This window comes from Desmodus rotundus, chromosome 10 (assembly GCF_022682495.2).
Source record: "Desmodus rotundus isolate HL8 chromosome 10, HLdesRot8A.1, whole genome shotgun sequence".
In the NCBI taxonomy this organism is placed as follows: domain Eukaryota; kingdom Metazoa; phylum Chordata; class Mammalia; order Chiroptera; family Phyllostomidae; genus Desmodus; species Desmodus rotundus.
This window is the reverse complement of record NC_071396.1, coordinates 57,451,375-57,523,463: the sequence shown is the minus strand read 5'-3', so window position 1 is coordinate 57,523,463 and position 72,089 is coordinate 57,451,375. Positions and strand designations below refer to the sequence as shown.

Genomic DNA, 72,089 nt, shown 5'->3' with positions numbered 1-72,089 from the left:
TGAAGAGGCTGTTTTTGCTCCATTTTATGCTCCTGCCTCCTTTGTCAAATATTAATTGATCGTATAGACTTGAGTTTATTTCTGGGCTCTCTATTCTGTTCCATTGGTCTATGTGCCTGTTTTTATGCCAGTACCAGGCTGTTTTGATTACAGTGGCCTTGTAATACAGTTTGATATCAGGTATTGTGATCCCTCCTGCTTTGTCCTTCTTTCTCAAAATTGCTGCAGCTATTCGAGGTCGTTTATGGTTCCATATGAATTTCTGCAATGTTTGTTCTATATCTGTGAAATATGTCATGGGTACTCTAATAGGGATTGCATTGAATCTATAAATTGCTTTGGGTAGTATGGCCATTTTGATAATGTTGATTCTTCCAATCCATGAACATGGTACATGCTTCCATTTGTTTGTATCTTCCTTAATTTCTTTCTTCAGTGTTGTGTAGTTTTCTGAGTACAGGTCTTTTACCTCCTTGGTTAGGTTTATTCCTAGGTACTTTATTTTTCTTGTTGCTATATCGAATGGGATTTTTTTCCTGATTTTTGTTTCTGCAGTTTCGTTGCTGGTGTACAGGAATGCCTTTGATTTCTGGGTATTGACTCTGTATCCAGCTGTTTTGCCAAATTCATTTATTAGGTCGAGTAGTTTTTGGGTGGAGTCTATAGGGTTTTCCATGTACACTATCATGTCGTCTGCAAACAGTGAGAGTTTCATTTCCTCCTTTCCAATTTGGATGCCTTTTATTGCTTTTTCTTGTCTGATTGCTGTGGCTAGGACTTCCAATACTATGTTGAATAGGAGTGGTGAGAGAGGGCATCCTTGTCTAGTTCCTGATCTTAGTGGGAAAGCTCTAAGTTTTTGTCCATTGAGTGTGATGTTGGCTGTAGGTCTCTCATATATGGCCTTAATTATGTTGAGGACTGCTCCCTTTATTCCCACTTTGCTGAGTGTTTTTATCAGAAATGGGTGCTGTATCTTATCAAATGCTTTTTCCGCATCTATTGATATGATCATGTGATTTTTGTCTTTGCTGTTGTTGATGTGATGTATTATGTTTATTGATTTGCGAATATTGTACCATCCTTGCATCCCTGGGATGAATCCCACTTGGTCATGGTGGATGATCTTTTTAATATATTGCTGGATGCGGTTTGCTAATATTTTGTTGAGAATTTTAGCGTCTATGTTCATCAGCGATATTGGCCTGAAGTTTTCTTTCTTCGTTGTGTCTTTATCTGGTTTTGGGATTAGGATGATGTTGGCTTCATAAAAAGAGCTTGGGAGTCTTCCATCAGTTTGGATTTTTTCGAATAGTCTGTGAAGGATAGGGGTTAGTTCTTCCTTAAATGCTTTGTAGAAATCTCCTGTGAAACCATCTGGTCCAGGGCTTTTGTGTGATGGGAGTTTCTTGATGACTGCTTCAATTTCCTTTGCTGATATTGGTCTGTTCAGGTTTTCTGCTTCTTCTTCATTCAGTTTTGGAAGATTATATTTTTCTAGAAATGTGTCCATTTCATCTAGGTTTTCAAATTTCTTAGCATACAGGTCTTCATAGTAATTTCTTACGATCCTTTGTATTTCTGTGGTATCAGTTGTAATCTCTCCTCTTTCATTTCTAATTCTGTTTATTTGGATCCTCTCTCTTTTCTTTTTGATGAGCCTACTTAAAGGCTTGTCGATTTTGTTTATCTTTTCAAAGAACCAGCTCCTGGATTCATTGATCCTTACAATTGTGCTTTTAGTCTCTATGTCATTTAGTTCTGCTCTGATCTTGGTTATTTCCTTCCTTCTGCTTGCTCTGGGCTGTCTTTGTTGTTGTTCCTCCAGTTCTTGTAGGCATAGGGTTAGGTTGTTTGTTTGAACTGTTTCTAACTTCTTAAGGTAGGCCTGTATTGCTATGAACTTCCCTCTCAGGACTGCCTTTGCTGTGTCCCATAGGTTTTGGGTTGTTGTGAGTTCGTTTTCATTTGTTTCCAGGAAGTTTTTGATTTCTTCCCTAATCTCGTTCTTGACCCATTCATTGTTTAATAGCATGCTATTCAGTCTCCATGCTTTTGAGTGTTTTGGGTTTTTACCCTTGGCGTTGGTTTCTAGTTTCAGACCCTTGTGGTCAGAGAAGATGCTTGATATGATTTCAATTTTCTTGAATTTGTTGAGGCTTGCTTTGTGTCCTATCATGTGGTCTATCTTTGAAAAAGTTCCATGGACACTTGAAAAGAACATGTATTTTGCTTCTTTGGGATGAAAAGCTCTGTATATATCAGTTAAGTCCATTTCCTCTAAGGTATTGTTAAGTGACACAATATCTTTGTTGATCTTTTGTTTGGAAGACCTGTCCATTTTTGATAGTGGGGTGTTAAAATCCCCTACTATAATTGTGTTGCTGTCAATATCTTTCTTGAAATCCTCCAATATTTTCTTTATGTATTTGGGTGCTCCTATGTTGGGTGCATATATATTTACAATGTTTATGTCTTCTTGGTGGATTCTTCCTTTGAGTATTATGAAGTGACCTTCTGGGTCTCTCTTTATGGCCCTTCTTTGGAAGTCTATTTTGTCAGATATGAGTAATGCTACCCCTGCTTTTTTTTCCTGTCCGTTTGCTTGGAAAATTTGTTTCCAGCCCTTCACTTTCAGTTCGTGTAAGTCTTTTGTCCTGAGATGGGTCTCTTGTAGGCAGCATATGTGTGGGTCATGTTTTCTTATCCATTCAGCTGTTCTATGTCTTTTGATTGGAGCATTTAATCCATTTACGTTTAAGGTTATTATCGATAGGTAGTTATTCATTGCCATTATTTCCTACCTGTGTTCCTCTGTCTTTCTCTTTTCCTTCCTTTCCTTAAAGCAGTCCCTTTAGCATCTCTTGCAGAGCTGGTTTGATGGAGCTGTATTCTTTTAGACTTTTTTTGTCTGGGAAACTCTTTATTTGGTCTTCTATCTTGATTGAGAGCCTTGCTGGGTAAAGTAGTCTTGGTTGCAGGCCTCTGGTTCTCAGTACTTGGAATATTTTTTGCCATTCTCTTCTGGCTTGGGGCGTTTCCATTGAGAAGTCAGTTGCTAACCTTATTGGGGCTCCCTTGTATGTTACTTCCTTTTTCTCCCTTGCTGCCTTTAAGATCCTCTCTTTGTCTTGGAAATTTGCCATTTTAATTATGATGTGTCTTGCAGTGGGTCTCTTTGGGTTCCTCTTGCTTGGGACACTCTGTGTTTCCTGGATTTGGGTGACTTTTTCTCTCCTCAGATTAGGGAAATTTTCCATCATTACTTTTTCAAACAGGTTTTCTATCCCTTGCTCTTCTTCTTCTCCTTCTGGTATTCCTATTATACGGATATTGTTACGTTTCATGTTGTCCTGCATTTCCCTTATTGCCTCTTCATTCTTTCTGAGCCTCTTTTCCTTTTCTTGCTCCTTCTGGGTGTTTTTTTCTACTTTATCCTCCAGCTCGCTGATCCGATCCTCTGCTTCATCAAGTCTGCTTTTAATTCCTTCTACTGTGTTCTTCAATTCAGAAATTGTATTCTTCATTTCCGCTTGGCTCTTGTTGATATTTTCTATTTCCTTTTTCATGTTGATATAGTTTGCAGTGAGTTCATTGTAGTTTCCTTGTAGTTTCTGGTAGTTCTCTTTGAGCTCAGAGAGCTCAGTGAGTTTCCTGATGACCATTGCTTTGAACTCAGTATCTGATAGTTGACTTGCCTCTTTTTCGGTTAGTATTCTTTCTGAGACTTCCTCCTTTCCTTTCATTTGGGAATTGTTTCTTTGTCTTCCCATTGTTTGTGAGGTTCTTCTTGTTGGCCTCTGCGTCTTAAATTGCTTTGTTCTGACTCCCTGGATTTATGATATGAACTTCTATGGTAGAATGCCAATGGGATTCAGTGGTGCTGTCTCCTTACTCTCCTGTGCTCACTGGTCTTGAGCTGACGTTTATGTGTTTAACACGGTCTAACTCTAGTCTTTTCAGTACTCCAGGTTTTGTTGTCTCACCGTCAGATCTTTCAGTGTCCTCTATCTTTGGTCTCTGATCTTCGTATATGCTGGAATACTGTTGGCTGTTCGCTCTGCTCCTCAGATCAGCTAGGTATTTCCCTGGCGTTGAGGGGAAGTGGACTCCGCTCCCACCTATGTTGCCGCCATGTTCCCCCGGAATCTCCCTGTCTATTTTCTACCTACCATTTATGCTACTTATTCTCTGTACCTTTCCCCCCTCTCTCCCCCTCCCACTCGCCTATTGATAACCCTTCATGTGATCTCCATTTCTGTGGTTCTGTTCCTGTTCTAGTTGTTTGCTTAGTTTGCTTTTGTTTTTGTTTTAGGTGTGGTTGTTAATAACTGTGAGTTTGCTGTCATTTGTACTGTTCCTATTTTTTATCTTCTTTTTCTTAGATAAGTCCCTTTAACATTTCCTATAATAAGGGCTTGGTGATGATGAACTCCTTTAACTTGACCTTATCTGAGAAGCACTTTATCTACCCTTCCATTCTAAATGATAGCTTTGCTGGATACAGTAATCTTGGATGTAGGTCCTTGCCTTTCATGACTTGGAATACTTCTTTCCAGCCCCTTCTTGCCTGTAAGGTCTCTTTGGAGAAATCAGCTGACAGTCTTGTGGGAAGTCCTTTGTAGGTAACTGTGTCCTTATTTCTTGCTGCTTCTAAGATTCTCTCCTTCTGTTTAAGCTTAGGTAATGTAATTATGATGTGCCTCGGTGTGTTCCTCCTTGGGTCCAGCTTCTTTGGGACTCTCTGAGCTTCCTGGACTTCGTGGAAGTCTATTTCCTTTGCCAGATTAGGAGAGTTCTCCTTCATTATTTGTTCAAATAAGTTTTCAATTTTTTGTTCTTCCTCTTCTCCTTCTGGCACTCCTATAATTTGGATGTTGGAACATTTCAAGATGTCCTGGAGGTTCCTAAGCCTCTCCTCATTTTTCTGAACTATTGTTGCTTCATTCTTTTCTGGTTGGATGTTTCTTTCTTCCTTCTGGTCCACACTGTTGATTTGAGTCCCAGTTTCCTTCCCATCACTATTGGTTCCCTGTACATTTTCCTTTGTTTCTCTTAGCATAGCCTTCATTTTTTCATCTAATTTGTGACCAAATTCAACCAATTCTGTGAGCATCCTAATTACCAGTGTTTTAAACTATGCATCTGGTAGGTTAGCTATCTGTTTGCTGCTTATTTCTGGAGCTTTGATCTGTTCTTTCATTTGGGCTTTTTTTTTTTTTTTTTTTTTTTTTTTTTTTTTGTCTTGGTGCACCTGTTAGATACAAGGGCGGAGCCTTAGGTGTTTATCGGGGTCAGGTAATGCTGGTCAATGAGCTGTGATGTTGTACATGGGGGAGGGGCCAAGAGGGAGCATGGCGCTTGCTCCACTCTCTGCCGGGTTTCAGTCACTCTCTCTGCTACTCACAATCAAACTGGGCCCCTCTAGCACTGATTCCCGAGTGGGTGGGCTTGTGCACACTCTAGAGCCCTGTGGGTCTCTCCAACGACCTCTCCTGTGAGGCTGGGAGTTTCTCCTGCTGCCACCTCAACCCCCACGGGTGTTTTCAATTAGAGGTTTGAGGCTTTATTTCCTTGAGCTGGAGCCCTGGGTTGCCTGATCTGTTTTGCTCCCCCGCCATTCCTCTTGGTTTATCTATGTGTGAATGTGGGGCCAGGGCGTCTGCTAGCTGTCGCACTGCCTGCCCCGTTTGTTCCACAATCCACCGCCTCTCTGGATCTGACCCTCCCATTTCATCTCTGTGTGAACGTGGGGCTGCGGGGTCTGCTAGCAGTCGCACTGCCTTTGGTCCCACAATCCACACGTCTCTTGATCCGGCAGCATTGCCCCGAGTCCTGTGTGCCCCAGTTCCCTGTCTCTGCCCCTCGTGCAGGTCTGGATGAATGTTTCTTCTTTATCTCCCTGGTTGTTGGACTTCTGTGTGGTTCAATTTTCTGTCAGTTCTGGTTGTTTTTTGTTTTTAAATTGTTGTTGTCCTTTTGGTTGTGTGAGGAGGTGCAGTGTGTCTACCTATGCCTCCATCTTGGTTGTTTTTTTCTTGTTTTTTGAGGTAGGCTAGAATTGCTATGAATTACTCTCTTAAGACTGTTCTTGCTGTGTGCCACAGATTTTGTATTGTTGTATTTCCATTTTAATTTGTCTCGAGGTATCTATTGTTTTCTTCCTTGATCTCATTGTTAACCCATTTATTGTTCTGTAACATGTTATTTAGCCTCCATGTATTTGTGTGCTTTTTAGTTTTTTTCCTTGTAATTAATTTCTACTTTTATACCATTGTGATTAGAGAAGATGCTTGATCTGATTTCAAACTTTTAAAATTTATTTAGACTTGTTTGTGTTTTAATATGTGATCTAACCTGGAAAACATTTCATGTACACTTGAAAAGAATGTATATTCTTCTGCTGTGGTGAAATGGTCAGAAAATGTCAGTTAAATCCATCTGGTCTGGTGTGTCATTGAAGGCCACTGTTTTCTTATTGATTTTCTGTATGGAAGGTCTTATCATTCATGTCAATGGGATGTTGAGGTCCTCTACTATGACTATTTCTATTTCCTCTACATGTACATCAATATTTGCTTTATATATTAGGGTGTTCCTATATTGGGTGCACAAATGTTCACCAGTGTTATATCCTTTTTTTGAGTATTCATTTCATTATGAAATACCCTTATTTGTCTCTTACTATAGTTTATTTTAAAGTCTATATTGCCTGATACGAGTATTGCTGCCCTACTTTTTTGTTGTGGTTGTTCCCATTTGCATGAAATGTTTTCCCATCCCTTTCCTTTTGGTTTCTATGTGTCATTCAATCTGAAGTGGGTCTCTTGTAGACAGCATATATATGGGTCTTATTTTCTAATCCATTCGGCTAACCTCTGTTTTCTGACTGGAGCATTTAATTCATTTACATTTATAGTGATTATTGATAGGTATGCATTTATTTTCATATTATTATTTATATTTAGGTCCTGGGCTTTTTTGGTTGGGAATTTTATTGTTTTATAGGTTTACTATTTATTTTTTATTTTTTAATGCTAAGTGAAATAAACCAGGGGGTGAAAGACAAATACCATATGATCTCACCTATAAGTGGAACCTAATCAACAAAACAAACAAGCAAAATATAACCAGAGACATTGAAATTAAGAACAAACTGACAGTAACCAGAGGGGAGGAGGGAAGGGATAATGGGGGGGAAAGGGGAATGGTTTTCAGGAACATGTACAAAAGACACATGGACAAAACCAAAGAGGGATAGGATCAAGTGTGGGTAGTGGGGATGGATGGGGTGGGGTGGAGTGGTGGGGGGGGGAAAATGGAGACAACTGTACTTGAACAATAAAAAAAGATTAAAAAATAAAAAGTAAATTAAAAAACAAAATCTAAAAAAAGAAATAAACTCTTGACTTCTTTAAAATACATATATAAATATTATTGATTATGCTATTAGACCTGTCCCATTTTTTTCTCCCAATTACCATCACCTGCCCAGTATCCCCATTCCCTCCCACATTCCACCCCCTTCATTCATGTCCATGGGTCTTACATATAAGTTCTTTGGCTTCTCCATATCCTATACTATTCTTAATCTTCTGCTGTCTCTTTTGTACCTACCAATTATGCTTCTTATTCCCTGTACCTTTTCCTCCATCCTCCCCCTTTCCTCACACCACTGATAACCCTCCAATCACTGAACTCCCTTTCTGTGATTCTGTTCCTATTCTAGTTGTTTGCTTAGTTTGCTTTTGTTTTTGTTTTAGGTTAAGTTGTTGAGAGTTGTGAGTTTTTTTGTCATTTTACTATTCATATTTTTGATCATCTTCTTTTTCTTAGATAAGTCCCTTTAACATTTCATATAATAATGGCTTGGTGATGATGAACTCCTTTAACTTTACCTTATCAGGGTAAAGCACTTTACCTGCTCCTCCATTCTAAATGATAGCTTTTCTGGATAGGGCAATCTTGGATGTAGGTCCTTGACTTTCATGACTTGGAATACTTCTTGCCAGCCCCTTCTTGCCTGTAAGGTCTCTTTGGAGAAATAAGCCAACAGTCTTATGGGAAGACCTTTGTAGGTAACTGTGTCCTTATTTCTTGCTGCTTCTAAGATTCTCTCCTTCTGTTTCATCTTGGCTAATGTAATTATGATGTGCCTTGGTGTGTGCTTCCTTGGTCCCAACTTCTTTGGGACTCTCTGGGCTTCCTGGACTTCCTGGAAGTCTATTTCCTTGGCCAGATTGGGGACGTTCTCCTTCATTATAAGTTTTCAAATAAGTTTTCCATCTCTTGCTCTTCCTCTTCTCCTTCTCGCACCCCTATCATTCGGATGTTGGAACATTTAAAGTTGTCTTGGAGCTTCCTACGCCTCTCATTTTGTTGAATTCTTGTTTCTTCATTTTGTCCTGGCTGAATGTGTATTTCTTCCTTTTGTTCCAAATCATTGATTTGAAGTCCAGTTGCCTTGCTGTCACTATTGGTTCCCTGAACATTTTCCTTTATTTCATTTTGTATAGCCTTCACGTCTTCCTTTATTTTGCATCCATACTCAATCATTCTGTGAGCATCCTGATTACCAGTGTTTTGAACTGTTTATTAGATAGGTTGGCTACCTCCTCATCATATAGCAGTTTTTCTGGAGCTTTGATCTGTTCTTTCATTTGGGCCATATTTCTTTGTGTCGGTACACATGTAATGTTGTTAGGCATGGAGCCTTGGGTAATCCTCAGGGTGGGGAAACCCGCTTTGTTGCATTTTGGTACTGTATGTGGGGGAGGGGTCGGAGAGAGAACAATGTCACTTGCTTGGCTCTTGACATGCTTCTGTCACTTCCCCAACTTCCCACATGTGAATTGCTCCCTTTCAGGTCCTTCCCTGGTGCTGATTCCTGGTTTGGGTGGGCTTGTGTATGTTTTAAGATCCTGTTGGCCCCTCCAACAGACTCTCCTGTGGACTGGAAGTTTCTCCCACCACCACAACCCCCACAGATTTTATAGCCATAGGTTTTGAGGCTCTTTTTCCCTGAGCTGGAAACCTGAGTTGTGTGGTTCGTCTGACTCCCCAGTTGTTCCTCCCAGTTTATCCAGACGTGAACTAGGGCCTTCCAGTTCACCAGCCTCCACCTCACCACTCCCCCTGCATCTGCTAGCTCCCATCTTGCTGCACATCCTCTCCGCCCCTCCTACCAGTCTGGATGAATATTTCTTCTTGAACTCCTTGATTGTTGGATTTCCATAGAGTTTGATTTTCTGGCACTTCTGGTTGTTTTCTGTTTTTAAATTGGTTGTAATCCTTCTTTTGGTTGTGCAAGGAAATGAATTGTATCTCCCTATGCCTCCATCTTGTCCAGAAGTCCATATTTGTTGGGAGTTTTAAAATTACTGCTTCAATTTCATTGCTTGATTGGTCTGCTTAGACTTTCTATTTCTTCCTGGTTCAGTCTTGGAAGGTCACCTACTTCTAAAAATCTATCTATTTCTCTGGATACTGAATCTGTTGACATATAATTGTTCATAGTATTCTTTAATAATTCCATGTATTTCTGTTGTGTTGGTTGCAACTTCCTTTAATTTATGATTTTATTTATATGAGCTCTTTTTTTTCTTGATGAGTCTGGCTAAATTTTGTCAATTTTGATTATCTTTTCAAAGAACCAGCTTTTATTTTCATTGATTTTTTCTATTTTTTATAATTGGTATTTTATTTATTTCCACCCTGATCTTAATTATTTCTTTTCCTCTGTTTACTTTGGGTTTCTTTGTTCCTCTTTTTCTAGTTCCTTTAGATTTAAAATTAGATTGTTTATTTGAGGGTTTTCTTGCTTTTCGAGGTAAGCCTGTATAGTTATGCAATTTAGAACTGCTTTGCATATCTCATAAATATTGAAAAATTGTGCATTCTTTTCTTTTTATGGATTATATTAATTTTATTTTATATTATAATCATTGTTTTCTTATGATTTTAATTTTTTACTGTTATTCAATTACACTTGTGACCTTTTCTCCCAATCCCTCCATCCCACCCCAGCTGAAACCCCCTCCCTCCCCCACGTCCACCCTCCCCCTTGATTTTCTCCATGTGTCCTTTATAGTAGTTCCTGTAATCCCCTCTCCTCACTGTCCCCTCCCCACTCCCCCCTGCCCATTGATAGATTGTTCTTAACTTCAAAGTCTCTGGTTATACTTTGTTTCCTTTTTTCTTTCATTTATTATGTTCCAGTTAAAGGTGGGATCATATGGTATTCGTCCCTCACTGTCTGGCTTATTTCGCTTAGCATAATGCTCTCCAGTTCCATTCATGCTGTTGCAAAGGGTATAAGCTCCTTCTTTCTCTCTGCTGCATAGAATTCCATCGTGTAAATATACCATAGTTTCTTGATCCACTCATTTGCTGATGGGCACTTAGGTTGCTACCAGTACTTGGCTATTGTAAATTGTGCTGCTATGAACATTGGGGTGCACAGGTTCTTTTGGATTGGTGTTTCAGGGTTCTTAGGGTATAATCCCAGCAGCAGAATTGCTGGGTCAAAGGGCAGTTCCATTTTTAGTTTTCTGAGGAAATGCCATACTGTTTCCCACAGTGGCCTCACAAGTCTGCATTGCCACCAACAGTACACTAGGGTTCCCTTTTCTCCACATTCTCTCCAACATTTGTTTGTGCATTTATTTATGTTGGCCACTCTGACTTGTGTGAGATGGTACCTCATTGTGGTTTTAATTTGCATCTCTCTGATGGCTAGTGATGCTGAGCATCTTTTCATATGTCTCTGGGCCCTCTGTATGTCTTCCATGGAGAAGTGTCTGTTCAAGTCCTTTGCACATTTTTTCATTGGGTTGTTTGTCTTCCCGGAGTGGAGTTGTGTGAGTTCTTTATATGTTTTCAAGATCAGGCCCTTGTATGAGGTATCGTTAGGAAATATGTTTTCCCATACTGTTGGTTCTCTTTGTAATTTAGTGCTGTTTTCTTTAGCGATGCAGAAGCTTTTTATTTTGGTGAGGTCCCATTTGTTTATTCTTTCCTTTATATCCCTTGCTTTAGGGGACATGTCTCTGAGGATGTTGCTGCGTGGAATATCTGAGATTTTTCTGCCAATGTTTTCCTCTAGGACTTTTATGGCATTGCAACTTATATTTAAGTCTTTTATCAATCTTGAGTTTATTTTTCTGTATGGCATAAGTTGGTGATCAAGTTTCATTTTTTTGCACATAGCTGTCCAGATCTCCCAACACCATCTGTTGAAGAGGCTATTTTTGCTCCATTTTATGCTCCTGCCTCCTTGGTCAAATATTAATTGACTGTAAAGACTTGGGTCTATTTCTGGGCTCTCTGTTCTGTTCCATTGGTCTATGTGCCTGTTTTTATGCCAGTACCAGGCATTTTGATTACAGTGGCCTTGTATTACAGTTTGATATCAGATATTATGATCCCTTCTGCTTTGTTCTTCTTTTCTCAAAATTCCTGCAGCTATTACAAGTCGTTTATGGTTCCATATAAATTTCTGAAATGTTTGTTCTATATCTGTGAAACATGTCATGGGTACTCTAATAGGGATTGCATTGAATGTATATCACTTTGGGTAGTATGGCCATATTGATGATGTTAATTCTTCCAATCCATGAGCATGGTACATGCTTCCATTTGTTTGTGTCTTCCTTAATTTCTTTCCTCAATGTAGTGTAGTTTTCTGAGTACAGGTCTTTTACCTCCTTGGTTAGGTTGATTCCTAGGTACTTTATTTTTCTTGTCACTATATCAAATGGGATATTTTTCCTGATTTCTGTTTCTGCAGTTTCATTGTTGGTATACAGGAATGCCTCTGAATTCTGAGTATTGACTTTGTATCCAGCTGTTTTGCCAAATTCATTTATTAGGTCAAGTAGTTTTTTGGTGGAGCCCATAGGATTTTCCATGTACACTATTATGTCATCTGCAAACAATGACAGTTTCATTTCCTCCTTTCCAATTTGGATGTCTTTTATTGCCTTTTCTTGTCTGATTGCTGTGGCTAGGACTTCCAGTACTATGTTGAATAGGAGTGGTGAGAGAGGGCATCCTTGTCTTGTTCCTGATCTTAGTGGGAAAGCTCTAAGTTTCTCTCTATTGAGTGTGATGTTGGCTGTAGATCTTTCATATATGGCCTTTACTATGTTGAGGAATGCTCCGTCTAGTCCCACTTTGCTGAGTGTTTTTATCAGAAATGGGTGCTGTATCTTATGAAATGCTTTCTCCGCATCTATTGATATGATCATGTGATTTTTGTCTTTGCTGTTGTTTATGTGGTGTATTATGTTTATTGATTTGCGAATATTGTACCATCCTTGCATCCCTGGGATGAATCCCACTTGGTCATGGTGGATGATCTTTTTAATGTATTGGTGGATGTGGTTTGCCAACATTTTGTTGAGAATTTTAGCGTCTATGTTCATCAGCGATATTGGCCTGAAGTTTTCTTTCTTCGTTGTGTCTTTATCTGGTTTTGGGATTAGGATGATGCTGGCTTCACAAAAAGAGTTTGGGAGTCTTCCATCAGTTTGGATTTTTTGAATAGTCTGTGAGGATAGGGGTTAGCTCTTCCTTAAGTGCTTTGTAGAATTCTCCTGTGAAACCATCTGGTCCAGTTCTGGATGATTATATTTTTCTAGAAATGTGTCCATTTCACCTAGGTGTTCAAATTTCTTGGCATACAGTTCTTCGTAGTAATGTCTCACAATCCTTTGTATTTCTGTGGTATCAGTTGTAATCTCTCCTCTTTCATTTCTAATTGTGTTTATTTGGATCCTCTCTCTTTTTTTCTTGATGAGCCTACTTAAAGGCTTGTCGATTTTGTTTATCTTTTCTAAGAACCAACTCCTGGACTCATTGATCCTTAGGATTGTGCTTTTAGTCTCTATGTCATTTAACTCTGCTCTGATCTTGGTTATTTCCTTCCTTCTGCTTACTCTGGGCTGTCTTTTTTGTTGTTCCTCGAGTTCTTGTAGGCATAGGGTTAGGTTGTTTGTTTGAAATGTTTCTATCTTTTTAAGGTAGGCCTGTATTGCTATGAACTTCCCTCTCAGGACTGTCTTTGCTGTGTCCCATAGGTTTTGGGTTGTTTTGAGTTCATTCTCAATTGTTTCCAGAAAGTTTTTGATTTCTTCCCTAATCTCGTTCTTGACCCATTCATTGTTTAATAGCATGCTATCCAGTCTCCATGATTTTGAGTGTTTTGGGTTTTTCCTTTGGGGTTGGTTTCTAGTTTCAGTCCCTTGTGGTCAGAGAAAATGCTTGATATGATTTCAATTTTCTTGAATTTCTTGAGGCTTGCTTTGTGTCCTATCATGTGGTCAATCTTTGAAAATGTCCCATGTACACTTGAAAAGAATGTGTATTTTGCGTCTTTGGAATGAAAAGCTCTATATAGGCTGAGGCAGGCACGGGGCGGACAGGCCTGGAGGGGGCCGGTTTGCGTGTGCCTCGGAGCCTTCGGTCCTGCTAGAAGAGAGGTCACAGGGTGGAGTCACTGCCACTGCTGTGGCCGCTACCGCTGCTTCCACTGCGAAGTCTGAGCGCTGCGCTGCAGCCATGTCCTACTGCCGGCAGGAAGGGAAGGATCGAATCATATTTGTGACCAAAGAAGACCATGAAACTCCAAGCAGTGCGGAGCTGGTGGCTGATGATCCCAATGATCTGTAGGAGGAGCATGGATTGATCCTGCCAAATGGAGACATTAACTGGAACTGCCTGTGCCTTGGGGGCATGGCCAGTGGCCCCTGCGGGGAACAATTCAAGTCGGCCTTTTCCTGTTTCCACTATAGCAAGGAGGATGTCAAGGGATCAGACTGTGTAAACCAGTTCCGGGCCATGCATGAATGCATGCAGAAGTACCTGGACCTCTATCCTCAAGACGAGGAGGAGGAGGAGGAGCAGCAGCAGCCAGGAGAACACTCGGAAGAAACAATTCCCACTGAGGTCACCACAGCCAAAGAAAAGGAAGGGTCAAGCTAATGAAGGCCGCACTGCCGCTCTGGGCTCCACGCATTCTGCCTCAGAGTGATATGGACCTTTAGCAAAACGCCTTTTGGTCACTCTCCAAGAAAGCGTCTTTTTCTCTATTGTTCTGTGCACTGTAATACAAAAATAACTTATTTTGATGATCAGGGGAATGGCCCCTTTACATATACACTGAAAAGAAATGGGGTCATATGTATGTGTGTCTCACGTGATTTTATCAGTGAATGTAGTCACTTGGTGGTCACTTCCTTATGAAGTGACCTTTTGGTACTCTCTTCATGGCCCTTCTTTTGAAGTCTATTTTGTCTGATATGAGTGTTGCTACCCCTGATTTTTTTTCCTGTCCGTTTTCTCAAAAACTTGTTTCCAGCCCTTCACTTTCAGTCTGTATAGGTCATTTGTCCTGAGGTGGGTCTCTTGTAGGCAGCATATGTGTGGATCATGTTTTCTTATCCATTCAGCTATTCTATGTCTTTTGATTGGAGCATTTAATCCATTTACCTTTAAGGTTATTATTCATTGCCATTTTTTCATACCTGTGTTCCTCTGTCTTTCTCTTTTCCTTCCTTTCCTTAAAGCAATCCCTTTAGCATCTCTTGCAGAGCTGGTTTGGTGGAGGTGTATTCTTTTAGACTTGTTTTGTCTGGGAAGCTCTTTATTTGGCCTTCTATCTTGATTGAGAGCCTTGCTGGGTAATGTAGCCTTGGTTGCAGGCCTCTGGTTCTCATTACATGGAATATTTTTTGCCATTCTCTTCTGGCTTGGAGCGTTTCCATTGAGAAGTCAGCTGCTAACCTTATTTGGGCTCCCTTGTATGTTACTTCTTGTTTCTCCCTTGCTGCCTTTAAGATCCTGTCTTTGTGTTGGAATTTTGCCATTTTAATTATTATGTGTCTTGCAGTGGGCCTCTGTGGGTTCTTTTTCTTGGGACTCTCTGTGTTTCTTGGATTTGGGTGACTGTTTCTCTCATCAGATTAGGGAACTTTTCCATCATTATGTTTTCAAATAGGTTTTCTATCCCCTGCTCTTCTCATTCTCCTTCTGTTATCCCTATTATACGGATATTATTATGTTTCATGTTGTCCTGCATTTCCCTTAATCCTTCTTCATTCTTTCTGATCCTGTTTTCATTTTCTTGCTCTTCCTGGGTGTTTTTTTCTACTTTTTCCCCCAGCTCGCTGATCTGATCCTCTGCTTCATCAAGTCTGCTTTGGATTCCTTCTGCTATGTTCTTCAGTTCAGAAATTGTATTCTTCATTTCCTCTTGGCCCTTGTTGATAGTTTCTATTTCCTTTTTCATGTTGATATAGTTTTGCAGTGAGTTCATTATAGTTTTCCGTAGTTTCTGGTTGTTCTCTGTGAGCTCAGTGAGCTTCCTGATAACCATTGCTTTGAACTCAGTATCTGACAGTTAACTTGCCTCTATTTCATTTCGCATTTTTTGGAGGCTTCCTCCTTTCCTTTCATTTGGGATTGTTTCTTTGTCTTCCCATTGTTTGCGAGACTCTTCTTGTTAGCCTCTGCTTCTTAGATTGATCTGTTCTGACTCCCTGGGTTTATGGTATGAACTTCTATGGTAGAATGCCAGTTGGATTCAGTGGTGCTGTCTCCTTAATTTCCTGAGCTTACTGGTTTTGAGCTGATGTTTATGGGTCTGACAAGGTCTAACTCTGGTCTTTACAGAGCTCCAGGTTTTATTGCCTCATCTGTGGGAAAATGAGAAAGAAGAACAAAAAAGAAGGGAAGGAAGGAAAAAGGAATAGAAAAGGAAAGGAAGGAAGTAAGAGGGACTAAAGAAACATCAGAGGAAAGATAAGTAGAAGGAAATAACTAAAATTTAAATAAAAAATAAATAAAAGAAGGCAGGAAAAGGGAATAAAAACGTAAAGGAAGGAAGAAGGAATAAAAAAAGAAAGAAGGACAGAAAGGAAGAAGGAATTAAAGCAAAAAAAGTCTTCTGCTGGCTTTAAACCGGTCAGGTCAGTTCTGCTGGTCTTCCTGTCTGTGAAATGGGAGGTGGTGTGTGGAGGGAGTGGTTTCACTTTTCTCCCTTCCTGAGCCACACTCTTCGCAGTTGTCCAGCCTCCAGTCCAGTTCCTCAGGGTCCTTCTGCTCCCCCCTAGGCCTTCACTCCACCAGTTGTGCTGTCCTTGAGGTGTACCAATTAGGGGCAACTCACACTCCACATTGTTGCTCTTTGCTGTCCTAGATGTTTGAGGCTCTCGGTGCTCCTTCAGTGTAGTTCAGCCCCCTACTGGGTCGAGTCTTTCCAGGGGACTGCAGTCTCCCCTAGCCCTGCAGTCCCCTCTGCGGCGTTCTGTCTTCCTCCTAGAGAGCTAGTAGGCCCTGCAGGTCTCTGTGTGCAGGGGCTAGGTGTGAGATATTCAGTCCTGTGCTTCAGGTGAGGTCACTTGTTGACAGCCCGGCCATTGACCGGATTGCTCACCCATCCCAGGCTTTGCAGCCTGGCCACTGATCAGGGTTCGCACCCAGAGAGGTTTTCAGGTGTGGGCGCCCAGGCCAGTGTTTAGGGTACTCACCCACCTGGGCTCTTTGGGTCTGTGCGCCCAGGCAGCCTGGCTGCAGATCAGAGTGCGCACCCACTCGGGGTGTAAGTGTGGGTGCCAGGATGTTGATCGAGTTGTGCGCCCACCCAGAGTTTCAGGTGTGGGCGCCCAAGCCGCTGATCTGGGTGAGCTCCAACCAGGTTTCAGGTGTGTGCTGGTGCTGATTATCTGGGCATTAACAGTCCAGGGGCTGAGGCGGTAGGTACGCAAGAGGCCATGTCTTCTGTGGAGAGTTCTGTAAACAGCTGCTGAGTCCCTCTGTTTTCCCATTTTCTTTTCGAGAAATTCCTCTTATTCAAGCCCCCCTGGTCCAAACAAGCACCTGGCCTCTCACACAGCCCAGCCTGGCTCTTTCCCAAGAATCTTGCAGCAGACCTTGCTGCCACAGCAGGGGGCTTCAGCCACCCTGGTCCCCGCGCTGGTCCCAGGGACCTTATTGTCCTTAAGCACTCTTCTTACCATCTGATCTTTCAATGTCCTCTATCTTTGGTCTCCGATCTTCATATATGCTGGAATACCATTGGCTGTTCATTCTGTTCCTCAGATCAGATAGGCGTTTCACTGGTGCTGAGGGGAAGTGGACTCTGCTCCCACCTATCTCACCGCCATCTTCTGAAATTAAATTTCCTCTAATTGTAACGTAAATCTGTCTTTGATGGTTGTATTTTTTAACATTATCCATGTTTCTGAGGCCTGACGCTCCCGGCGATGGCAATGGGCAGAGCTCCAAGTCCCCATGCTTCCTTATGGGTGGTCCTTCCTTTTGCCCACACCTTCCCATCACACGCCAGCAGTCAGGCAAGGGGCTCCCTCCACTGCTGTGTCCAGTTTTTCAAATAAGTTTTCAATTTTTTGCTCTTCCTCTTCTCCTTCTGGTACCCCTATAATCCAGATGTTGGAACATTTAAAGATGTCCTGGAGGTTCCTAAGCCTCTCCTCTTTTTTTTTTTCTTTTTCTTGTTTCTTCATTCTTTTCTGGTTGGATGTTGCTTTCTTCCTTCTTGTCCACACTGTTGATTTGAGTCCCAGTTTCCTTCCCATCACTATTGGTTCCCTGTACATTTTCCTTTGTTTCTCTTAGCATAGCCTTCATTTCTTCATCTAATTTGCAACCAAATTCTACCAATTATGTGAGCTTCATGATTACCAGTGTTTTGATCTGTGCATCTGATAGGTTGGCTCTCTCTTTGTCACTTAGTTGTATTTTTTCTGGAGCTTTGATCTGTTCTTTCATTTGGGCTTTTTTTTTTTTTTTTTTTTTTTTTTTTTGGTCTCCATCTGCCTGTTACATGAAGGGGCAGAGCCTTAGGGGTTCACCAGGGTGTGGTAACGCTGGTCACTGCGCTGTGATGGTGTATGTGGGGGAGGGACCAAGAGGGAACAGTGGTGCCTGCTCCACTCTCTTCTGGATTTCAGTCACTCCCCTCACTACCCACAATCAAATTAGGCCCCTCTGGTGCTGATTCCCAAGTGGGTGGGTTTGTGTATGTTCTGGGCCCCTGTGGGTCTCTCCAACGACCTCTCCTGTGAGGCTGGGAGTTTCTCCTGCTGCCACCTCAACTCCCACCAGTGTTTTCAATCAGAGATTTGAGGCTTTATTTCCTTGAGCTGGAGCCCTGGGTTGCGTGGTCTGCTTTGCTCTCCCCCCACCCCCCGTTCCTCCTGGTTTATCTATGAGTGAATGTGGGCCCACAGGGTCTGCCAGCCACAGCCTGGCCTGCCCCGTTCCACAATCCGCCACCTCGCTGGGTCCACCAGCCACCGCCTTGCCGTGAGTCCTCTCCGCCCCAGCTGCCCATCTCTGCCCCTCCTACAGGTCTGGATGAATGTTTCTTCTTTATATCCTTGGTTGTCAGACTTCCATACAGTTTGATTTTCGGTCAGTTCTGGTTGTTTTTTTGTTTTTATATTGTTTTTGTTCTTCTTTTTGTTGTGCAAGGAGGCACAGTGTGTCTACCTACACCTCCATTTTGGCCGGAAGCCACAGATTCTTCTTATTTTCAATATCTCTGGTTATATTTTGATTGCTTGTTTGTTTTTTTGATTATGTTCCAGTTAAAGGTGAGATCATATGGTCTTTGTTCCTCACTTGCTGGCTTATTTCACCTAACATAATGCTCTCCAGTTCCATCCATTCTGTCACAAAGGGTTGGAGCTCCTTCTTTCTTTCTGCTGTGTAGTATTCCATCGTGTAAATGTATCATACATAGTTTTTTGATGCATTCAGTTACTGATGGGCACTTAGGTTGCTTCCAGTACTTGGTTATTGTAAATTGGGCTGCTATGAACATTGGGGTGCATAGGTTCTATTGGACTGGTGTTTCAGGGTTCTTAGGATATAATCCCAGCAGCAGGATTGTTGGGTCAAGGGCAGTTCCATTTTTAGTTTTCTGAGGAAATTCCATACTGTGTTCCATAGTGGCCTCACCAGTCTGCATTCCCACCAACAGTGCACTAGGTTCCCTTTTCTCCACAACCTATCCCACACTTGTTCATTTGTTTGTTTTTACTTTATAGATGTTTTATTTTTTAATTACTTTATTGTTGTTCAATTACAGTTGTCTTTATTTTCCCCACCACTACCCCCACCCCAGGTAATCCCACCTCCCTCCCTTGCTTCCACTCTCCCCCTTGGTTTTTTCCATGTGTCCTTTATACTACTTCCTGAAAACCCTTCCCCCCACTACCCCCTTCCCCTTCCCTTCTGGCTATTCTTACACTGTTCTTAATTTCAGTGTATCTGGTTATATTTTGTCTGCTTCTTTCTTCTTTGATTATGTTCCAGTTATAGGTGAGATCATATGGTATTTGTCCCTCACTGCTTGGCTTATTTCACTTAACATAATGCTCTCCAGATCCATCCATGCTGTTGCAAAAGGTAGGAGCTCCTTCTTTCTCTCTGCTGTGTAGAATTCCATTGTGTAAATGTACCATAGTTTTTTGATCCATTCATTTGCTGATGGGCACTAGGTTGCTACCAGCACTTGGCTATTGTAAATTGTGCTATGAACATTGGGGTGCATCGGTTCTCTTGGATTGGTGTTCCAGGGCTCTTACAGTATAATCCCAGCAGTGTAATTGCCAGGTCAAAAGGAAGTTCCATTTTTAGTTTTCTGAGGCAATTCCATACTGTTTTCCACAGTGGCTGCACCAGTCTGTATTCCCACCAACAGTGCACTAGGGTTCCCTTTTCTTCACATCCTCTCCAACACTTGTTTGTTGATTCGTTTATGATGGCCATTCTGACCAGTGTGAGATGGTATCTCATGGTGGTTTTAATCTGCGTCTTACTGATGGATAGTGATGCTGAGCATCCTTTCATATATCTCCAGGCACTCTATATGTCCTTCGTGGAGAATTGTCTGCTCAAGTCTTTTCCCCAATTATCTAATTGGGTTGTTTGTCTTCCTGGAGCAGAGATGTGTGGGTGTTTATATATTTTGGAGCTCAAACCCTTGCCCAAGGTATCATTGGCAAGTACGTCGTCCCATATAATTTGGTTCTCTTTTCATTTTAATGCTGTTTCCTTTAGCAATGCACAAGCTTTTTAATTACATGAGGTCCCATTTGTTTATTCTTTCCTTTATGTCCCTTGCTCTAGGGGACATGTTAGTGAACATATTGTTGTGTGGAATATCTGATATATTCTAGTCTATGTTTCCTCTATGACTTTTATGGTATCACAACTGATATTTAAGTCGTTTATCTACCTTGAATTTATTTTTGTTTATGGTGTAAGTTGGTACACAAGTTTCATTTTTTTGCATGTAGCTGTCCAGATCTCCCAACATCATCTCTTGAAGAGGCTGTTTTTGCTCCATTTTATGCTCCTGCCTCCTTTGTCAAATATTAATTGACCATAGATTTTATTTCTGGGCTCTCTATTCTGTTCCATTGGTCTATGTGTCTGTTCTTGTGCTAATACCAGGCTGTTCTGATCACAGTGACCTTGTAATACAGTTTGATATCAGGTATTGTGATCCCTCCTGCTTTGTTCTTCTTTCTCAAATTGCTGCAACTATTTGAGATTGTTTATGGTTCCATAGGAATTTTTGAAATGTTTGTTCTATATCTGTGAAATATGTCATGGGTAATTTAATAGGGATTACAATGAATGTATAAATTGCTTTGGGTAGTATGGACATTTTGATGATGTTAATTCTTCTAATCCATGAACACAGTATATGCTTCCATTTGTTTGTGTCTTCCTCAATTCCCTTCTTCAGCATTGTGTACTTTTCTGAATACAGGTCTTTACCTCCTTGGTCACGTTCATTCCTAGCTACTTTATTTTTCTTGTTGCTATATCAAACGGGATCCCCAACATTTGTTTTTTTGATATTTCATTGCTGTTCTACAAAAATGCCTTTAGTTGTCAGAAATCAACTTTCTATCCCAGTGTTTTGCCAAATTTATATATTAGGTCAAGCAGTTTTTGGGTGGAGCGTATAGGGTTTTCTATGTACACTATCATGTCATCTTCAAACAATGACAGTTTCATTTCCTCCTTTCCAATTTGGATGCCTTTTATTGCCTTTTCTTGTCTCATTGCTGTGGCTAGGACTTCCAATACTAGGTTGAAGAGGAGTGGTGAGAGAGGGCATCCTTGTCTTGTTCCTGATCTTAGTGGGAAAGCTCTAAGTTTCTCTCCATTGAGTATGATGTTGGCTGTAGGTCTTTCATATATGGCCTTTATTATGTTGAGGAATGCTTCCTCCACTCCCACTTTGCTGAGTGTTTTTATCAGAAATGGGTGTTGTATCTTATCAAATGCTTTTTCCGCATCTATTGATATGATCATGTGATTTTCGTCTTTGCTCTTGTTGATGTGATACATTACATTTATTGATTTGCAAATATTGTACCATCCTTGCATCTCTGGTATGAATCCCACTGGATCATTGTGTATGATATTTTTAATGTATTGCTGGAAGTGGTTTGCCAATATTTTGCTCAGAAAAACAACAAAGACAGCCCATAGCAAGTAGAAGGAAGAAATTAACCAAGATCAGAGCAGAGTTAAATGACATAGAGACTAAAAGCACAATTCTAAGGATCAATGAGTCCAGGAGTCGGTTCTTTAAAAAGATAAACAAAATCGACAAGCCTTTAAGTAGGATGATCAAGAAAAAAAGGGAGAGGATCCAAATAAACACAATCAGAAATGAAAGAGGAGAGATTACAACTGATACCACAGAAATACAAAGGATTGTAAGAAATTATTGCAGAGAACTGTATGCCAAGATTTGAACACCTAGGTGAAATGGACACATTTCTAGAAAAATATAATCTCCCAAAACTGAATGAAGAGGAAGCAAAAAACCTGAACAGACCAAAAACAACAGACAAAATTGAAGCAGTAATCAAGAAACTCCCAACACACAAAAGCCCTGGGCCAGATGGTTTCACAGAATTCTACAAAGCACTTAAGGAAGAGCTAACCCCTATCCTTCACAGACTATTCAAAAAAATCCAAACTGATGGAAGACTCCCAAACTCTTTTTATGAAGCCAGCATCATCCTAATCCCAAAACCAGATAAAGACACAACGAAGAAAGAAAACTTCAGGCCAATATCGCTGATGAACATAGACGCTAAAATTCTCAACAAAATGTTGGCAAACCGCATCCACCAATACATTAAAAAGATCATCCACCATGACCAAGTGGGATTCATCCCAGGTATGCAAGGATGGTACAATATTTGCAACTCAATAAACATAATAGACCACATAAACAACAGGAAAGGCAAAAATCACATGATCATATCAATAGATGCGGAGAAAGCATTTCATAAGACACAGCACCCATTTCTGGTAAAAACACTCAGCAAAGTGGGAATAGAGGGAGCATTCCTCAAGGTAATAAAGGCCATATATGAAAGACCTACAGCCAACATCATACTCAATGGAGAGAAACTTAGAGCTTTCCCACTAAGATCAGGAACAAGACAAGGATGCCCTCTCTCACCACTCCTCTTCAACCTAGTATTGGAAATCCTAGCCACAGCAATGAGACAAGAAAAGGCAATAAAAGGCATCCAAATTGGAAAGGAGGAAATGAAACTGTCATTGTTTGAAGATGACATGATAGTGTACATGGAAAATCCTATAGGCTCCACCAAAAAACTACTTGACCTAATAAATGAATTTGGCAAAACAGCTGGATATAAAGTCTATACTCAGAAATCAAAGGCATTCTTGTATACCAACAACGAAACTGCAGAATCAGAAATCAGGAAAAAAATCCCATTTGATATAGCAACAGGAAAAATAAAGTACCTAGGAATCAACCTAACCAAGGAGGTAAAAGACCTGTACTCAGAAAACTACACAACACTGAAGAAAGAAATTAAGGAAGACACAAACAAATGGAAGCATGTACCATGCTCATGGATTGGAAGAATTAACACCATCAAAATGGCCATACTATCCAAAGCGATTTATAGATTCAATGCAATCCCTATTAAAGTACACATGACATGTTTCACAGATATAGAACAAACACTTCAGAAATTTATATGGAACCATAAACGTCCTGGAATAGCTGCAGCAATTTTGAGAAAAGAAGAACAAAGCAGGAGGTATCACAATACCTGATATCAAACTGTATTCCAAGGCCACTGTAATCAAAAAAGCCTGGTACTGGCATAAAAACTGGCACATAGACCAATGGAACAGAACAGAGAGCCCAGAAATAGACCCAAGTCTTTACAGTCAATTAATATTTGACAAAGGAGGCAGGAACATAAAATGGAGCAAAAATAGCCTCTTCAGCAGGTGGTGTTGGGAGATCTGGACAGCTACGTGCAAAAAATGAAACTCGATCACCAATTTACGCCATACAGAAAAATAAACTCAAGATGGATAAAACACTTAAATATAAGTCACAACACCATAAAGTCCTAGAGGAAAACATTGGCAGAAAAGTCTCAGATATTCCACGCAGCAACATCCTCAGAGACATGTCCCCTAAAGCAAGGGACATAAAGGAAAGAATCAACAAATGGGACCTCATCAAAATAAAAATCTTCTGCATGGCTAAAGATAACAGCATTAAAATACAGAAAGAACCAACAGTATGGGAAAACATATTTGCCAATGATACCTCAGACAAGGGCCTGATCTCCAAAATATATAAAGAACTCACACGACTGCACTCCAGGAAGACAAACAACCCAATTTAAAAATGGGCAGAGGACTTGAACAGACACTTCGCCAAGGAAGAGATACAGAGGGCCCAGAGACATATGAAAAGATGCTCAGCATCACTAGCTATCAGAGAGATGCAAATTAAAACCACAATGAGGTACCATCTCACATAAGTCAGAGTCGCCAACATAAACAAATCAACAAAAGTTGGAGAGGATGAGGAGAAAAGGGAACCCTAGTGCACTGTTGGTGGCAATGCAGACTGGTGAGGCCACTGTGGAACACAGTATGGAATTTCCTCAGAAAACTAAAAATGGAACTGCCCTTTGACCCAGCAATTTCACCACTGGGATTATACCCTAGGAACCCTGAAACAACAATCCAAAAGAACTGATGCACCCCAATGTTCATAGCAGCACAGTTTACAATAACCAAGTACTGGAAGCAACCTAAGTGCCCATCAGCAAATGAGTGGATGCAAAAACTATGGTATATTTACACAATGGAGTTCTATGCAGCAGAGAGAAAGAAGGAGCTTATACCCTTTGCAACATCATGGATGGATCTGGAGAGCATTATGCTAAGTGAAATAAGCCAGGCGGTGTGGGACAAATACCATATGGTCTCACCTTTTACTGGAATATAATAAACAGAAGAGAAACGCAAAGAAAATATAACCAGAGACACTGACGTGAAGAACAATCTAACAATAGCCAGGGGGGAGTCGGGAGGGGACAGTGGGGAAAGGGGATTACAGGAACTACTATAAAGGACACATGGACTAAATCAAGGGGTGATGGTGGACGTGGGGGAGTGAGGGGGTGTTGGCTGGGGTGGGGTGGAGGGATGGGGAGAAAAGGCATACAACTGTAATTGAATAACAATAAAATTTTTTTTTAAATGGGAAATAATCTGAGAAGAAAAAAATAAAGAAAAAAGGAAACAATCCCATTGACAAAGCCAAAGAGGGTAAGTTCGAGGGTGGTAGGCAGGGTAATGTTTGTTGGGGAATATGGTGAGGTGAAAATTGATACAACTGTACTTGAACAATAATAAAAAATAAATAAAATGTCATGTTACAGAAAAAAAAAATAATATAAAGCACCTAGGATTAATTGTTTTCTGTCCTCTCCTGGGGAAATGTTTTTCATTGCCTTTTAGAGAGAGAGGAAGGGAGAAAGAGAAATCTTGATGCAAGAGGGAAGCATTGTTTGGTTGCCTCCTGTATGCAGCCAAATCAGGAATCAAACCTGTAACCTTTTGGTTATAAGACAATGCTCCAACCAACTGAGGCACATCCACCAGGGGCCTAGAATTAAGTTTAACCAAGGAGATAAAGACTTGTACTCTGAAAATTATAAGAGACTGAAAAAAGAAATTGAAGGAGTAACAAATAAAGGGAACAATGTACTGTGCTCCTGGGTGAAAAGAATTAACATTGTGAAAAAATATCCATACTACCAAGGCAATCTATAGATTCAAAGCAATTTCTATCAAAACGCTAGTGGTATATTTCACAGAACTAGAAAATATAATCCAAAAATTTATGCACCGGCTAGTGTAGCTCAGTTGGTTGGAGTGTTGCCCTGTGGCCAAATGGTTGCTGGTTTGATTCCTGGTCAGGGCATATGCCTGGGCTTCAGATTTGGTCACCAGCCAGGTGTGTGCAATCCCTGGCCATGTGTATTCAATCTGGCTTGAGTACATATGGAAGGCAATCAATCAATGTTTCTCACAGTGATGTTTCTCTCTCTCCCTTCCTCTTTTACTTTCTTTCTTCTAAAAGCAATGATAAAATTTACTCGGGTGAGGATAAAAAATAATTCTATGGAATTACATAATAGCCTAAATAGCCAAAGCAATCTTGAGAAAACAAAGTTGGAGGTATTATGCCACCTGATATTGAACTATACTAAAAGTAATTAAAACAGCATAGTACTGGCATAAGAGCAGACACATCAATCAATGAAACAGAATAGGGAGCCAAGAAATAAAACAATGTTTGTGTGGTCAATTAATATTTTACAAAGGAGGCAAGAACATACATTGGGGTGAAGACATTCTATTTAATAATTGGTATTGGAAAATTTGGACAGATAGATACATGCAAAAGAGAAATGAAACTAGACCACCTCCTTACACCATACACAAGAATAAATTCAAAATGGATTAAATACTTAAATATAAGTCTCGGAACCATAAAAATCCTAGCAGAAAACAGGCAGTAAATCCTCTGACTTTCTCATAGCAATATTCTTTGTGATATGTTCCCTCAGGCAAAGGAAACAAAAGAAAATAATAAACAAAGGGGACAATATCAAAGCAAAATGTGTTTGCACAGCAAAGGAAACTGTCAACAAACAAAAAAATAACCGACTGAGTGGAAAAAGATATTAGCCAATAATAAATCCAGTGTGAAATTAATATCCAAAATTTATAAAGAACTCAGACAACTGCACACCAGAAACAAAAACAATTTATTTAAAATGTGGGCAGACAACTTGAATAGATAAATCTTCGAAAAGGACATATAGACAGCCAACAGACATATGAAAAGATGCTCATGTACAAATCATCAGAGACATGCATATTAAACCACAATGAGATATCATCTCTCAGCCCTCAGAAAGGCTGTCATCAATACATCAACAATCTTTTATTTCTTTATTTTTTATTTTTTAATATATTTATTGATTATGCTATTACAGTTGTCCCATTCCCCCCCCCCACTCCACTCCAACCTCCCCACCACCTCCCTCCCACATTCCCCCCTACAGTTCATGTTCATGGGTCATACTTACAAGTTCTTTGGCTTCTACATTTCCTACACTATTTTTACCCTCCCCCTGTCTATTTTCCACCTATCATTTACGCTACTTATTCTCTGTACCTTTCCCCCCATCTCTCCCTCCTGCTCCCCTGTTGATAACCCTCCATGTGATCTCCATTTCTGTGGTTCTGTTCCTGTTCTAGTTGTTTGCTTAGTTTGCTTTTGTTTTTGTTTTAGGTGTGGTCGTTAATAACTGTGAGTTTGCTGTCATTTTTACTGTTCATATTTTTTATCTTCTTTTTCTTAGGTAACTCCCTTTAACATTTCATATAATAATGGCTTGGTGATGATGAACTCCTTTAACTTGACCTTATCTGAGAAGCACTTTATCTTCCCTTCCATTCTAAATGAAAGCTTTGCTGGATAGAGCAATCTTGGATGTAGGCCCTTGCCTTTCATGACTTGGAATACTTCTTTCCAGCCCCTTCTTGCCTGTAAGGTCTCTTTGGAGAAATCAGCTGACAGTCTTATGGGAACTCCTTTGTAGGTTACTGTGTTCTTTTCTCTTGCTGCTTCTAAGATTCTCTCCTTCTGTTTCATCTTGGCTAATGTAATGATGATGTGCCTTGGTGTGTTCCTCCTTGGGTCCAGCTTCTTTGGGACTCTCTGAGCTTCCTGGACTTCCTGGAAGTCTATTTCCTTTGCCAGACTGGGGAAGTTCTCCTTCATTATTTGTTTAAATGAGTTTTCAATTTTTTGTTCTTCCTCTTCTCCTTCTGGCACCCCTAGAATTCGGATGTTGGAACGTTTCAAGATGACCTGGAGGTTCCTAAGCCTCTCCTCATTTTTCCGAATTCTTGTTTCTTCATTCTTTTCTGATTGGATGTTTCTTTCTCCCTTCTGGTCCACACCATTGATTTGAGTCCCAGTTTCCTTCCCATCACTATTGGTTCCCTGCACATTTTCCTTTGTTTCTCTTAGCATAGGCTTCATTTTTTCATCTAGTTTTCAAACAAATTCAACCAATTCTGTGAGCATCTTAATAACCAGTGTTTTGAATTGTGCATCCGATAGGTTGGCTATCTCTCCCTCACTTAGTTGTATTTTTTCTGGAGCTTTGAAGTGTTCTGTCATTTGGGCCATTTTTTTTTTTTTTTTTGTCTTGGCCCTTCTGTTACTTAAAGGGGCAGAGCCTTAGGTTTTCCCAGGGGTGGGCTAACACTGGTTGCTGCGCTGTGACACTGTATTTGGGGGAGAGGCCGAGAGGGAGCAATGGCACCCGCTCCACTCTCCACCGGATATCAGGCTTTCCCTCCGCTACCCACAATCAAGTTGGGCCCCTCTGGTGCTGGTTCCTGAGTGGGTGGGCTTGTGCACACTGTGGGTCTGTCCAACGACCTCTCCTGTGAGGCTGGAAGTCTCTCCTGCTGCCGCCCCAACCACCTGGGCGCTTTCAATCAGAGGCTTGAGGCTTTATTTCCCCATGCTGGAGCCCTGGGTTACGCCGTCTGCCTCGCTCCCAGCCATTCGTCCAGGTCCATCTGTGCGCGAGTGTGGGGCCACGGGGTGCTACCCGCCGCTCTGCCTGCCCCTTTCTCCGCCACTCTGAGTCCGGCCCTCTCAGTTTATCTGTGCGCAAATGTGGAGCCACAGGGTCTGCTAGTGTCCCGTTCATCCCACACTCTGCCAGTCTCAGTCCCGCCACGGCCACACAAGTCCTCTCCGCCCTGGTGCCCGTCTCCGCCCCTCCTACCGGTCTGGATGTATGTTTATTTTTTATCTCCTTGGTGTCAGACTTCCTTGCCATTTGATTCTCTGTCAGTTCTGGTTGTGCGAGGAGGCGCAGTGTGTCTACCTACGCAGCCATCTTGGTTCTCCCCAATATATCAACAATCTTACAAGTGTTGGAAAGGTAGTGGAGAAAAGGGAATCTTCAGGCACTGTTGATGGGAATGCAGATTGGTGCAGCCACTATGGAAAACATTATGAAGATTCTCAAGAAATTAAAATGAAACTGCCTTATGACCTAGCATTTCAACATCTGAGTATATGGCAGCAACACACATGCCCATCAATAGATGACTGGATAAAAAAGTTTTGGCACATATATAAAATGGATTACTTATCAGCTATAATTAAGAATGAAATCTTAACATTTGCGACAGCATGAATGGACCTAGAGGGTATGAAATGAAATGAAATGAAATGTCAGTCAGAGAAAGAAAAAGTGCCATATAATTTCACTTGTATGTGGAGTCTAAAGAACAAAATAAATGAACAAACAAAATTAAAACCAATTCATAGAAAAAGAGAAGAGACTGATAGTTGCCAAAGGGGACTTGGCATGGGGGGCCAGGAAAAAAGGTGAAGGGATTAGAAATTGCTAACTGAGGTGAGGATTAAAGGTGGTAGTGGAGTAGTTGGAAGCTACACTAACCTCCTCCCAAACTAGAATTACAAATAAATTATTTTTTTAAATCCTCCTGAATAACCAACTGAATACTAGTTGGAAAGAAGCTTTAGAACCAAGGACTTAGAGACAAAACCACGCCACCACAATGAAGCTGGAGGGAAGTGAGAAGGCACAAGAGAGCTGGCTGGGCTCCGATGGGCAACATCTGAAGTTCTAGGGGGATATTTCAGGAACTACGGTATGGGTCCCCCTGAGAAGTGTGGGGTATAAAACCCCAAGTAGTGCTCCCCCGCCTAGAGTACCAGAACCAGGAAAGACCCCCACATAAAATCCAGCTGTGAAAAGCAGCAGGGTTTCTGTCTGTCAGGCAGAGATAGCTTGGGATACAGCCACCATCTTAAAGTGTTAACACAAAATTTTGTCTGCAGCCACTTACCCTGAGTTATGGCAGAGGGAGGAAAGATGGACTAGACACATGAGGATAGTCTTGGATTGGTGGCTCTGGGGAGAAAGCTGAAGGGTCAGCCACCAGAGTCCTTGTGTCAGACATTCCCCATATGACAGAAGCTATCTTTCTTGGGTAAAGCATTCTTCTCCACTCGGTATCACCCTGGGGGTGGGGGAGCAGTAGCCCAACCAATAAGAATCCCTCTTGTTCCACTCTGTGGAGCTTAAGCCCTTTGAGGAGTACAGCCAGAGGTTTTTTTCAGTGATTAAGCCAAACTGAAGCCTGTAGGTGAAAGTGGATCCATGGGTCCTTTGAGACTTTAGCTGACCCTGCATCAGGCCTGGTGCCGAGAAAACCCAGTCTTGGTACACAATTTGGTCCCCTCAGCACACACCCAAACCCAGAAGGGGGAACGACAAGCTGTGGATTGCTCCAAAGAGGTTGTCCAAGGACATCACAGGCAGCATCTGACATAGGGCTCAGGCATAGACTTTAGAGTTCTGTCTAATACAAAGAAACAAACACAGCCCTGGCTCGTGTGGCTCAGTGGATTGAGTGCTGGCCTGCGAACCAAAGGGTCATGGGTTCGATTCTCAGTCAGAGCACATGCCTGGGTGCAGGCCAGGTCCTCAACAAGAAGCACATGAGAGGCAGCCGCATATTGATGTTTCTCTTTCCCTCTTTCTCCCTCTGTCCCCTCTCTAAAATAAATAAATAAAATCTTTTAAAAAAGAAACAAACACAAAGAGGTATTCAATATGGGAAGACAAAGGCCCTGAATGAAAGAAAAAGAGAGATCTCGAGAATAGCAAAATGAAAGAGACACAGCAATTTATGAGATATAGAGTTCAAAGTAATGATTATAAAGATGCTTGACAGCACGAAAAAGACAAAGAAAGCATAATAAGGATCAATCACAAATAAAAAATGCAATATCTGAAATAAATTATACACTGGAGGAATAAACAGTAGGTTAGATGAAACAAAGATCAAATGAGTGAATTGAAAACAAGGTGGGGGAGTTCTGCCCAAGATGTAGGTGTAGGTAGACAGACTGCACCTCCTCCCACAACCAAAAGAGGACTACAACAATTTAAAAACAAAAAACAACCAGAACTGACAGAAATTCGAACCACACAGAAGTCCGACGACCAAGGAGATAAAGAAGAAACATTCATCAAGACTGATAGGAGGCGCGGAGATGGGCAGCGGGGCAAAGAGGATTTCCAGCAATGCAGCCAGACATGGATTGTGGAACAAGGCAGGCAGTACAACTGTTAGTAGACCCTGAGGCCCCACATTCGCGCATAGATAAACTGGGAGGAACAGCGGGGGAGAGAAACAGACTGCTCAACCCAGGGCTCCAGCTCCAGGAAATAAAGACTCAAACCTCTGATAGAAAACACCTGTGGGGGTTGAGGTGGAAGTGGGAGAAACTCCAAGCCTCACAGGAGAGTTCATTGGAGAGACCCACAGGGGCCTAGAGAGTGCACAAGCCCATCCACTCACTCAGGAATCAGCACCGGAGGGCCCCAGTTTGATTGTGGGTAGCGGAGGGAGTACCTGAAATATGGCAGAGCAAGCACCATTGCTCCCTCTCAGCCCCTACCCTGCCCCGGTGAACACCTAAGGCTCCACCCCTTTAAGTAACAGGCATGCCGAGACCAAAAAAAAAAAAAAAAAAAAGGCCTAAATGAAAGAACAGATCAAAGCTCCAGAAATAATTCAACTAAGCAGCAAACAGATAGCCAACCTATCGGATGCACAGTTCAAAACACTGGTTATTAAGACGCTCACAGAATTGGTTGAATTTGGTCACAAATTAGATGAAAAAATGAAGGCTATGCTAAGAGAAACAAAGGAAAATGTACAGGGAACCAATAGTGATGGGAAGGAAACTGGGACTCAAATCAACAGTGTGGACAAGAAGGAAGAAAGAAACATCCAACCAGAAAAGAATGAAGAAATAAGAATTCGGAAAAATGAGGAGAGGCTTAGGAACCTCCAGGACATCTTGAAACATTCCAACATCCGAATTATAGGGATGCCAGAAGAAGAAGAGGAAGAACAAAAAATTGAAAACTTATTTGAACAAAAATAATGAAGGAGAACTCCCCCAATCTGGCAAAGGAAATAGACTTCCAGGAAGTCCAGGAAGCTCAGAGAGTCCCAAAGAAGCTGGACCCAAGGAGGAACACACCAAGGCACATCATAATTACATTACCTAAGCTTAAACAGAAGGAGAGAATCTTAGAAGCAGCAAGAAATAAGGACACAGTAACCTACAAAGGAGTTCCCATAAGACTGTCAGCTGATTTCTCCAAAGAGACCTTACAGGCAAGAAGGGGCTGGAAAGAAGTATTCCAAGTCATGAAAGGCAAGGGCCTACATCCAAGATTGCTCTATCCAGCAAAGCTTTCATTTAGAATGGAAGGGAAGATAAAGTGCTTCTCAGGTAAGGTCAAGGTAAAGAAGTTCACCATCACCAAGCCCTTATTATAGGAAATGTTAAAGGGACTTACCTAAGAAAAAGAAGATAAAAAATATGAACAGTAAAAATGACAGCAAACTCACAGTTATTAACAACCACACCTAAAACAAACAAAAGCAAACTAAGCAAACAACTAGAACAGGAACAGAACCACAGAAATGGAGATCACATGAAGGGTTATCAATAGGGGAGTGGGAGGGGTAGGGGGGAAAGGTACAGAGAATAAGTAGCATAAATGGTAGGTAGAAAATAGACAGGGGGAAGGTAATAGTATAGGAAATGTAGAAGCCAAAGAACTTATAAGTATGACCCATGGACATGAACTATAGGGGGAATGTGGGAGGGAGAGGGTGGGCAGGATGGAGTGAAGGGGGGGAAATGGGACAACTGTAATAGCATAATCAATAAATATATTTAAAAAAGAAAACAAGGTAGGAAAAAAACCCAAGCAGTATGGGGAAAAAAGAATTTTTAAAAAGAGGTGGTATAAGGGACCTACTACAAATAAGGGTAGTATTTGCAACAACATGAAGTATAACAACATCTGCACAATAGGGATACCAGAAGGAGAACAGAGAGAGCAAGGGATCAAGAATTTATTTGAAGAGATCTCACCTATAAGTGGAATCTAATCAACAAAACAAACAAGCAAGCAAAATAACCGGAGACATTGAAATTAAGAACAAACTGACAGTAACTAGTGAGGATGTGGGAAAGGATAATGGGGGGAAGAAGGAAAGGGTTTTCAGGAATATCTATAAAGGACACATGGACAAAACAAAGTGGGGGGGTGGATCAGGGGTGGGAGGTGGGGATGGCTGGGGTGGGGGGATTGGTGGAAGGAAAAGGCAGACAACTGTACGTAAATAACAATTAAAAAAGTAAAAAAAAATTTTGAAGAGTCTTTGGTTATGAGAAAGTTGGAACTCATTGAACTTGTCAAAAGCCCTTTTTAAAAAATAATCAAGTACAGATTGGAAGCTACAAACTAGTCACAGGATGTAAAGTACAGCATAGGAAAATAATCATATTACAATAAGTATGTAAGGTACCAGTTTGGAATTGGAAATATCAGGGGGAACACTTTGTAAAGTATATGATCATCTAACCACCAAGCTGCATGCCTGAAACTAACACAAAATAATATTGACCATAAAATGTAACTGAATAAAATTTTAAAAATAAAAAATAATGTAAAAAAGAAAAAAGGTTAAATAATGTAATGAAAACCTCAAAAAATAGAAATAAATAAAAATGACCACACTTAATAAAAAAGAATTTATTTGAAGAAATATGACTGAAAACATCTTTAACCTGGTGAAGGGGAAAAAAACGCACACAAGTCCAGGAAGTGCAGAATCCCAAATAAGGTAGACCCAAAGAGGCCCACACCAAGACACATCATAATTAAAATGACAAACTTAAAGACAAGGAGATAATCTTAAAAGCCACCAAAAAAGTAGTTAGTTACCTATAAAGGAGTTTCCATAAGACTGTCACCTGATTTCTCAACAGAAACCTTTCACGGCAGAAGGAATTGACATGAAATATTCAAAGTGATGAAAAGCAAGGACCTACAACCGAAACTACTTTACCCAGCAAGGCTATCATTTGAAATTGAAGGAGCACAACTTACAATAGCCAAGTGCTAGAAGCAACCTAAGTGCCCATCACTAAATGAGTGGATAAAAAAAAAATGATGGTACAACCCTGGCTGATGTGGCTCAGTGGATTGAGTGCCAGCCTGTGAACCAAAGTGTCACCAGTTTGATTCCCAGTAAGGTAAAATGCCTGGGTTGCAGGCCAGGTCCCCACTTGAGGGTGTACAAAGGGAACCACACATTGATGTTTCTCTCCCTCTCTTTCTCCCTCCCTTCCTCTCTCTCTAGAAATAAAAAAATGAAATCTTTTTAAAAAAACTATGGCACATTTACACAATGGAATACTACACAGCAGAAAGAAAGAAGGAGCTCTTACCCTTTGTGACAGCATGTATGGAACTGGAGAGCATTATGCTAAGTGGAATAAGCCAGGCAGTGAAAAACAAATATCATATGTTATCACCTATAAGTGGAACCAATCAGCAAAACAAACAAGCAAGAAAAATATAACCAGACATTGAAGTAAAGAACAAACTGACAGTAACCAGAGGAGAAGGAAGAGAGGGATAATGGGGGGAAAATATGGAAAGAGCCATCAAGGAACATGTATAAAGGACACATGGACAAAGCCAAAGTGGGTAGGTTAGACAGTGGGAGGCGGGGCTGGGTCGGGCTGGGTTACGGCATGGTGGAGTGAAAATGGAGACAACTGTACTTGAGTAATTTAAAAAAAAGGAAAGAAAAAAGAAAATTAACAAGGAGACAAGGTCTTTATATGACAAGCTATTCCAGATGGATTTAATAGATTTCTCTGAGCATTTCATCCTGAAGCAGCAGAATATACATTCTTTTCCAGAGCACATGGAACATTTTTTAGGATAAACCACAGGTTAGGACACGAAACAAGACTCAATAAATTTAAGAAAATTAAAATAATATCCAGCATCTGTCTGAACATAATGCTATGAAACTAGAAATAAATCACAGGAAGAAAACTGAAAAATACACATAGACAGGGAAGCTAAATAACATGTTATTAAACAGTAAGTAGATTAACAATGAGATCAAGGATGAAATAAAAACATACCTTGAACAAATGAAAATGCACAAAACTCCCAAATTTGTGGGACACAGGGAAAGCAGACCTAGGAAGGAAATTGATAGTGTTACAGGCCTATTTCAAAAAATAAACAAAAATACACAGCTCAATAAACAATCTAAGTTTACATTTAAAGAGAACAAAATACAAAGTGAGTAGAAGAAAGGAAATAATAAAAATCAGAGCAGAAATAAATGAAATAGAGTCTAAAAAACAATACAAAGGATCAATGAATCCAACAGCTGGTTCTCTGTAATGATAAAATTGACAACCCTTTAACCAAACTTTTCAAGAGAAAGAGAGAGAGAGAGGGGACCCAAGTAAATAAAGTCAGGAATGATAGAGAAGAAATAACAACTGGCACCAAAGAAATAGAAAGCATCATAAGAATATAGTACAAACAACTATATGCAACCTAATTGGACACTTGATCAAAATGGATACATTTCTAGAAACACAGTGTTCTAAACCAGGAAGAATTAGAGAATTTGAATAGACAGGTTATACCTAGTGAAATTGAAGCAGTAATCAAAGAACTCCCAACAACCAAAGTCCTTGACAAATGTCTTCATGGGCGAATTTCACCAAACATTCCAGGAAGTATTAACACCTCTTTTTCTCAAACTATTCCAAAAATTACAAGAGAAAGGAAGACTCCCAAGCAAATTTTATGAGGTCACCATTTTCCTAATTCTAAAACCACACAAGCAAAATCCTCATTAAAGTACCAATGGCATATTTCACAGATATAGAACAAACATTTCAAAAATTTATATGGAACTGTAAATGACCCTGAATAGCCACGGTAATCTTGAGAAAGAAGAACAAAGCAGGAGGGATCACAATACCTGCTATCAAACTGTATTACAAGGACACTGTAGTCAAAACAGCCTGGTACTGGTATAAGAACAGACACATAAATCAATGGAACAGAACAGAGAGCCCAGAAATAAACCCAAGTCTCTATGGTCAATTAATATTTGACAAAGGGGGAAGAAGCATAAAATGGAGTAAAAATAGGCTCTTCAACAAATGGTGTTGGGAGAGCTGGATAGCTACATGCAAAAAAATGAAACTCGAGCACCAAATTACAATATACGCAAAACTAAATTCAAGGTGAATAAAAGACTTAAATATAAGTCGTAACACCATAAAAGTCATAGAGGAAAACATTGGCAGGAAAATCTCAGACATTCCATGCAGCGATATTTTTACCAATATGTCTCTAGAGCAAGGGACATAAAGGAAAGAATAAACAAATAGGATCTCATAAAAATAAAAAGCTTCTGCCTGACTAAAGAAAACAGCATTAAAATGAAAAGAGAACCAACAGTAGGGGAAAACATATTTGCCAATGATACCTCAGACAAGGGCCTGATCTCCAAAATATATAAAGAACTCACATGACTCCACTCAGGAAAATAAAAAACCCAATTTAAAAAATGGGCAAAAGACTTGAATAGATATTTCTCCAAGGAGGACACACAAAGGGCCCAGAGACATATGAAAGGATGCCCAGCATTACTAGCCATCAGAGAGATGCAAATTAAAACCACAATGAGATACCACTTCATATCAGTCAGAATGGCTATCATAAACAAATCAACAAACAACAAGTGCTGGCAAGGTTGTGGAGAAAAGGGAACCCTGGTGCACCGTTGGTGGGAATTCAGACTGGTGCATCCACTGTGGAAAATGGTATAGAATTTCCTCAGAAAACTAAAAATGGAACTGTCTTTTGACCTGGCAATTCCACTGCTGGGATTATATCCTAAGAATCCTGGAACACCAGTTCAAAAGAACCTATGCACCCCAATATTCATAGCAGCACAATTTACAATAGCCAAGTGCTGGAAGCAACCTAAGTGCCCATCAGTAAATGAATGGATCATAAAACTATGGTACATTTACACAATGAAATACTACACAGCAGAAAGAAAGAAGAAGCTCCTACCCTTTATGACAGCATGGATGGATCTGGAGAGCATTATGCTAAGTGAAATAAGCCAGGTTGTGAAAGACAAATACCATGTGATCTCACCTATAAGTGGAACCTAATCAACAAAACAAATAAGCAAGCAAAATATAACCACAAATGTTGAAATTAAGAACAATCCTACAGTAACAGAGAGAAGGTGGGAGGGGGTAGTGGCAGGGGGAGGGGAGACGAGTTTTCAGGAACAAGTATAAAAGACACACGGACAAAACCAAGGCAGGGTGGAATGGGGGGGAAGGTGGGGATGGCTGGGGTTGGAGGTAGTGGTAGGGGGAAAATGCAGACAACTGTACTTGACCAATAATAAAATAAAATAAGATCAAAATAAATAAACAAAAGAAAACCAGATAAGGACACTACAAAGGAAGAAAATTGTAGGTCTATATCCCTGATGAACATAGATGCAATGACTGTCAACAAAATATTAGCAAATCAAATATAGCAATAAATCAAAAAGATCATACATTATGATCATGTCAAATTTATTCTAGGGATGCAAGTTTAGCACAATATTCACAAATCAATAAATGTGATTCATCACATAAACAAAATAAATGATAAAAGCTACAGCATCATATCAATAGCTTCAGAACAAGCATTTGATAAAACTAACACCCATTTATGATAAAAAAAATTACAGCACAGTGGGAATAGAGGAAACATACCTAAATATAATAAAGGCCATATATGACAAACTCACTGCTCATATTATACTCAACAGGCAAAAACTCTAAGCATTCCCTTAAGATTGGGAACAAACAGTAGGGGAAATGTCCACTTTTACCTCTCTTATTCAACATAGTACTGGAAGCCCTAGCCACAGCAATCAGGCAAGAAGAAATAAAAGGCATCCGAATTGGAAAAGAAGTAAAACTGTCATTGTTTGCAGAAGATATTATACTGTACATAGAGAACCTTAAAGGTTCCACCATGAAACTTCTAGGACTGAAAAATGAATTCAGTCAAGTAGCAGTATACAAAATGAATATCCAGAAGTCAGCTGTGTTTTTCTATGTCAATAATAAACTATCAGAAAGGGAAATTAAGAAAACAACCCCATTCATAGTTGCTTCAAAAAGAATAAACTACTTAGTAATAAATTTAACCAATAATGTAAAAAATCTGTAACCAGGAAATTATAAGACACTAAAGAAAGGAAGTGAAGAAGAGGCAAGTAAGTGAAAGCATATACCGTGTTCATTGATAGGAAGTATTAACATCATCAAAATGTCCTTACTACCCAAAGCAATCTGTAGGTTCAATGCAATTCCTATTAAGATACCAATGATGTATTTCACAAAACTAAAACAAATATTCCAAAAATTTATATGGAACCAAAAAGTCCCTGAATGGCAACTGTAATCTTGAGACAGAAAAACAAACCTGGAAGAATCACACTATCTAGTATCAAACTATACTACAAGGCCACAATAATCAAAACAGCATGGTACTGGCATAATAACAGACTCATAGATCAAAGGAACAGAATAGAGACCCCAGAAATAACCCTGTAGCTTTATAATCAATATTTGACACAGGAGGCAAAAAAATACAAAAGGATAAAGATATATTATTCAATAAATGGTGTTAAGAAAATTGGACAGACACATGCAAAACAATGAAACTAGACCACCTTTTTATGCCACACAGAGGAATAAATTCAAAATGGATTAAAGACTTAAATGTTATACTCAAACCAAAAAAATCCTAGAAGAAAACACAGATGGTAAAATTCTGGACCTTGCTCATAGCTATATTTTTTTCTGATATATCTCCTCAGTCAAGGTGAAAAAAAAGAAAAAATAAACAAATGGGGTGACATCAAACTAAAAAGATATTGCACAACAAAGAAAATCATCAACAACTTAACAACAACTTAAAAAATGTGTATACAATTATAACATTTAAAAAAGTTGCCTTTAATCCTTAGAAAAATGGTGGGAGGGCAGGGTGGGGAGAAAATGCAGACAACTGTAATTGACAGCAATAAAATAATTTTTAAAAATTTTTAAAAAAGGAAGACACCCCACTGAATGGGAGAACACATTCACTGATAATATCCAACATTTATAACTTATCTCGTCAAAATAAAGGAACGAATAAACAAATGGGACCTCATCAAAATAAGGAGCTTCTGCACGGTTAAAGAAAAGAGCATTAAAATGAAAAGAGAACCAACAGAATGGGAAAACATGTTTGCCAATGATACCTCAGACAAGGGCCTGATCTCCAAAATATAAAGAACTCACACAACTACACTCCAGGAAGACAACCCAAGTAAAAAATGGGCAAATGACCTAAACAGACACTCCTCCAAGGAGGACGTACAGAGGGCTCAGAGACATATGAAAATGCGCTCAGCATCACTAGCCATCAGAGAGATGCAAACTAAAGACACAATGATATACCACTTCACACCAGTCAGAATGGCCATCGTAAACAAATCAACAAACAAGTGCCGGCAAGCTTGTGGAGAAAAGGGAACCCTAGTGCACTGTTGGTGAGAATGCAGAGTGGTGCAGCCACTGAGGAAAACACTATGGAATTTCCTCAGAAAACTAAAAATGGAACTGCCCTTTGACCCAGCAATTCCATTGCTTGGATTATACCCTAAGAATCCTGGAACACCAATTCAAAAGAACCTATACACCCCAATATTCATAGCAACACAATTTACAATAGCCAAGTGCTGGAAGCAACCTAAGTGCCCATCAGTAAATGAGCAGATCAAAAAACTGGTACATTCGCACAATGGAATACTACACAGCAGAAAGAAAGGAGAAGCTCCTACCCTTTATGACAGCATGGATGGATCTGGAGAGCATTATGCTAAGTGAAATAAACTAGGCAATAAAAGACCAATACCATATTATCTTACCTTTAACTGGAACCTAATCAACAAAACAAGCAAGCAAGCAAAATATAACCAGACACATTGAAATTAAGAAAAATCTGACAGTAACCAGAGGGGAGGTGGGAGAGGATAATGGGTTTGCGAATCAGGAAGGGTGGTCAAAAAACATGTATAAAGGACACATGGACAAAGCCAAAGCGGGGTATGATGGAGGTTGGGAAGTGGGGATGGCTGGGGTTGGGGGGAGTGGGGGGGGGAGAAAATGGAGACAACTGTACTTGAAGAACAATAAAAAATAAAATTAAATTACATTTTAAAAAAAAGTACAAATAGTCACAGAATAACCATGGGGTTGTAAAGTACAGTATAGGAAATGGAATAGACAAAGAACTTATATGCATGACCTATGGACATGAACAATGGTGGGGAGATGGCCTGAGGGAGTGGAGGGTGCTTGTTGGACAAAGGGGGACAAGGGGGATAAATCAGAACAACAGTAATAGCATAACAAATAAATATAGTTTTAAAAAACCTCAGGATCTGGATGGGTGAGGAGAAAATGCAGACAACTGTAATTGAACAACAATAAAATAAGTTAAAAAAATAAAATAAAATAAATTTCCCCCCCAAATTAAAATAAAAATAAAAAGCCACAGGAAATTAAAGAATGAACTTACGTTATGCACCCATACTTTCATACCAGCACTTTTCAAATATGAAAGAGCCAAGTGTTGGAAACACTTGGATAGTCTGGATAAATGGAAAGTCTAAGTGCCCATCAGCAGATAAGTGGATTAAAAAACTGTGGTACATTTACATAATGAAGTAAGCCACAATAAAAAAATTCAAGTATCAGTATTCAATGACACATTTTTTCTAAACAAATTTATGGTTTTATTTATAGTGTTAATTTATATTTTTTATTGTTGTTCAAGTACAGTTGTCTCCATTTTTACCCCACCATGCCCTCCTGCCCCACTCTCCCCCACCTCTCACCCTCCCCCACCTCCCACCCTTGAACCTACACCCTTTTGTTTTGCCCATGTGTCCTTTATACATGTTCCTGGATAGCCCTCTGCCTATTTTTCCCCATTACTCCTATCCCCCCTCTCTTCTGGTTACTGTCAGTTTGTTCTTTATTTCAATGTCTCTGGTTATATTTTGCTTGCTTGTTTGTTTTGTTGATTAGGTTCCACTTATAGGTGTGTGTCTTACAATTTTCTGAGCACAGTTTTTTTACAACCTTGGTTAGATTTATTACTAGGTATTTTATTCTTTTTGAAGATAATGTGAATGAGAATGTTTTCTTAATTTTCCTTTCTGATAGTTCATCATTGGCATATAAAAATGCAACTGACTTCTGGATATTCATTTTATATCCTGATATTTTGCTGAATTCATTTATCAATTCTAGTAGTTTCTTGGTGGAATCTTTGGAGTTCTCTATGTACAGTATCATGTCACCTGGTAATAAAAACAGATTTACTTCATCTTTTCCAATCTGGATGCCTTGTATTTCTTGTCTGATTGCTGTGGCTAAGACTTTCAGTACAACATAGAATAAGAAGGGGGAAAGCAGACATCCCTGTCTTGCTTCCAGTTTAAAGGGAACACTTTTAGATTTTGCCCATTGAGTATAATGCTGGCAGCGTGTTTGTCATATATGACCTTTATTATGTTTGGGTATGTTCCCTCTATTCCCACTTTGCTGAGAGTTTTTATCATAAATGGGTGCTGGATTTTATCAAGTGCTTTTTCTGAAGCTATTGATATGATCCTGTGGTTTTATCCACCATTTTACTTATGCGGCAAATCTCATTTATTGATTGGTGAATACTGTGCCAAACTTTCATTCCTGTAATAAATCCAACTTGATCATGGTGTGTGATCTTTTTGGTGTATTGCTGTATTAATTTTCCTAATATTTTGTTCAGAGTTTTAGCATCTATGTTCATCAGGGATATTGGCTTGTAATTTTCTTTTCTTTTTGTATTGTCATTATCTGGTTTTGGAATTATAATGCTAAAATGTGCTTTGGAGCTTCCCCTGTCTTGAATCTTTTGAAATAGTTTGAGGAGAGGTGTTAGTTCTTTCTGGAATGTTTGGTAAAATTCACATGTGAAGACATCTGGTCCATGGCTTTTGTTTGTTGGCAGTTTTTTGATTACTGCTTCCATTTCACTGGGTGTAATCTGTCTATTGAGATGCTCTGATTCTTCCTGATTTGGTTTCGGAACATTTTGTTTCTAGAAATTTATCCATTTTGATCAGGTGTACAACTGGTTGGCATGCAGTTTTTTGGTCTATTTTCTTATAATCCTTTGTATTTCTTTAGTGTCAATTGTTACTTCTCTTCTGTCATTTCTGATTTTATTTATTTGGGTCTTCTCTCTTTTTTCTTGATGAGTCTGGTTAAAGGTTTGTCAATCTTGTTTATCTTTTCAATTAACCAGCTGTTGGATTCATTGGTCTTTTGTATCATTTTTTAGACTCTATTGTACTTATTTCTGCTACAAACTTTATTATTTCCTTCATTCTATTCATTTTAGGATTTGTTTGTTGTCATTTTTCAAGTTCTTTTATGTGTAAAGTTAGATTGTTTATTTGAGCTTTATCTTGTTTTTTGAAATAGGCCTGTAATGCTATGAATCTCCCTCTTAATGTTGCTTTACCTTTGTTCCACAGATTTTGGATTGTTGTGTTCTCATTTTTATTTGTTTCAAGGTATCTTTTGATTTCTTCCTTGTTGTCATTGTGGACCTATGATTGTTTAATAATATTTAGCTTCCATGTCTTTGTTTATTTTTCAATGTTCTTCTGATTAATTTCTAGTTTCATAGCATTGTGGTCAGAAGAGATGCTTGATAATATTTCAATCTTCTTATATTTAATGAGACTTGTCCTAACATGTGGTCTTTCCTAGAAAACATTCCATGTGCCCTTGAAAAGTATATATCTCCTGCTGCTTTGGGGTGAAATGCTCTGAAGATATCAATTAAGCCCATTTGATCTAGTGTGTCTTTTAAGGCTGTTGTCTCCTTGTTGATTTTCTGTCTGGAAGATATAACCATTGACGTCAGTGTCGTGTTAAAATCTCCTACTGTGACTGTTGATCTCTCCTGTTATGTCCATCATGATTTACTTTACATATTTAGGTGCTCCTGTGTTGTGTACACAAATGTTTACTAGGGTTATATCCTCTCGATGGATTTTTTCCTTTATCATTATGTAGTGTCCTGTGTCATTACTATAGCCTTGGGTGTTTTTTTTTAATAATTGGTGAAGTTTATTATCAAGAACTTTAGTATGTTCTTTAAAAGACTGTTTTGGTTTTAAGTATACTGAAAGATGACAATCCATGATAAGACATACACAAACAAGGATAATTAAAATATTAAATACTATCTAAATTAAAAGGCCACAATTCAAATTGTTAACTGTAATCTTTGTGTCTTGTTAGAAGTAGCTGAACAATTACCCTTCACAAAATTCACCCCTTCAACTCATGAACACTACAAAGCCTCACTGCAAACTCAATTATGTAGTGTACAGTTATCAATGCTGAGTTTTTTGTGCTTAAGTGTGCATTACCATAGAAAGCACAAAATCCTAAAGGGATTTTTTTTGTTTCTTTAAAACATCTCAAGCTTCTTTTAAAGTGTGAGCTACAAATATACTGCATCCTTAGAGGAAAAAGTCTTATAAAAGTATGAGATAGCTATCCAATACAGCCAAGAGTGTATATATAACTAACCAAAGGACTCCAGGCAGTGCTCTGCTGTTTTAGTGTAGCAGCCCCCTCCTTTGTTGTTGATTGAGTTCTTAGCTCTTACTGCACTACCAGCCAAACATGTACTCCATTTTTTTGGATACAATACTTTCATCTTTTTTTGGCATCTGTCTGTCAGAAATGACCTGATAGTCATTAGAAGAAGTCTCGTATGCCATAGCAATAGGTCCATGGTAGAAATCCTAGGAGTACTTTCAGGTTGGGTTGGTGTACCTAAAGTTTTTACTGGTTGTGTAAAGGCTAGAGATGAAGATGACAAAGCACACCTGTCACTGTTTTCCACAATACTTTTATCTATACATGTTTTACATCAATCTTGATGGACTCTCCAAAAATCCTCCCATCTTTGCTTAAGGCTTTCTGGGCCTGCAGTTTAGATTGATAATGAATATGCATCCAACTTCCTACGTTAGACATCACATGTTTTAAGATATTTCCATATTGTACAAATTGTACTAATATATAGGAAGCAGTTGCTTGAGGAGACCTGAACACAGTTACTCAGATGTCATCAAGGTGATCATCAGAAATCAGAGAATCTCCTTGAGTATAAAAAGTATCCAAATGGGCAGGAGATAATGTGGTCTTTCATGGTTGACCAATGTTTGCTGGACTAAACATACTTTGCCCTGTTCCAGGAGTCTTTGTCATAACTCCAACTAGAGGACTCTGCATTACTGCCATGTTTGGCTGTCTTCTTGAAGTTAAAGGTGTTGATTCAAGTCCTGGGCTGGAAATGTCATCATATATACTTCTAATTGGTGGAGCTCCGCTTTTATCTTTATGAGCTGGTATGACTGGTTGTGGTGGTGACCCACCTGCAAGTAAAGGTGATTTAATTTCCATTACTCCTACTGAAGGGCCACTAGGTTGTGGCCACTAGGTTGATCGAGGTTGTGGAGTCACTGGATCTGGCAAATCCCCCATTAAAAATCCAGGTAAGAACTGGGCAGTAAGCCCTGGTTTTGGAGATGTGGAAGAACCCAGTATCATTGGTTCAGATTCCAATGAGGGCACCTGGGGTTCCACAGCAAAGGCTGTCATCGCGGTGACAACTACACTTAGCTCTGGACCTGGTAGAAAAACCAGACCTAGCCTTGGTTTTAAGGTCTATTTTGTCAGATATGAGTATTGCTACCCCAGCTTTTTTCCATTCGCATAAAATATCTATTTTCATCCCTTTACTTTCATTTTTGTAATTTTCACATACTTTTGTTTTATTTGTGTTTCCTTTGTTACCGTAATTTAGTATTTCTTTTTAAAATTATATCTTATTGATTATGCTATTACAATTGTCCTGATTTTTCCCCCTTTGACCCCCTCCACCCAGCGACCCCTGCTCCCTTAGGCAATCCCCCCACCATTGTTCATGTCTATAGGTCATGCATATAAGTTCTTTGGCTACTCCATTTCCTATATTTTGCATTCCCATGGCTATTCTGTAACCACCTATTTGCACTTCTTAATCACCTCACTTCTTCACCCATTCACCCTCTCCCACCTCCCATCTGTCAACCTTCTGGTAACTAACTTCTTTTATCTTGCTTTTAAGAGTCTCTCTTTCTCTTTAATCTTTGGCCTTTTAATAATGTTGTGTCTTGGAGTGGGCCTGTTTGTATCCATCATAATTGGGACTGTCTGTGTTCCCTGGACTTGCATGTCTATTTCCTTCATCAAATTATGGAAGTTTTCTTTCATAATTTTTTTTAGATAGATTTCCAATTTCTTGCTCTTTCTCTTCTCCTTCTGGCACCCCTATGAGGTGAATGTTGAACCTCTTCAAGTTGTCTCAGAGGCTGTCTATCCTCATTACTATCCTCATTTTTTAATTCTTTTTTCTTCTTGTTCTGATTGGTTGTTTTTCTGCTTCCTTATGTTCCAAATCATTGATTTGATTCTCAGCTTCATCCACTCTACTGTTGTTTCCCTGTAAATGGTTCTTTATTTCAATTAGTGTACCCTTCATTTCTGACTGGGTCTTTTTTATGCTGCTGAGGTCCTCATTAAGTTCCTTGAGCATCCTTATAACCATTGTTTTGAATTCTGCATCTGAGATTACTTATCTCCATTTTGTTTAGCTCTTTTTCAGGAGTTTTGATCTGTTCTTTCATTTGGGCCATGTTTCTTTGCCCCCTCATTTTGGCCACCTCCTATGTTTGTCTCTATGTATTAAGTAGAGCTGCTTCGACTATATGTCTTGTCAGTGTGGCCTAATGTAGTAGGTATCCTGTAGCATCCAGTGACACAGCCTCCCCTATCACCCAAGCTTGGTATTCTAGGTGGCCCTCTGTGTGGGCTGAGTACACCCTCCTCTTGTAGCTGAGACTTGATTGCTGTTGGCAGATCAATGGGAGGGATTTACCCAGGCCAGTCACCTGCATGGACTGGTTATGACCACTGACTTCCATCCTCTGCCCTCTGTGGAGGATCAGCTGTGCATGGGCAGGGTGGTGATCCTCTGACATGGTCTGTAGCTATCCAGTGTGTGAGTTGTCCCTGGTGTTTCCTGTGTGGTGCAGGGCAAGGTCAGCCACCTCCTGTGTTTTGCCTGGGTCACTCTGCCTGGGCTGTAAAGCAATCTGAGATGGCTGCTAATTGTGCTGGGCTTGGTGATTCCCAGGCAAAGCCAAACTGTGATTCTAATCTAGCTGCTGCTAAGACTCACTGAAGCCAGATGTTACTTGTTTGATAGGACCAGCCATTCTTATAGAAAAGCACCTTGGGTGGGTCCATAAGTTGGGTGGGATAGAGCTTCTGTTGATCTCTGAGGTGGGTCATACAGGGTTAGCCAGGTTAATGGAGTCTCAGATATAGCCTACCAGCTCTGTGCGGGGAGTGCTTAACAAAGGAACAATAGCCTCTGCTCATCCCAATGCCCACCACTTCAGTCTCTCCCTGTATACCACTGACACCCTTCAAGTTGCCAATCTGGTGCTGGAGCTCAGACCCAGTGATTCTGAGTAGGTGAATCTATATGTGGGTTCCCCAAGAGGAACTGCTGAGGGCTTGAGCAACCTCCTTCACAGACTTAATCCCTGCTGGCTTTTGCAGACAAAAGCTGTGCAAACTTATTTCCTGGCACTGCAATCCTGGGCTGGTGGACCTGGTGTGAGGCTGGGACTCCTCACTCTCAAGATATCCCTCCTGAATTTTTTGTCCACATGGATGTGGTGCCAGACCGTGCCCCTCCTACGAGTCTGGACGGATGTGGTTTCTTTGATTCCATAGTTGTCAGGCTTCCATTCAACTCAATTTCATAGTTGTCAGACTTCCATTCAACAGAATTTCTGATGATACTGAGTGATGGTTGTTCTATATTTTATTTGTTTTTCATCTCTTTACTGTTAGTCTGTGTGTATCTTTTGATCTGAGGTGGGTCTCTTGGATACAGCATATATATGGGTCTTATTTTCTTATCCACTCAGTTATCCTAGTTTTCTTTTCTTTTTTCTTTTTTAAATCTTTTCTAAAAAATATATTTATTGATTATGCTATTACAGTTGTCCCATTCCCCCCCCTCACTCCACTCCATCCTGCCCACCCCCTCCCTCCCACATTCCCCCCTTATAGTTCATGTCCATGGGTCATACTTATAAGTTCTTTGGCTTCTACATTTCCTATACTATTCTTACCCTCCCCCTGTCTATTTTCCACCTATCATCTATGCTACTTATACTCTGTACCTTTCCCCCCTCCTCCCCCTCCCACTCCCCTATTGACGACCCTCCATGTGATCTCCATCTCTATGGTTGTGTTCCTGTTCTAGTTGTTTGCCTAGTTTGCTCTTGTTTTTGTTTTAGGTGTGGTCGTTAATAACTGTGAGTTTGCTGTCATTCTTACTGTTCATATTTTTGATCTTCTTTTTCTTAGGTAACTCCCTTTAACATTTCATATAATAAGGGCTTGGTGATGATGAACTTCTTTAACTTGACCTTATCTGAGAAGCAGTTTATCTTCCCTTCCATTCTAAATGATAGCTTTGTTGGATACAGTAATCTTGGGTGTAGGTCCTGGCGTTTAATCTTGGGTAATGTAATTATGATGTGCCTTGGTGTGTTCCTCCCCGGGTCCAGCTTCTGTAGGACTCTCTGAGCTTCCTGGACTTCCTGGAAGTCTATTTCCTTTGCCATATTAGGGAAGTTCTCCTTCATTATTTGTTCAAATAAGTTTTCAATTTCTTGTTCTTCCTCTTCTCCTTCTGGCACCCCTATATTTCGGATGTTGGAACATTTCAAGATGTCCTGGAGGTTCCTAAGCCTCTCCTCATTTTTCCGAATTCTTGTTGCTTCATTCTTTTCTGGTTGGATGTTTCTTTCTTCCTTCTGGTCCACACCATTGATTTGAGTCCCAGTTTCCTTCCCATCACTATTGGTTCCCTGTACATTTTCCTTTGTTTCTCTTAGCATAGGCTTCATTTTTTCATCTGGTTTTCAAACAGATTCAACCAATTCTGTGAGCATCTTGATAACCAGTGTTTTGAACTGCACTCCTGATAGGTTGGCTATCTCTTCCTTGCTTAGTTGTATTTTTTCTGGAGCTTTGAAGTGTTCTGTCATTTGGGCCTTTTTTTTTTTTTTGTCTTGGCTCATCTGTTACTTAAAGGGGAGATACCTTAGGTGTTCCCAGGGGCGGGCTAATGCTGGTCGCTGCGCTGTGAGGCTGTACGTGGGGGAGGGGCCGAGAGGGAGCAATGGCACCCGCTTCACTCTCCTCCGGATTTCAATCTTTCACTCCGCTACCCACAATCAAACTGGGCCCCTCTGGTGCTGGTGCCCGAGTGGGTGGGCTTGTGCACACTCTATGCCCCTGTGGGTCTCTCCAACGAGCTCTCCTGTGAGGCTGGGAGTCTCTCCTGCTGCCGCCCCAAACCCCACGGGCATTTTCAATTAGGAGTTTGAGGCTTTATTTCCCTGAGCTGGAGCCCTGGGTTACGTGGTCTGCTTCGCTCCCCGCTGTTCATCCAGGTTTATCTGTGTGTGAGTGTGGGGCCGTGGGGTGCTACCCGCCGCTCTGCCTGCCCCATTCTCTGCCACTCTGAGTCCGGCCCTCTCGGTTTATCTGTGTGCGAATGTGGGGCCGAAGGGTCTGCTAGTGGTCAGACTGCCTGCCCCGCTCATCCCACACTCCGCCAGTCTCGGTCCCTCCACGGCCACGCGAGTCCTCTCCACCCTGGTGCCCATCTCTGCCCCTCCTACCGGTCTGGATGAATGTCCATTTTTTATTTCCTTGGTGTCGGACTTCCTTGCCGTTCGATTTTCTGTCAGTTCTGGTTGTGCGAGGAGGCACAGTGTGTCTACCTACGCCGCCATCTTGGTTCTCCTTCTTTTTTCTTTTTTGTAGCATTTAAGCTATTTATATTTAAGGTAATAATTGATAGATCCATATTTATCTCATTTTATTTTTAAACTATTTACCTTTGTTTTCTTTTTCTTCTTTCTAAAGCAAGCTCTTGAACATTTTGTTGCAGTAATAATTTGGTATTAACAGACTTAGCTTTTTCTTGTCTGGGAAGCTTTTTATTTCTCCTTCAATTTTAATGATAACCTTACTGGGTAAAGTAGCCTTGGTTGTAGGTCTTTGTTTTTCATCACCTTGAATATTTCAAGCCAATCTCTTCTGGCCTGAAATGTTACTGTTGACAAATCAGATGACAATTTGATTGGAGGTCCCTTGTAGGTAATTACCTGCTTTTCTCTTGCAGCTTTTAGGATCTCATCTTATATTTAAGATTTGCCATTTTTATTATGATGTGTTTGGTGTGGGCCTCTTTGGTTCCTTCTCTTTTGGCATTCTCTGTTCTTCCTGGACTTGCATGTCTTTTTCTTTCACCAGGGTAAAGAAGTTTTCAGTCATTATTTCTTCAAGTAGGCTCTCAATTCCTTTGCTCACTCTCTTCTCCTTCTGTTATCCCCATGATATGGAGTGGATGTTGTTACATTTCATATTTCCCAAAGGTTTCTTAAGCTCTCCTCATTCTTTTTAATTCTTTTCTTTTTTTTCTGTTCTCCTTGGGTGTTTTATTCTACCTTGTCTTCCAAGTCACTGATTTGATCCTCTGCTTCATGTAACCTACTGTTTACTATTTCCAGTATATTATTTATTTCAGATATCACATTCTTTATTTCTGACTGGTCTTTTTCTAATGGTTTCTATGTCTTTTTTTTCCCCATGCTGTTGAGTACCCTTAAAATCATTACTCTAAACTCTATATCTGATAAATTGCTTGCCTGTCTTTCATTTAGTTCTTCTTCTGGAGGATTCTCTTATTCTTTCATTTGGGTCCTATATCTTTGTCTTTTCATCTTGGCCACCTCTTTGTGTTTATTCTATGTATTGGGTAGATCTGCAAAGTCTCTATTTCAGACCTGTCAGACACTGCCTGTGACTGTGTGGGCAACTTGTTTGGAGCCAGCAATGATCCACAGCTTTTGGCTCCTTCTGCTGGGCCTGATTGTATGCAGAAAAAAACAGACTGCTCACCAAGTCTGGTTTTACAAGCACCAGGCCCAGGGGAATGTCAGCTAAAGTCTCAGAGCTTCCAGAGATCTGCCTTAGTTGTTAAACTTAATCACTGAGATAAACCCCAGCTGTACTCCTCAGCAGCCCAGTTTAAGCTCCACAGGTGCAGCAGAGTAATTCCTGGGGACAATTTCTATTGCTTTCCCTCAGGCTGATGCCACTTGGAGGGGAGTGCTCTGCCTGAGAAACAGCTTCTGTGGTATGGGGACTGACTCAGCACAGGGATCCTGGCAGCTTTTCCTTCATTCCTGTCCCCAGAGCCACCCGCCTCAGAATCTCATGTGGCTCTAGTCCACTCTTCATTCCCCTCCTCCAGAGCCCAGGGTTAAGTGACTGCAAGTGGAATTTTGCGCATTGGGCCTTTAAGAAGCTCTCTGCATGTAGCCATCTCTTCCTGGTGGACAGACATCCTGCTGCTTTTCACACTAGGTATTATCTGGGTTCCTTTTTTGGCTCTGGTGCTGCAGGCTGGGGAGCTCAGCTTGCGGTTTGGACCCCACATTCTCTGGGGAAACCCCTGGATGTTGAAATATCCTTCTGGAACTTCAGCTTCCAATAGTGGTTCCCACCAGCCTTCTCACACCTCCCCCACATTTCCTACCAGCCTCATTGTGGTGGAATGGTTTCTTCTGTCTGTCCTTGGTTATAAGGCTTCTCTTTAGCTAATATTTAGTTGGCTATTCAGGATGACTTCTCTACAATTTAGTTGTAATTCCAATTTGGTCCTGGAAAGAGGTTTGTGCAGCTTCCACTTACTCTTCCACCATCTTGGATCCCCAGTCAAATGTACTGACTTTTTGATCCTTCTTAGGCACTAGAACAAGATTGTCCAACCACTCTTGTCTTTCTCACCAGAGCACAGTTTCCTGACAGTGAATCTCCTAATTTTAGCATATTTTAAAATCTGTATAGGCTAAAAATTTCCTCAGTCTTCAAGTCTTGATTCTTTTTTGTTTCACAGTTCTCTGAGCTTGTCTATTTTTCTCTCACATTTTACTATAAGCAGCAAAAAGAAATGTTGCCACATTTTCAATACTTTGCTTGGAAATCTCTACTACATATCCAACTTTACTACTTACAAGTTCAGTTTTACACATAATTGTAGGATACAATTCAGCTAAACTTTCTGACATTATATAAAAAGGATCCCCTTTCTCTTAGCTTCTAACAACACGTTCCTCAATTCCTTCTGGGCCCTCACCAGTAGCATCTTTAATGTCTGTGTTTTGACTAACAGAATGCTCAAGGCAATCTAGACCTTGTCTATTATGCTCCTTGAAATTCTACTAACCTCTGTTTATTACCCAATTCCAAAGCTGCTTTCACATTTTAAGTTATTTTTTATAGTAGCATCCCACTTCTAGTACCAAATTGCTGTATTACCTATTGCTGTTGTAACAAATTACCACAAACTTAGTGGCTTAAAACAATGCAAATTTATCCTCTTACATTTTTGGAGATCAGAAGCCCAAAATCCATTTCACTGGGCTAAAGTCAAGGTGTTAGTAGGACAATTTCCTCTAAATGCTCTGAGGGGAGAACCTTGACTTTTTCAGCTTCTAGTGGCCACCTATAATTCTTGGCTTGTGGCTTCTTTCTTTTCTTTTTTCTTTTCTTTTCTTTTCTTTCTTTCTTTCTTCCTTTCTTTCTTTCTCTCTTTCTTTCTCTCTCTCTTTCTTTCTTTCTTTTATTGATTTTAGAGAGAGAAGAAGGGAGGGAGAGAGGGAGAAACATCAATGTGAGAATCGTCAATTGGTTGCCTCCTGTATATTCCCTGACCAGAAATTGGACCAACAACCCAGGTCTGAGTCCTGGCTGGGGATCAGACCCACAACCTTTTTTGGTGTATGGGATAATCCTCCAAACAACTGAACCACCTGTCCAGGGCCCTTTCTTAAATCTTTAAACTTTATCACTCCTACCTCTGCTTCGGTCATCATATTGCCCTCTCCTCTGACTCTGACCCTTATGTGTCCATCTTATAAGGACCATGTGGTTACATCAGATTCTGTGGTTATATCAAGCCCATCTGGATAGTTCAGGAAAATCTCCACATCTCAAGATCCTTAACTTTATTATATCTACAGAGTTCCATTTGTCATATCAGTTAATATTCATGGGTTTTGGGGATTAGGAAATGGACATATTTAGGAGGCCATTATTTTGCCTACCACATCTATTAACCATCATTCTCCTCCATCTACTTTTCTGACCAAATCCCAATTTTGCCTATGTATTTGGCAGCCATGTGTTTAAGAAAGCTTGGTCTTCTTCCCAGTCCAAGGGGGTAAATCCTTATCAGTCTAGCTTGCATCAGTCTTTATAATAATTCCATTATGGGGCATAGACTGCTCATTGTTTATTTAATATCCCTTCTGTGTTCTTCTCTTAGTAACAGAATTGTCCAGAATAAAGCCTACACTACCCAGTGTACTTTGTACCTGAGAGTGGATATGTGATTAAATTGAACCAATGGGAAATGAGCAAAAATTACACCCAAACTTCCAAGTCATTACTTTAAGGGCAAATGGAGTGTCCCAGTACCTTATCACTTCCCAGCTGGCTGAAATGAAGACATGATGGGAGGATTGACATACCTATCTTTGATCATAAGATAAAAGCTCAAAATTAAAGATGGCAAAGGCATAAAATAGAAAGTCTCTGTTCATTGTGGACACAGTCATCAGCCCACATTACCTACTTGGACTTTTCCTTGAGAGGGAAATAAATATCTCTCTTGTTTAAGCCATTTCTACTTTTGGATGTTTGTTACAGCCACCAAACATGAGTCCTATATTGATTAGGGATGAACATGTGCCACAATTATAGCCAAATGAATATGGGAGGTGTTCTTCTGGGGTGCTTATGGGAAATGCTTTTCTCCTTGTAAAGATACACAAAGGAAGGAACTAAGTCTCCATCTGGCTTTCAGACATTTCTTTGTAAAGATATGAATCCCAGGTCTGATGCAACCATCTTCTGACATTGAAGAGCCAATCCTAGGGATGAAAGTTAACCTGCCAAGTTTGGCAGAGGTGGGCAGCCCAGGGGTACTGAATGATGTCCCCTAGGTAGGTATAAACCAACCTAAGAATGCCTGTTTCCAGTCTCTCTGTTACATGAGATAATAACTCTTTGATGTTTAAGCCACCTGTAGCCAGGTTTTCTGTTACTTGCAGCCAAATAAATTCTAACTATTTGGGTAGCCTCCTCAAGGGTTCATGAGTCCTCAACAAAACCATGTTGGGCTCAATGCTGAAGAAAGATTCAGGATTTTGGATCTTCCTACCTTAGTGCAAGGTGCCATGGCTCTTCTAGGATCTCCAATTTTCTTACCTCTCTCCATCCAGGCCTGCTGAAAGCTGTCAAAGTTCCACTCTTCCCAATGTTAGTTTATCCTACTAGAAAGTCAGTTCTTGAGGGCAAATGAATGACCATAATATCTATGTAATCCCAGAACTTATGACAGGGTCTAACACCAACCAGATACTCAGTAAATATTTCCAGGTGAATCTTAAACATGAGCAAGCAGCGCACAGCAATTCCCTCAAGATATAGTAATTGGTTCAGGGTTGGCTAAAGCCAAGCCCATTGAGCCAAGCAAAGTGAATCCTAGGACTTTTGCCTAGGCAGTTAGAAATAAGATTCACTTTCCCACTCAACTCTTCAGCTGTGGATAGTGTTAGTCCTGAACTTTTGCCACGAACTTGCCACATGAGAGGAAACACTGTCTGAAATTAGAGTCTCAGGGAGAAAACAGAAGGAAAACAAACAGGGTTTTGATGACAAAATTTAAGCCCCTGGAACAAGCTATACCCAAAGACCACACTTAGATTTTTTTGTTGTTGTTAAATGAAGCCATATCTCTCCCTCCTTTTTTCCCTAAGGTTTGGCATTCCAAACTGCTGTAATGAATAATGTTAGCAAATGGGCCAGTCCTATACATGTGTAGGACTGCAGGATGGGTTGGTAAAGTGCCCATGGCTAGACTTAGTTTTATTCTGCCCAAATATAGTGTTACTTTTGTTATGGAAATTAAAAGACAATCAGATGGGGCTTTTGCTACTGGGTAGGCTTCCTGCCCAGCACCTCATCAGGTCCTTGTGGTCCCTGCCTCCCCAGCATCCTGGGAGCCAGCTCGGTCCAGAGTTATACACCCTGCATTTGGGACTGCCTCACTAGGAACTGGCTTTGATCCTAAAAGCCATGCAGTGGCCAGAGACTACTGCTTCTTTGACACATAAAGTAGAAGCCCTGAGGGTGAATGATACTGAGGAACTTGAAAAGCCTGGATGAACTAGCACTTCTTTATAAGACGTATGCTCACAGTTTGCAGTACATTAGAGGAAGGTATTTCTTGGTAGATTTTTATGCACCAACAATTGTTGAAAGAATAATGGAGTACTTGTCTCAAGACATTAATGTAATTATACCAAATATTGTAAACTACCCTCTGACCCAGGAAGTAAAGGAATGTTAAGGGATTGTCCAGGTCCCACTTGGAGAAAAGCTATATTCCACAAAGAAGAGAAAATGAGAAGATTTACCAGATTTTAGCTTTATATTTAATTCTCTGAGTTTTGAGAACCATGGATTAATAGTTTACAAGCTTGACCTTTATATAAGAGTGTGTTACAGGTGCCATTTAATTTTTCTAAGGTATTTTTAGCTCTTGATCCCCTTTTTCTGTGAAGGATGGGGGAATGGCTTGCTTATGGCCACTTCGTAATCTGTGTGGTATCAGCACATCATTCTTGATTTTGTTACATTAATGTAATGTTTTAGTCAATGAGGTCTTTTGTCTACTAACACCATTTTGAACAAAACTAATAAAACCATCTTGGATGTGAAGTAGTCATTCAAACTGTACAATCATGCAAAATAAAATATTATTCATACTGTAAAAAAGTGAATCAGATGGTTTTCCTGTTCCAAAAATGTTCTAGAGATCTCCCAAAATGAAGTATTGTAATTCACTAAGTGTTACTACCCCAAAACAACTCTATGTTAAATGTTTATCTTCTAAGTAATCCTCACTAAAAAGTCTCAGTTAGTCACTGATACATCTTTAAATTTTCTTGTTAATTGCCAACTGCTTTCTCTTTCCAACAAGAGAGTGCCTTTTTTGCTTTAAGAGGCAGTCCAAAGACTGCTCCAACCAAGGTGGCCAGGAGAATAGAGTTGGCTGGAATAGACTAACACCAGTGAGCAGAGAAACCACTAGTTTATTTATTTATTTTTTTATTGTTATTCAATTACAGATGTATGCCTTTTCTCCCCATCCCTCCACCCCACCCCAGGTGAACCCACCTCCCTCCCCCACCTCCACCCTCCCCCTTGGTTTTGTCCATGTGTCCTTTATAGTAGTTCCTGTAATCCCCTCTTCCCACTGTCCCCGCCCCCCCCCCCCCCCCGCTCTGGCTATTCTTAGATTGTTCTTAACTTCAATGTCTCTGGTTATATTTTGTTTGGAAACCACTAGTTTAAATAGCAAATATTTGAATTAGTTTGGTCTATACTCTTGAGTACAGTAGGACTCCTCTGCAGCTTGGCATGCTTTCCTAGATTGGGTCCCCAGGGAACAAATGTCAAGAGGTTTATCGAGAAGCCTTCAAAACCAGCACCTTATGAGGGAACAAGGAAGTAAGACTGGGGCAGAAAGAGAATTCTGGCAATGATGCCATCACTACAAAGACTCAGCCAACCTCACAGGGAGCTCTGGGGCTGGGATAGCCCTCAGAGTTCTGAGTTGGAGCAATGGGGCTGGGTCTTTAGACTCATACACTAACTAGTCGTTGGATGCAGGCTGTCTCCAAGGACAGGTCAAGCCTCGGGAGCAGCAGCTGTCTTTAGCTACAAACAATTTCTGGAGAGAAACTCAGCTGGGTGCCATCAGAAGCCAGCACCTCCAACAGCTGGGGGATGAGTTGGGGACCTACAAGACACATTACTTCCTGATTCAATCAAAAACCCTTTCAGGAAGTGAAAGTGTCTAGTCCTCTCTCCATACCTGACTCCATTTTCCCAGAGATTCCTGGCTTTTTCTTTGGGAGCACCACAAAGCCATGTGGATCATTCCCCAATATGTGAGATGCCAGCACCCAAGGAATTGTGGGCAAATGGCAACCCTCAAGCCTCTTGTTCAGCCTCTTGTTTGGCCCCTCATAGCTGTACTTGGTGAAGAGTGCATAGGCTAGTTGGATATCCTCTTTTCTTTGGTCAGCCAGAGGGCTTCCCCGTCCTCTGAGAATGACCAAAGAGTCCACCACATCCTTCAATCTCTATCATGCCTCTCCAAATTGTGCTAAGCTTCACTGCATAAGGTGGGTCCTTTCTTGGCACATGATGTAGTGGGGCTCTGCCCATGGGGTTATGGGGAGGGTTCTCCCTCCAGTGGAATTTTTGAGGTTTATCTTTACTTGAACACCAAGAAGAGTTCTCTTGGTATATAATGGTGGCTTCTCAGAAGTCTATACCTCCTTCTGGCTGTTCTGTGGATTTAACAGCTCTTTTTTCTGACTGGAGGACAGTGTGACCCTGAGAACCTCCTGCTTTGCCCAGCATGGGCCTGTAGACATGACCCTGAGAGAAAGGAGTGGGTGTTGTGGCTGACAGGTTCCTGGGAGGCACCATCAGTTGTGTTTCACTCTCAGACTTCCTCCAGCCTCTGGGGGTGGGGGGGAACTAGCCATGCCAGCAGACACATGTGGCACAGCAGACTGGATTGCAAAATGTATCCGACACGGCAGTTGGTGAAAGTTATGCAATAGCCATCAACTTACAGAAACCACTATGAGATATGCCCTGGAGTAGAAGCTCCTGGCTTTGCCACCATGGCCACAGGCTTGGCTTCCACATTAGCAGTCTAAAGAGTGTCTCAGGCTATGGGATGTCAAGAACAGATCTTCCCTGAAGTCACCCTGGTAACATGTGACCCACAATACCCAGCATTCCTGGTATCTTCTCCTGTGAGGGCTTCTAGGGCTACTTTCTCTTTCACATTCTAGAAACTCCAGAAAACAGTTGATTTGGTTATCAGCTGCCCTTCAGTGCCCCAGATCTCCCAGATAGTAGGTCCCACCTTATAGAAGGCCAGGGAAACCTGAGAAAGGGGTCTATAGTGGAAAAATGGAATGGAGAGGAGGTCAGAGATCCCATCCTGTAAGGAGCTGATGTGGCTCAGCCTGGAGGGCAGTATGAGGAGATTCACTCACTGACCTCTTAAGTCTCTATAGGGCTGTCCCAATACAGAGAAAGCAGGTGGCATTCAGGGACACAGATGAAAAAGCTGGGACTTGAGGAGAAATCAAGGGCTGGAAGATCCCAGTCCAATATCAAAGGAACTCCCTCCTTGAGATCTCTATGGTGGGAAAGAATGCCAAAGGGGGTGAGCTCATCATGGGAGGAACTAGACAGTCACGTGCTTGGTGTCACAAAGATAATCTAAGTAGTATCTGTGCCCTATCCTGGCGGTGCCACTTTCTCTGCACAGAGAAATCATTAGCATTCCTGAGGAGAGTGAAAGGAGTAATTTATCAAATCAAGCAGGGGAGTAGATGTCCTTGGGGAGCAGATCTGTCAAGCTCTTCCTGCTCCCCTGAGCTCCACATCTTCCTTAAACAGTAGGGAATGAATGGAGAATAAGCTTGGAAATCAAACCTACCTAGATATGAATTCCAGCCCTGTTATTTACCTTCTGTGTGATCCTGGGTCAGTTATTTACTATCTCATAGCCTGTGGTTTCTCCTCTGAGGATTACATGAGATGAAGGACATGAGAGCCCCCGGCACATAGTTAATGTTCAAGAAAAGAAAAGGTGGTTTTATTTCAATGCCACCACCTAGCTGCATTAAATACTCAAACTGAAACTTTACACTTAAGACCTCCAATGGTGACAAAAATTGGCACTAGATTAGAATGTATCCTTCTAGACATTTTATGGAAATATATATATGCATACCTATTAAGGAGGGGTTATTTATGTGAATGTTATGCTTTGCATTTTATTCTGTACCTTGCTTTCTTCATTCAATAATATATCTGGAGGCTTCTTCATGTTAAAGCTATGGAATAACTATTTTCTTTAACTACTCCCTTCTCTAACTACACTGTGGTTTATTTAACTCTTCCTCTATGAATGGACACTGAGTTTACTTCTATGTTTTTACTTATATAAACAATGGGTGGAGTAGCGAAGATGGTGGCGAGATAGGTGGGAGCAGAGTCCACTTCCCCTCAACACCAGTGAAATACCTAGCTGATCTGAGGAGCAGAGCGAACAGCAAACAGTATTCCAGCATATATGAAGATCGGAGACCAAAGATAGAGGACATTGAAAGATCAGACGGTAAGAAGAGTGCTTAAGGACAATAAGGTCCCTGGGACCAGCGCGGGGACCAGGGCGGCTGAAGCCCTGGCCCTGGTGCAGGGTCTACTGCAGGATTCTTGGGAGAGAGCCAGGCTGAGCTGTGTGAGCAGCCAGGTGCTTGTTTGGACCAGGGGGGCTTGAATAGGAAGAATTTCTCAAAAAGGAAAAAAGAAAATAGAGGCACTCAGGGGCTAGTTAGAGAATTCTCTGCAGCAGCCACGGCCTCTGGCGCCCCTCCCCCCTCAGCCCCTGGACTGTGAACATGGGATAAGCAGCCCCAGTGCTCACCTGCAGCCCGGTTTCGCACACCCAGATTAGTGGACTGGGGGCCCACAACTGAAACTCCGGGTGAGCGCACGCCCTGATAAGCGGCCTGGCTGCCTGGGCACCAGACCCAAAGTGCCCCAGTGGGCACGTACCCCAATCAGTGGCCTGGGGCCCACACCTAAAACCCTGGCTGGGCGCCCACACCTGAAACCTCGGGTAGTTGTGCAACCGGATCAGTGGCTGGAGGCCCCCCACGCACAGACCCAAAGCAGGGGATCGGCAACCAACCTAGGACCAAGGCGGAGATCGGCCACACAACCCAATCAACGGCCTGGCTGCCTGCAGGCGACCACACTCAAAAGCACCGGTTCTGAACAACTCCTACCTAGCCCCTGCGCACAGAACCCTGCAGGGCCTACTGGCTCTCTAGGACAAAGGCAGAATGCCCAGCAGAGGGCAGCTGCAGGGCTACGGGAGACTGCATTCCCCAGAAAGACTCTACCCAGTAGGGGGCTGAACTACCCCATAGCAGCACTGAGAGCCCCTAGCATTTAAGACAGCAAAGAGCAAGAAGGTGGAATGTGAGTTGCCCCTAATTGGTGCAACTCAAGGACAGCACAGCTGGTGAACTAAAGGCCCAGTGGGGAGCAGAAGGACCCAGAGGAACTGGACTGAAGGCTGAACAACAACGAAGAGTGTGGCTCAGGAAAGGAGAAAAGTGAAACCAATCCTTCCAAGCACCCCCTCCGGTTCCACAGACAGGAAGACCAGCAGAACTAACCTGACCGGTTTAAAGCCAGCAGAAGACTTTTTTTTTTTCCCTTCTTTCCTCCTTTCCCCCTGAATTTCTTCTTCCTTTCTGCCCTTTCTTTTTTTTATTCCTTCTTCCTTCCATCCTTTAACTTTCTTATTCCTTCTTCCTGCCTTCTTTTACTTACTCTTTTGTTTTAATTTTTGTTAAAATTCTTTCTTATCTTGCCTCCGATCTTTCTTTATTCCTTCTTCCTTCCTTCCTTTCCTTTTCTATTCCCTTTTTCCCTCCTTCCCTTCTTTTTTTTTTTTTTTTTTGGTCCCCCTTCATCTTTTTCCCACAGGTGAGACAAGAAAACCTGGAGTGCTGAAAAGACCAGAGTTAGACCGTGTTACACCCATAAATGTCAGCTCAAGACCAGTGAGCACAGGAGATTAAGGACACAGCACCACTGAATCCCATTGGCATTCTACCATAGAAGTTCATACCATAAACCCAGGGAGTCAGAATACATCAATTTAAGAAGCAGAGGCTAACAAGAAGAGTATCACAAACAATGGGAAGACAAAGAAACAATCACCAAATGAAAGGAAAGGGGGAAGCCTCAGAAAGAATGCTAACTGAAAAAGAGGCAAGTCAACTATCAGATACTGAGTTCAAAGCAATGGTTATCAGGAAGCTCAATGAGCTCTCTGAGCTCAAAGAAAACTACCAGAAACTACAGGGAAACTACAATGAACTCACTGCAAACTATATCAACATGAAAAAGAAATAGAAACTATCAACAAGGGCCAAGTGGAAATGAAGAATACAATTTCTGAATTGAAGAACACAGTAGAAGGAATGAAAAGTAGACTTGATGAAGCAGAGGATCAGATCAGTGAGCTGGAGGACAAAGTAGAAAAAAAACACCCAGAAAGAGCAATAAAAGGAAAAAAGGCTCAGAAAGAATGAAGAGGTAATAAGGGAAATGCAGGACAACACGAAACGTAACAATATCCGTATAATAGGAATACCAGAAGGAGAAGAAGAAGAGCAAGGGATAGAAAACTTGTTTGAAAAACTAATGATGGAAAATTTCCCTAATCTGAGAAGAGAAAAAGTCACCCAAATCCAGGAAACACAGAGAGTCCCAAGCAAGAGGAACCCAAAGAGGCCCACTGCAAGACACATCATAATTAAAATGGCAAAATTCCAAGACAAAGACAGGATCTTAACGGCAGCAAGGGAGAAAAAGGAAGTAACATACAAGGGAGCCCCAATAAGGTTAGCAACTGACTTCTCAATAGAAACGCTCCAAGCCAGAAGAGAATGGCACAAAATATTCCAAGTAATGAGAACCAGAGGCCTGCAACCAAGGCTACATTACCCAGCAAGGCTCTCAATCAAGATAGAAGGCCAAATAAAGAGCTTCCCAGGCAAAACAAGTCTAAAAGAATACACCTCCACCAAACCAGCTATGCAAGAGATGCTAAAGGGATTGCTTTAAGGAAAGGAAGGAAAAGAGAAACAGAGAGGAACACAGGTAGAAAAAATGGCAATGAATAACTACCTATCGATAATAACCTCAAAGGTAAATGGATTAAATGCTCCAATCAAAAGACATAGAATGGCAGAATGGATAAGAAAACATGACCCACACATATGCTGCCTACAAGAGACCCATCTCAGGACAAAAGACTTACACAGACTGAAAGTGAAGGGCTGGAAACAAATTTTCCAAGCAAACGGACAGGAAAAAAAAAGCAGGAGTAGCAATACTCATATCAGACAAAATAGACTTCCAAAGAAGGGCCATAAAGAGAGACCCAGAAGGTCACTTCATAATACTCAAAGGAAGAAGCCACCAAGGAGACATAAACATTGTAAATATATATGCACCCAACATGGGAGCACCCAAATACATAAAGAAAATCTTGGAGGACTTCAAGAAAGATATTGACAGCAACACAGTTATAGTAGGGGACTTTAACACCCCACTATCAAAAGTGGACAAGTCTTCCAAACAACATATCAAGAAGGATATTGTGTCACTTAACAATACCCTAGATGAAATGGACTAAACTGATATATATAGAGCTTTTCATTCCAAAGACGCAAAATACACATTCTTTTCAAGTGTACATGGAACATTTTCAAAGATAGACCACATGATAGGACACAAAGCAAGCCTCAAGAAATTCAAGAAAATTGAAATCATATCAAGCATTTTCTCTGACCACAAGGGACTGAAACTAGAAACCAACCCCAAAGGAAAAAACCCAAAACACTCAAAATCATGGAGACTGAATAGCATGCTATTAAACAATGAATGGGTCAAGAACGAGATTAGGGAAGAAATCAAAAACTTTCTGGAAACAAATGAAAATGAACTCAAAACAACCCAAAACCTATGGGACACAGCAAAGGCAGTCCTGAGAGGGAAGTTCATAGCAATACAGGCCTACCTTAAGAAGATAGAAACATTTCAAACAAACAACCTAACCCTATGCCTACAAGAACTTGAGGAACAACAACAAACACAGCCCAGAGCAAGCAGAAGGAAGGAAATAACCAAGATCAGAGCAGAACTAAATGACATAGAGACTAAAAGTACAATTCTAAGGATCAATGAATCCAGGAGCTGGTTCTTTGAAAAGATAAAAAAAATCGACAAGCCTTTAAGTAGGCTCATCAAGAACAAAAGAGAGAGGATCCAAATAAACACAATTAGAAATGAAAGAGGAGAGATTACAACTGATACCATAGAAATACAACGGATTGTAAGACATTACTACGAAGAACTGTATGCCAAGAAATTTGAAACCTAGGTGAAATGGACACATTTCTTGAAAAATATAATCTTCCAAACTGAAGGAAGAAGAAGCAGAAAACCTCAACAGACCAATAACAGCAGATGAAATTGAAGCAGTCATCAAAAAACTCCCAGCACAAAAAAGCCCTGGACCTGATGGTTTCACAGGAGAATTCTACAAAGCACTTAAGGAAGAGCTAACCCCTATCCTTCACAGACTATTCAAAAAAATCCAAACTGATGGAAGACTCCCCAACTCTTTTTATGAAGCCAGCATCATCCTAATCCCAAAACCAGATAGAGACACAATGAAAAAGAAAACTTCAGGCCAATATCTTTGATGAACATAGACGCTAAAATTCTCAACAAAATGTTGGCAAACCACATCCACCAATACATTAAAAAGATCATCCACCATGACCACGTGGGATTCATCCCAGGGATGCAAAGATGGTACAATATTCGCAAATCAATAAACATAATACATCACATCAACAACAGCAAAGACAAAAATCACATGATCATATCAATAGATGCAGAAAAAGCATTTGATAAGATACAGCACCCATTTCTGGTAAAAACACTCAGCAAAGTGGGAATAGAGGGAGCATTCCTCAACATAATAAAGGCCATATATGAAAGACCTACAGCCAACATCATACTCAATGGACAAAAACTTAGAGCTTTCCCACTAAGATCAGGAACAAGACAAGGATGCCCTCTCTCACCACTCCTATTCAACATAGTATTGGAAGTCCTAGCCACAGCAATCAGACAAGAAAAGGCAATAAAAGGCATCCAAATTGGAAAGGAGGAAATGAAACTGTCACTGTTTGCAGATGACATGATAGTGTACATGGAAAATCCTATAGACTCCACAAAAAAACTACTCGACCTAATAAATGAATTTGGCAAAACAGCTGGATACAAAGTCAATACTCAGAAATTAAAGGCATTCCTGTACACCAACAATGAAACAGCAGAAACAGAAATCAGGAAAAAAATCCCACTTGATATAGCAACAAGAAAAATCAAGTACCTAGGAATCAACCTAACCAAGGAGGTAAAAGACCTATACTCAGAAAACTACACAACACTGAAGAAAGAAATTAAGGAAGACACAAAGAAATGGAAGCATGTACCATGCTCATGGATTGGAAGAATTAACATCATCAAAATGGCCATACTACCCAAAGCAATTTACAGATTCAATGCAATCCCTATTAGAGTACCCATGACATATTTCACAGATATAGAACAAACATTTCAGAAATTTATATGGAACCATAAATGACCCCAAACCTGCAGGAATTTTGAGAAAGAAGAACAAAGCAGGAGCGATCACAATACCTCATATCAAACTGTATTCCAAGGCCACTGTCATCAAAACAGCCTGGTACTGGCATTAAAACAGGCACATAGACCAATGGAACAGAACAGAGATCCCAGAAATAAACTCAAGTCTTTACAGTCAATTAATATTTGACAAAGGAGGCAGGAGCATAAAATGGAGCAAAGACAGCCTCTTCAACAGATGGTGTTGGGAGATCTGGACAACTACGTGCAAAAAAATGAAACTTGATCACCTACTTACACCATACACAAAAAAAAACGCAAGGACTTAAATATAAATCATAACACCATAAAAGTCCTTGAGGAAAACATTGGCAGGAAAATCTCAGACATTCTACGCAGCAACATCCTCACAGACATATCCCCTAAAGCAAGGGACATAAAGGAAAGTATAAACAAATGGGACCTCATCAAAATAAAAAGTTTCTGTATGGCTATGGAAAACAGCGCCAAATTACAAAGAGAACCAACAGTATGGGAAAACATATTTGCTAATGATACCTCAGATGAGGGCCTGATCTCCAAAATATATAAAGAACTCACACAACTCCAGTCCAGGAAGACAAACAACCCAATTAAAAAATGGGCAGACTTGAACAGACACTTCGCCAAGGAAGACATACAGAGGGCCCAGAGACATATGAAAAGGTGCTCAGCATCACTAGCCATCAGAGAGATGCAAATTAAAACCACAATGAGATACCATCTCACACCAGTCAGAGTGGCCACCATAAACAAATCCACAAACAAATGTTGGAGAGGATGCGGAGAAAAGGGAACCCTAGTGCATTGTTGGTGGGAATGCAGACTGGGGAGGCCACTGTGGAAAACAATATGGAATTTCCTCAGAAAACTAAAAATGGAACTGCCCTTTGACACAGCAATTCCGCTGCTGGATTATACCCTAAGAACCCTGAAACACCAGTCCAAAAGAACATGTGCACCCCAATGTTCATAGCAGCACAATTTACAATAGCCAAGTACTGGAAGCAACCTAAGTGCCCATCAGCAAACGAGTGGATCCAAAAACTATGGTATATTTACACAATGGAATTCTATGCAGCAGAGAGAAAGAAGGAGCTTATACTCTTTGCAACAGCATGGATGGAACTGGAGAGCATTATGCTAAGTGAAATAAGTCAGGCAGTGAGGGATAAATACCATATGATCTCACCTTTAACTGGAACATAATCAATAGAAGAAAAAAGCAAACAAAATATAACCAGAGACATTGAAGTTAAGACAATCTAACAATAGCCAGGGGGGAGTGGGGTGGGGACAGTGGGAAGAGGGGATTACAGGAACTACTATAAAGGACACATGGACCAAATCAAGGGGGAGGGTGTAGGTGGGGGAGGGAGGTGAGTTCAGCTGGGGTGGGGTGGAGGGATGGGGAGAAAAGGCATACAACTGTAATTGAATAACAATAAAAATTTTAAAAAAATAAACAATGAACATCTTCATTAATGCCTTCTAACATAAACAAACAAAGGCTTTACTTCCAAAGAAGTGGAATCCTTTTTCAGAGAGAATGTTCATTTATAATTTTAATACATACAGGCTGTAAAAATTCATTAATACCTAAATGCAATTTACAATTCAGTCACCCTAATCTCAGAAGCAAGTTTCAGGTGGTGTGATTTTTCTTACATGTGTAAACTGCAAAAAAAAAAAAAAAAGCTTCTTGTAAAAAATATATACCCATGTTGTTTTTTGTTTTGTTGTGTTTTGTTTTTTTCTCACTACCTTTGACATGTTTATTCAAAACTCGCTGTCCATATTTTATGGGATAAACAACTTGCCACAGGCTTCTTTTTCCATGGTGGGCTTCTTCTCTGCAGGCTTCTTCTGGGCTGCTGGTTTCTTGGTGGCTGCAGCCTTTTTCCCCACCACAGGCTTCTTCTGCTTCTTAACGCCAACCACCTTCTTTCCTTTCTTTCATACCACAGGCTTCTTGCCTGGAATCCCCTTGTCATCTGATTTGGCTTTTAGTGCCACTGCTGCTCTATCCACCTGCAGCCTGTGATTCCTGGCCTGGCGAAGAATAGTGTTCCAGCGCATGGTCTTTGCATATGGATTTAACTTCAACATGATTCTCAGGTTTTTCAGTGGATTCTTCTTCAGGACTCTGTGATAAATCTTCTTGCGTGGTGCTTGGAGGGCTCTTTGGATCTCTGGACTTTTTAAGATTCTGCTAAGGTCTGTATTGAGTATCTTGTGCATGGGAATGTTGTAGTTACTCTTGAGAGAGGCTGCTTTACATCAAGTGACATACAGATCATCTAACTTGCAGAAAGCACTTTCAGTCCAAATGCAGAAACGGCCCACATGCCCACCAGGAGCAAGTTCCAAAATGTTCAGTTTGCTTACATTAAGCAGAGTAATTCCAGGAATGTTTCTGAAGGCTTTGTTGATACCGTTGTCCTCATTATAAATGATGCAGGGTCCTCTGCTGGATATGATGACAGTTTCTCATTTTGCCTTTGCCAGCTCTCATTCACTGAGATGCATAGATCTTTTTGATATCATTCCAGGCTTTAAGCTTCTTAAGAAGCAAAACAGCCGCCTTGGTTCTCTTGTAGCTTTCAACTTTATCTTAAACCACCAAAGGAAGTTCAGGAACTTCCTCAATATGATGACCTTTAGACATGACCAGTGCTGGTAAGGCCAAGGCAGCTAGGGCAGAGCAGATTGCGTATGGTTTCTGTATTGTGTTCACTCTGTAGTGCCAACAGTGCCAGGTTTTGGATGGTGCAAACCTGTGACCTCCACGACACATGTTTCCAAAAGCACCCTGGCCAGAATGATGAGTTCCACCAACTCAAACTCTGGGAATTACAGCAACAGCTCTACCAGTACCCCACGACTCAGCACTGGTTTGATGTCCTGCCAATTCACTGACAGCATAGGGCTGTCTATTGTTTTTGCACAAGTTGGTGTGAACAAAGTTCACAATATCTGGTCGAATGGGAGCCTTGAACACAACAGGCAAAGTGACATTTTTGCCAGATGATTCCCCCTTTTTGGAGTACACTGATATCAGTGGACGAGCACACGCCATGGCATTGAGAGGAGAAAGCACGCTCCTTACCCATGTGTTTTTTAAAGTGCAAGTTGCTTCCCTTCCTATCCCAGTCTCTCTGCCAACTGTGAACAGTAGGCTTGTGCGTATTTCTGGACTATTTACTCTACATTTACAAACACACATATAGTGTATAAAAACACACTTTTTCTTTTTACATAAATAAGATACCGATAGATAAATATAAAACTTATTTTCCTGATGTATCTTGTATACCTTTCTATGTCACTATGTTAATATCTGCATCTTTACTTTTAATGGTTGCATAAAATTTTATTGTAAAAGCAGCCATAATAAATGTACTCTATCCCTAATTGATGGACATTTTTTGGTTGTTTTCAATTCTTTGTTATCATAAATGAAACTATAGTGAATATTCAGGTACATACATCATGTTATGCTTTGAAAATACAGTGAACTGGACTTCTAGCCAAGATGGCAGTATAAGTAAATGTGGTGCTTACCTCCTCTCACAATCACATCGAAATCACAACTAACCTACAGAATAACCACCATTCAGAAATCTGACTAAATGAAAGTCCTACAACTAGGGAATTAAAAAAGAAGCTATAGGAGAGTAGTAGGAGGGGCAGACACATGGAACTGGCTGGTTCCACACCCACATGTGGCAGATAAAAATCAGGAGGCATGTCTCAGCTGCAGAGGTTCCCCCATGAGGAACAAGGGTGTCCCAGCTCCACACCAGTTCCCCCATCCCAGGGTTCCAGTTCCAGAAAGAGAATTCTCCATAATTTCTGGCTGTAAAAACCAGTGGGGATTGAAGCTGAGGGAAACAGAGGGCTTCTGGAGCCCCAGGCAGTTTCTTTTAAAGGGCTCATGCATAGACTTACTCAGATTTACTCCTTCTGAGCTCTAGCACTGGAGCAACAGCTTGAAAGGCACCAGACATATGAGGAGGAACTGAATTGCTTGGTATCATGGTGAGAGCTGGGGTGAGGGGAGTTTTCTCCTAGTCAGAAATGCTGGCAGAGGACATTGTTCCTCTCTTTTCCAGTTTTTGCAGCCTGAGAAATCGTGAGCAGCAAAGTCTCCTGCAATACCCTTTATGAGGCAGTATGGGAAGTCCTGCACTGGAACCAGCACGAGCACTGGAAGTTTTTGGAGATGACGGAGCTGCAAATCAGCTTGAAGAATTATGACCCTCAAAAGGACAAACGCTTCTCAGGCACCATCAGGCTTAATCCCACTCCACACCCTAAGTTGTCTGTGTGTGTCCTGGGGAACAAGCAGCCCTGTGATGAGGCCAAGACCATGGACATCCCCTGCATGGACATCATGGCACTGAAACTGGTCCAGAAGCTGGCCAAGGAGTACGATGCCTTTTTGACTTCAGAGTCTCTGATCAAGGAGATCCCACAAATCCTGGGCCTTGGCCTGAATAAGACTGGCAAGTTCCCCTCCTTGTTGACCGACAATGAGAACATGGTGACCGAAGTTGATGAAGTGAAATCCACAATTAAGTTCCAGATGAAGAAGGTGCTGTGTCTGACAGTGGCGGATGACCAGGTGAAGATGACAGGTGATGAGTTTGTGTAAAACATCCACTTAGCTGTCAATTTCCTGTTGTCACTGCTCAAAAAGAACTGGCAGAATGTCCAAGCTTTGTACATCAAGAGAACCATGGGCAAGCCCCAGCACCTGTACTTAAGTACAGCTTAATAAACCATACTGCTACCATTAAAAAAAAGGGGGGGACACTTCCTTTGATGAGCCCGCTCCTCACAAAGTTGGCAGGCTAGTGCCACCTCTGAGACTCCATCAACCTGACTCACAGTTTGCCCCTCTGTGGTGATTCTCTGAGGCCATGCCCCCACCTAACTTTCATGGCCACTCAAGTTGTTTTCAATGGCTTTCCCATATGAATGGCCTGTATTGGATCATGCTTCCAATTTTTCTGAAATCTCTCAAATAAGCATCATCTGGCTTCAGTGAGCCCCATAACTCTCACTAAGTGATCCCAGGCCCAGCATTAGTAGAAGCTAAACTTGGTTCACAGCTTGGCCTTGCTGGATCATCTCCAAGCCCAGCACAAGTAGCATCCATCTGCAGATTGCTTTACAGCTAATTTTGGGTGGCCTTGAGTAAAACGGAGATAGTGGCTGATCTTGGCTTGCACCTCCCTGGAGGCTCTCAAGCCAGTGCATTCAGGGGACAGCTTGAGACCATATCAAAGCACAACCACCGCCACAAGCAACATACTAAAGGAGTACACACAGCAGGTACCAGAGCCCTGCTGAAGTAAGTCCTACTCTGTGGGGTGGGTTCCTGCACAGGTGATCTTCCTCAGTGGTCAGAGGTTGGTGGTCAGTGGTCATAGGCAGTCCTTGCAGCTGACTGGCCTAGGGGTAAATCCCTCCCATTGACAAGCCAATAGCAATCAAGGCTCAACTAAATAGGAGGGTGTACAACCCACAGGGGTGATGCACCTCGAGTGCACAGCTTAGGCAATTGGGAAGGCTGTGTCATGAACCCTACAGAACACCTAGAACATTAAGTCACCCTACCAAGCCTAGGAGACATATCAACTACACCTGATATATAAAAACAAACTCAGGGATTCTTCCAAAATGAGGATACAAAGAAACATGCCCCAAATGAAAGAACAGAACAAAACTCCACAAAAAAATACAAACAGAATGGAGACAAGAAATTTACTAGATGTAGAATTCAAAACACAGGCACAGGTTATAAGGATGCTCAATAAACTTAGGGTAAGAGTACATGAACTTAGTGAGAATTTCAACAAAGAGATAGAAAACATAAAAATGGAACTAGAAGCCATAAAAAAGAACCAGTCAGAAATAAAGGATACATTAGCTGAAATGAAAAATGCAGTCAGTATAGGGAATCAACAGTGGGGTAGATGAAGCAGAGAATCAGATTTGAAAAATAAAGAAGCAGAAAACACCCAAGCAAAACAGAAAAAAAACAAAACCAAAATGAGGATATCTTATGGGACCTCTGGGACAACTTCAAGTGTACCAACATTTGCATAATGGGGGAGTCAGAAGAAGAGAGCAAGAAATTGAAAGCTTATGTAAAAAAATAATGAAGGAGAACTTCCTTAATTCAGTGAAGAAAATAAACATACAAGTCTAGAAAGCACAGAGCGTCCCAAACAAGATGAACCTCAATAGGGCCACACAAAGACATATAATTAAAATGCAAAAGGTTAAAGACAAACAGAGAATCTTGAAAGCAGCAAGAGAAAAGTAATTAGTTACCTACAAGAAATCTTCCATAAGACTGTCAGCAGATTCCTCAACGAAAACTTTGCAGGCCAGAATGGACTGACAAGAAATAGTCAAAGTGATGAAAAGCAAAGGCCTGCAACCAAGATTACTCTACCCAGAGAAGCACTGAACAACAGATAAAGAGCTTCTCAGACAGGAAAAAGAAAAAGGACTTCATCACCACCAAACCAGTATGATATGAAATGTTAAAGGGTCTTCTTTAAGAAAAAGAAGAAAAAACATTTAAAAAAACATGAACTATAAAATGACAATAAATACATATCTATCATCAATTGAATCTAAAAAAAAAAAAAAAAAAAGCAAGCAGAGCGAAAACAGACTCAAAGATGCAGAGGTTGCCAGATAAGAGAGGTGTTGGTGTTCGGGAGAACTCATCCTGCAGAGCTCTCCCAGCTGCTGCAGATGAGAATAAGACTACCAAGACATGATCTGCTTGGGGAGAAAAGTCTGGCTAATCTCTCAGAGGAGAAGAGTCCCAAGCAACTTTTTCCTCGGGCTTTTATTGAGTTTGGCTGGCATAGGGATACATATCAAAGAAAGGAGATACAGTTTACAGATAATATTTCTGGGATCATGAATATCCTTTTGAATCAGGGTCTGGTAGACAGAGGGATGTCAATTGGCCATAAAACCTGGGGAAACAAACTCATTTTGTGCTTGGACCCTAAACATTTAGTATGCATAACCTGAGGGCATTCTTAGCAAAGCAGGATTCACAGGATTTAATGAATTCTTTCTCAGGTCTAATTGCCTCTGGGAACTGCCCATTTCAGCACAGGGCTGCACCTACCTCCGGCATTGTTTCAGGCCAGAGTCAGGTGGGGGAAGCAAGGCAGCCAAGAGATTAGGAGACTTTTTACAGTTAGAATGAGGACTCAGGATATGACAAAGTCAAGGGGTGAGGGTATTTTGTCCCTTCTCCATAGTCCCTTAAGTCCTTCCCTAATGGCCCCTTTGAGACTGTGCCTGTTGTAGGTTGTTCCTTCCTTGAGGAATCTTACCAATCATTGGCTATCCGGCCATCCTCCAGGGGCCAAGCAGGGTAAAGTAAATGAGGCAGAGGCTGCACCCCTGCTGGGAGGATAAGTTTCGCCTCCTTAGTGGCTTCTGGTCCCAAGGTCTCTTTACTTAGCCCTAGTCATGGGACCTTCTCACCTGTCGGCAAGGTTACAGCTCCTGAAACTGGCAGGATGGTTCTCAACATCTCCCTCTTTTTTTGTTTATGAACGTAATTGCAGTTGTTAGGCCTGTGAAACCCACTATTTGCTGTTCCTGATGTGGCTTCAAGAAAATAATCTCCATATACATCAAAAAGGACAAATAAGAGAAAGACAAGGAGGCATCCAAGGGTTGAACAGTGCTTGGAGGACTTGGGTTGGAGGCTGGATACCTGTGAATATTGGAACCCAGACTAAGTTCCCAAGGCAGAACCACAGGAAAGGAAAAAAAAAAAAAAAAACCCAGAGCCCAGAGCCCCTCTGCCTGCAGCATCCAGGAAGACCAGCAGAATCTGCTTGGTGGGTTTAAAGTCAGAAGGAGGCTTTTATTATTTTTCTTCCAAGTGTAAGACAATAAGACCTGGAGCTGTGAGTGGATCAAAGACAGATCCAGAGAGAGATCAGAAGACTAATGCCAACAACTGAGACAAAATTCACTTCACTAGCCTACAGAACTTGCATTTTATCTCTTACTTTTTATTTTTATTTTTTATTATTTTAATTATTATGTTATATTTTTATTTTTCTTCCTTCCAATTAGGTTTCTTTGTTTTGATTGTTTGATTTCGTGGTTTGACTGGTTTTCTTTGCTCTCCTTTTCATATTGCATTTTAATTTTCCTTCCTTCACTTGTATTCCAATAACACCCTACTCTTGGTCTTTTACTTTTTATTCTTTTTATTCAGAACATCTATTTCTTTTTTTTAAATTTTTATTGTTATTCAGTTACAGTTGTATGCCTTTTCTCCCCATCCCTCCACCCCACCCCAGCTGAACCCACCTCCCTCCCCCACCTCCACCCTCCCCCTTGGTTTTGTCCATGTGTCCTTTATAGTAGTTCCTGTAATCCCCTCTTCCCACTGTCCCCCCCCGCCCCCAGCTATTGTTAGATAGAACATCTATTTCTTTTCATATTCTTGTTCCCATTCCCACATAACACCTATCCTGAGTCTTGGTCCATTTACTATCTTCCCCGAGCTTTATTACTGTTGTGGTTAACTTCATTCTTTTGCACACTTTGCCAAGTTTCTATCCCTTACTCTCGCTATATCTCACCATCTAACCTAGAATAAGTGCTCTGCTTTCTGAAGTCAGCTCACATTCTCTTTCCCCTCTAGCAAGAGTCTTATCTCTTTTTTACCTTTTGTAAAAGTAGCTAGCTGGATGAAATATCATGGTTATTTCTGTACTTGTCTAAAGGATCTCCTATCTCTTTTCTACTTGTTGGTATTTTAAATCCCATAGAATACTCTCCTGCTGTCTTAACCCACACTGCCTTTTCCCTGCCCTAGATC

General features: G+C 40.9%; 5 pseudogenes; 3 read left to right on the top strand and 2 right to left on the bottom strand.

Annotated features, from left to right (window-relative positions):
- Positions 1–13,461: 13,461 nt before the first annotated feature.
- Positions 13,462–13,983, top strand: LOC128779396 (mitochondrial intermembrane space import and assembly protein 40 pseudogene; annotated as a pseudogene).
- A 29,187-nt stretch (positions 13,984–43,170) lies between these two features.
- Positions 43,171–44,212, bottom strand: LOC112322560 (nucleoporin NUP35 pseudogene; annotated as a pseudogene).
- Positions 44,213–53,737: 9,525 nt separating this feature from the next.
- LOC112322638 (small ribosomal subunit protein bS6m pseudogene) lies at positions 53,738–54,224 on the top strand (annotated as a pseudogene).
- A 10,778-nt stretch (positions 54,225–65,002) lies between these two features.
- Positions 65,003–66,381, bottom strand: LOC112322640 (large ribosomal subunit protein uL4 pseudogene; annotated as a pseudogene).
- A 1,046-nt stretch (positions 66,382–67,427) lies between these two features.
- On the top strand, positions 67,428–67,859 carry LOC112322549 (large ribosomal subunit protein uL1 pseudogene; annotated as a pseudogene).
- The last annotated feature ends 4,230 nt before the right edge of the window (positions 67,860–72,089 follow it).